The sequence below is a fragment of the Mytilus edulis genome, chromosome 9, assembly GCF_963676685.1.
Source record: "Mytilus edulis chromosome 9, xbMytEdul2.2, whole genome shotgun sequence".
Classification (NCBI taxonomy): domain Eukaryota; kingdom Metazoa; phylum Mollusca; class Bivalvia; order Mytilida; family Mytilidae; genus Mytilus; species Mytilus edulis.
This window is the reverse complement of record NC_092352.1, coordinates 61,824,529-61,896,617: the sequence shown is the minus strand read 5'-3', so window position 1 is coordinate 61,896,617 and position 72,089 is coordinate 61,824,529.

Genomic DNA, 72,089 nt, shown 5'->3' with positions numbered 1-72,089 from the left:
AAATAAAATATAAGATGAAAAAATCGTAGTTTGTAAATCAATATTTAAACAACTTTAAATCAATCAAAATTAATTTAAAATGAATTTCTTTTAAAAAAGAGAAAATAATTTCTAAAGTTCTTGAAGTATGTGCCGCTGGATGTGAAGCGACCAAAGTTACAAATTCAATTAATAAATTTCAAAGCTAATATATTGTTGTCCTGTAAATGTATTAGTCGGAGTTGTGTGTTTAAAAAACATTTAAAACAATCGCATTGCTAATATGGAGTATAGCAGAATTTTGATGGTCAAAATGATTGACATTAATTTGTACTACAGGGACAATGCATTTTTTGCAATCGTGTACAGGATATTTTGATTGGCGTACTGTTGCCTGCTGCATTTGCAGTTCCGATCGATAGTCAGTAATCCTATGTGAAACTGTAAAGAGGTTCTTCCTAATTTACCAGTAACTTTAATTGTTCTTATTTTACCATATAGGACAGGAAAAATCAATTCTTTACTTAAAATTGTCTCGTGCGTCCCCGGACACATAATGTTACATTTCTGAAGATTAGTTTTAATCAAATTTGCTTATACCTCAAAATTTATGAATCTTTTCGCTCCAAGATTACAAGTGTCGGGATATTAATAACCATTTTAAAATCTGAATGTCTATCAAACTTATAGGATGCAAGCAATTATTACTCCGGTGCTCTGTGTTAGTTCTGGTTGCATGTAAAGCTGGGTCCGTTTCTAAGTTATTTACAAAAAAAATAACTAAGCTACTGCTATTTTTCATTCTCCATTAACTGTTGATTTTTTTTTCAATATTATTTTTTTAGTTCTTTGGGACGGGGGTAAGAGGCAATATTTCATTTTAATTCGGTCGATCATATTCACTTTCCACCTAGACACTCTTTTTTGACGAAATATGGTTTGAACAATGCAATTCATAATCAGTAGTAATTTTATAGCATGGCTTTACTTTCGCTTTTATTTTTACACATAACTCTGATTTCAATATAAAAGAATAGTGATAATAAATAGAAAAGAATCAAAAGAGGTGCAAAATGTAAGGATTCATACAGGTATCATTTTCAAAATGTCTTTGAATAAAATTTATACGTATCCTCAGAGATGGCTAACTTCAATTTTCAGAGATTTTGGCATTTTTATCACAATTAAATTTATCATGTTATATATTACAAATAGTTTTTTGTTATTGGTGTCCCTCGATCAAAATATTGCAAAAAACTTAAACTTTACATATTTTCTAAAAATTGCCTTCAACAACAATTTTATAGCGCTGTAAAACATTTTGGTTTTATTAATTTATAAAAGAATAAAACGGTAGCGAAATCATTTGGGTATATTGTTCTGGCTCTTTCCGGTCCAAATTTCACCAGATGTTTTTCAACTTTGTGAATGTTGTCGTCTTGAGTGATTCCGATTTTCGTGGAGTACGCTGTATGCCTTTATCTGAAAGAGAACAAAGATCATCTGTTTCAAAGCATATTGGAAAATTATAGCGTGCTGTGTAAAAAAATTATATGAATTTCCATGACGTAACTTTTTTTATTTCGTGTACAAAGTAAGATAACCCGTGTTACGAACTGAGTGAGAGAAAAATGAAACGTGGAACATGTATTTCACTTTTTACTTCAAAGGAAATAAATATATTATATATAATTATACAGTTTGAATTTTAAATTTTGCTTCTTTTTTTTTTTAACAAAATTTGTATAGCTATCATTATTGGGATCTTACTAATTTAGTTGGCAACTAGTACTTTAGTTTTATTTTGAATGATTCGAAAAATGTTTATATAGTATCTCATTAAACAACTTTTGCTGGGTATTTTGATTATTTTGATTATTTTGATTATTATAAGACATACAGATATTATATAATTTGTATATATCTTTGCAGACAAATATGTGAAAATTAGAAGGAATAAAATAGTATTATAAAATCAGGTAGTACAGATTATGTTTTTTTGTTGTTGAAAAAAACCCACAATAAATACAATTAAATCGATACTCTTACAAAAATAATTCATTTTGCAACCAATCTACAATTACCTTAGTATTAATTGTATTACTTGGAAACTTTTTAAGTACTTAGAATTACAATAAAATATTTACTTAAACAGGTGTGTATATAAGATACGGATTAGTACTAATCCCATTTCTTCTTCAATCCTCTATCACTCCCACCACTATACATTTATCATTTCTTTTTACAAATTGATGAGCGATCTTTAATTAGTCCGGCGACAAAATTTTAATCTGCGAACGGCCAGACAACTCGAACAAAAGTTCTAATAAAATACGTGGGAAAATATTTAAGCAGGAAATCAGAAAATCTTGAAAAGCTTTTGTGATCTTTTTTTAACTTGTGAAAAACGATTAGTTTTTCAGATATACTAAGGAAATGCGGTAAAATGTTATTCCTCAACCGAGATCATATGTTTGTCTTCATTCAATAATATTGTGGTTTTTTTTTTACTTTTGCAAAAGTGTTTGAAAATTATTCATACAAAATGGAAAAAGAAAACATTAAATGATTGCAAATACGGAAAGAAATTAAAAAAAAATCGAAAGATTTTGTTTAATTATAGAAAATCAAAATGTCCCTTGTAAGTTTTTGTTTTAGCTCTCTGGCTTTCACTTGATTTATTTTTTTCATTTTCATCTAATACATGTGTATAAAATCATAAAAAGAAACGAATGAGTTCAAATCTTTGATGGAAATGATAAATATGTATATGTGTCAGGATATTCTCTTTTTAATGTTAAAGTTATAAGATGGATTGAGACGATATTTTTTTTTATTATTTATATTTAGATAGAACGACCAGAAACATGTTGATAATCGTGATTTTTTTTAAATAAGTCTAATAAGGTGCCCGTGTTACACAAAATTAAATGTTTCTTTTTATGCCGGCGTCACACATTGGCGTATAGACCGGCGTGCACCAAACGTACAGAGAAATTTGACAAAGATGGTATACGTTAGTTGCACGCCAGAGGAACGCTAATCAATCGTTAAACGCGCGTTGCATAAGTTTGAAGTACGTCGAAATATTAAGGTATCCGCTTGGTGAACGTTACAACTCGAGGAAATTTTTAAGCAGCATAAAAATGTTCATCCAGCTCAAGCGTGTGTCTAGCATATACCTGCACGCTACACACACGTAATACATACGCTACAAGCGCGTTGAAAACGCTACAGAAAAGTTTGAGACACGTTTACGGCACGTTGTATACGCTTCCAGTTCGTTCTACTTTAACGACATGTAAAACGTATGCGTGTGTGTTTGTAACAAACACCCCACAATAGAACGTCCAAGATACGACCGGAGCGCGCCTCAAATGAGTTAAAGAAACGTTTTTCCTTCGTAGCGTGCATTCCATCTACGTTAGACAAACGTTAGGCATACGCAAACATACGTTTTTTGAACGCCCGACAAACGTTTATGTACGCTTCTCGTACGCCCAAATACACGGTTATAGCTCGTTGTGCACACGTTACAGATATGATTGACAGGTTGAATGCATCCAAAATTACTAGTGTGTTGGCAGCGTACATGATTTTTTAACACGACGGGCGTACGTTGGAGCTATACGCTGATGTGTGACGCCGGTATTAGACAGCTGCAAAATTTTATATATTAAAGGGACCGGCCGAAACCCGCCTCCGTGTGTGGGATTTATTTTTTTAGCTGTATTGAAAACAGATTGGTTGACTTCGGCTGTATGCTGCTCTTAGGTCGACTTGTGTTCTCTTTGACGCATTAGGGAGCTACTATTTGATTTTTATGGGGGGGCTAGGATGAAAAATTTTGTCCTGCATTTTTTTTTTAGTTGTAATCTCTGTCCTGCCTTTTTATTTTTCACTCTATTCGGTCCTGCCTTTTTTTTTTTTAGTTTATCCTGACTTTTTTTACCTAAATTGTCATCCTGACTTTTTTTTTGGCAAGTGTCTCATCCTGCCTTTTTATTTTACTCAAAATTCCTGTCCTGCCTATTTTTTTCAAAGGAGTAGGTCCGGTAAGGACCGATTTTGGCCTCAAATTTCAGGTTCATCTGACGAAAGATTTTGACCACTTTTTAAACACTTAAGTGTCTATTTTATTTGAATTAATTAGTTTATGTGAAAGATTTTAACAGATTTAGTCATTAAAAACGATCCTATTCTAGCTCAAATATGAAAAATCTACCTAATATGCCGAAAATTGTCACTTTTCAGATGGTTTTTGGTAAAAATGAAAGTGGCCGCATCCGTGTTCATCCTCAACCTTTATATATGTTATGTATTATCATAAAATACAACTTACATTTCAATATTAAGGATGAACACGAATGCGGCCACTTTCGTTTTACACGAAAACCGTCTAAAATTTAACTAAAATGCTAGAATTATGAGGATTTCAGTAATTTAGCATGACTTTATGGTGCTAGCACCGGATATATGTGCATTGTATTGTCAAAAACAGCCCATATTTATGTAGTAGAAGCATTCTACTGTCCAATAAATAACTAAAGGTTAACATTTTAACAATTTTGTAAAACTGCTATATTTTGGGGCCAAAAAGGGGTCTTACTGAACCTACTCCTTTCATCCTAGCCCCCCCCCCCCATAAAAATCAAATGGTAGCTCCCTTATCCGTTTCCATTCTCAATTTTTTTTTAAACGCAAACGAGATCAATATCATACAATTATATATAATACATAAAGGGGATATATTTTTATTTTCAGAAGTGTTTGGAGATTTGATAACATGGGTATATCATATTCAATCCACTATCACAAATGCTAAGTTGGGTATACCCATATTTTATTTCAAGTTATCAAAAGGGATTATGTACAAGTTATCCTCTCTAGATATACATATAATCACAGTTGATAATGACGAACACATGAAAAGGATATATCTACAACAACAAAAGACGATATTAATATAAATATAGCTAGAGAAATTGAAATCCGAGTGCAAGTTGTGAAGACAGTCAAATACAGGTGTTATCTTTACATGTATGTTCACATCTGATTAAAGAATGTTTAAATCAACATACGTTCTATGCTATTCTCCTTTGCCAGCAAAAGAAGTTATTTTTCCCCTAGTTTAAAAACATATATATCTACCTTCATCGCGGACATCCAAAGTTTTTGTGTACAATCTTCAACGGGATAGCCCCAGCTGCATGTAGATGTGGATTAGGTTTATTATTATCCAGGTGCAAGTTTATTAAGTTAGTACTAATCTTTCGCTTGAATATATTCATATTTTAGTCAAGGCTTAATATCTTTCCTTTTCAATAAACCTTCATTTTCCAATTATAGTTTCAAATTTCCCGCTTTCATCCTGGTCGAACCCTATTGCAAGAACTTACCATTGTATGCATTGTTAATTTATTCAAGTCCTCAACATGAATGAAACATTTGCCACTGAACGTAAAACAAACATAAATCATGGAACTAATCATGCTTAATATTGAATATTTTATGTGATCATTTAAGGAATGACTGTAATATTTTTTCTGTCTATGAAGAAATAACATTAAAAATTTGGTGCACACTGAATAACGTGCGTAGCGGGTTATTTAACAGTGTTCACCACATTTTTATGTTATTTCGAATAGACAGAAAAACTATTACAGTCATTTCTTATAATTTAATTCTAAATTCCATTTTAAAACCGTAAAAAAATTAAATTATTGTGTAATAAAATCTACATTTAAATCCTTGTTTTATTTTACAACATAAGAATTGAGAGAACTTCAATGCATTTTAACTAGATTCTTAAGGATTAGGTCACTGAATTTGTTTCAGGCCAGGTCTGCTTCATTATTATATTATATTGCATGTATACTGTAGCTCATTTCAAATAAAAAAAAAAAAAAAAGAACGGATACAAATAAAATAGTCCAAAGGGAAAAATTGACAGATATTTGTGAAAATATTAAGTATTTATCCCAAAATAATAAAAGGGATATCGCTAAGCCAAAGCCAAAACTAAATTGGTAGTAAAGCTGTGTGTTGTCTTTATGATACAAAGTATTTCAGTTTGGTCTTTCGATGCAAATCTGACAAATGCATGTAAAATATGCAAATGTGAATTAAAATGTAACCAACAATTCGAAGCGCCAATATTTAAAATTTTTGTAAAAGATTTATAGTATACGACATAGATTCTGTATTATCTTACCTGTTATATAGACAATAACTGTTTAGTGTCTTTAAATATCAGCTGTATTTGTACGAGGCTAGGAAACAAGGTGTATGCGAGCTTTTAGCGAGCTACTACACCTGTTTCAAGCCGAGTACAAATACAACTGATATTTAAAGACACTAAACAGTTATTGTCTTTATCCTGCAATTAATTATGTATATTGTTTGTGTTTTGAAAGACACAAAAACTAACATATTAAGCATTTATTTACGATTTGTAATCCCTTGAGGCCCGCGTGGTAATATCAAAATCCCACTAATACTCTGAAGACGGGTTCGCAAAAAAGAATCTCGAATGGTCAACAATAATACATCGCTCAAGGTGAATAATTATCTATTTTAACATAACAACTAATTTCAACAGTAAAAACAAATAACAAAACATTGTCAAATTTGAAACAGAAGTGTACGAGTTGTCCTACGCTTCAGACTTGACATTCACTAAACATGCATGCCGAAATTGACATGGTTGATTTTGTAACACAATCATACACATTCAAGTTTTGAAATCGACAATTGTCATCGTCATTGTAATGCAACTGGAATACACATTCTGAGGTCACACAGGTTCAAACAATACTCAGTCCGGCAGTGGGCGGAGCTTTAAATCGATATCTGTATAGTATACAGATACAAGTTAGCGATATCTGTAGGGCTTTATCTGTATAGAAGGACACCCAATTGCAGGATAAATATATAAATTATTACGAATATCATTGGTTAGGAGCGAATAGACAGCACCGGTGTATATTTAATAATTACATTAGATGTATGTTTCATTACAATACGTTATTCTGATTGGCTAACTGCACATCATGTGTTATTCCTTAAGCAGTTGTGTCACTCAATAAAACTTCTCATTCATAATGACACGAGGTCCCAAAATAAAGTGCACAGGTAAATGAAATAAAAACTTGATAAAAGGCGTGTTTTCATGATCCTATAGGTAAAAATGTAATTATAAGTATTGAATGCTTTTTTTTGTAACTTTATAGGGTTGTAAAAGCGTTGACCGTGCGCACATTTTAAATATGAAGCGCTTCCGCGCTTCATACAAAATGTACTTCGGTCAACGCTTTTACACCCCAATAAATTTACAAAAAAGAGCATTCAATTCTTAAATAAACGGTCAGGTACATCTGTACCTAAATTTGCGACCTTGACAATAATTAAATGAATGTCTATTGTTTTTATTGCATGAAATACGCCAATTAACACGTTGTTGTTGTGCGTGGAATTTGAAGCACCTAAAGGACACAGCCCTCAGACTGGTGAAAAATAATCCTTCAGTGTAAATAAGCCACATCCGTTGACGTCAGCTGTTGTGATTATCTCATCTAATTCAATGAATGCATCTATTATTTCATTTATTTAGAGCAATTTTCGTTTACTCTTACTACAGAACTCAGCCTTCTTTTCCCGCCAATTTCGCCATGTACTTTTTTTTATTGGATTACTCATACACTGCAATAGATTAGCTGAGTTATCGTGAAAGTCAATTCAAGTAAAGATAGGATTCGATTATTCTCATGCAACGTCCGTTTACTAAAAGTTTTGTATCAGTATCTTTTACCGTACGGTTGTCCTAATAAAAATCTTCAAATACCTTAATAATCTGGGGTCTTCTGTTTTATTTATTATTTTTTTTGGAATAAGCTATTAAAATAGCAGCCAGCTATTGATTGGAACAAATAATTTATATTTGGATATTGCAGACGTCAAGTGTTGTTTCAAGATGACAGACCGATGACACAGGCATAGTAAACATGTTGACGTACATATTCCAACCGGACGTGGCTGCGTCTTTACACATAGAAAAAGGAGAGGCGAAAGATACCAGAGGGACATTAAAACTCGTAAGTCGAAAATAAACTGACAACGCCATGGCAAACAAAGAAAAAGACCAGTAGACAAGCAAACGTACACAAAACACAATATAGAAAACTAATTTTAAAAGACTGAGCAACTCAAATCTCACCAAAATATAGTAGTGCTCTGGATGGGTAATCAGATCCTGCTCCACATGTGGCACCCCTCGTAAGGGGACGGAATTGTAGTTACGACATTAGGAACATATCCGCTATCATCTGTGAAACGAATATTCCATAATGGTCAACCAACTCGATCGTGATTGCGTCCGTAAAACTTACGGAGGGATGATTTCAACTTCACCAATTGTAACTCTTGGTTTAATCGCTTCCTTGTGTGCATCAACCCGCTATCAAGGAAACCATTATAAGACAAACAAGCCTTAAATATCGCACCAACTAGGAGATAGTATACACACATGCAGCCACTGGTTGCATGCTGCCAAATGTAAATTGAAATGGTGAGTTTGCAATTGGGAAGCTGAAATCGTCTCTTTTGTCGTAAAGTTTTGTTTTCAACCGACCCTCTTGTCATGTTATGAGACAGATTTAACTGTATCTATTGTATCCTTTATCTTAAATCCGATGATATTGAAAGAGAAGACTGCTTAAGTTTGAATATCTTGTGTCCCTTTTGCATATTTAAGCAAACAAATATGATTAAAGTAAAAGACAGTCAAACAGATTCCCTATTCTATAGCATGAATTTGACTTATTGATGAATATGAGGTCAATGCCATTATAGAATGAAATAAAAAACAGTGTAGCTGTGGCCATTGATTGACACATTAAATTCATCCATTGACTGGGACAATTTAGGTGAACGTTTGTATGTAACGACCACTGCTCACTATGTACTTTTTAAAGACACTTAAACTATGGGGTCACCAAAGGTTCTCAACACATAAATAAAGTAATTCGAAAAATTAATCAGAAATAACACGATGTTTTGATTTATATATATTATATAAATCAAAACCTAAAGGTTATTCCTGATTAATTTTTCGAATTATTTTATAATTAAAGGCGTTAAGAAACCTTTGGTGACCCCACAGTTTAAATGTCTATCGTAGGTACGTCGTGAACAGCGGTCGTTACAGACAAACGTTCACGTAAATTGTCCCAGTCAATGGATGAATTTAATGTGTCAATCAATGGCCAAAGCTACACTGTTTTGAATTTCATTCTAAGCCAAATGTGTAACACTTTAGGTCTACCCCGAGATTGTGGTGACGTCTGACGGTCTTTCTTGGAACTTAAGTGGATATTGAAAAGGTGCCTACTCATTACTCAAAATAGACCAGAAGATGCTAGAACAATCTTAGCTACTTTGGATCCAGCCTACATAGACCTGAATAGATGGGAGAAGATAGTACAAGAATGCTTATCTCATCGTCTCACCCCTTTTGCACATTTTAGTTAATAAGTTATCATATAATGTTTAAACTAAAACCGAATACTAGTTGAGATTTATTACTAAATTGGATGATTTTAGCAAACCGTTGTCATATACATATTATTGCACATTCCAGATATTTAAGAAACAGAATAGTGCTATCTGTACTTTAATCCGATTGATCACCAGTTTACCACACACAGTCGACATAATGCTAATCTAAATCTACTAAACGCTTCTTGATGAATTATTTGATTACTCCAACTCCTTTACTTTCCATAAGGCCACACCAATTTGATTCCTTGTTCGACGGACCCGCCCGCACCTATTTTTTTCAAAACAGATTTTTTTTTTTTTTTTATATTCCCGCTTCCCGCATCCGGAAATGTAATCATGTCCATTTCCCGCACTGTTTTGTTGTGTAAATATTATAAAAAGATATCAACATTTGCTTTTAAAATCACAGTCTAACCTGTATATAACGATTTTAAACATAAAAGCACCCCACCACACCGTGTAAATATCTGTGAGAATATTTGTTTCAGTATGAAACCTATTTATTCAATTTGAGAGTGCTCCGAAATAAATTTATAAAAGCGGAAATACCTGTAAAGAACAAAAAGTTGGTTTCTTTCTCCCTTACTTACATTCCCTATAAAAAGATGTTCGTTGTAAGAATAAAGTATAAAGAACTTCTGAAGGATTTGCCTTCAACTGCAATTATATTATATGCTGGCGAAACAAAACTATCCATAACCGCAGCATGTTTATGCACCTATCCTGATTGATTCAGGGGCCTGTCGTTCAGCAGTTATCGTTTGTTGATGTTGTTCATTGGTATTTTCCCGTTTGGATATATAAATTAGATCGTTGGTTTTCCTGTTTGAATTGTGTACGCTAATAATTTTGGGGTCCTTTATAGCTTGCTGTTTGGTCTGTATCAAAGCCCTGTGTAAAAGGCCGTACTTTGACCTGTGTTTGTTATTATCAGGTTGAGAACAACCCTCCCTCAGACAAGGGGTCATTTTACAGATGTAGAAAAGAAAATAGAAATACCAAGAATTTGTATAGTTCTTCTATACAAAACCTTTGTAAATTTTGTACTCAAAAGAGGAGAGTTACATCATATTTTAAACAACTTTTTCTAAAAGAGGGGTCCACTTACATGACTTATTTTGAATAATATTAAACTGTTAAAGTAAATCTGAGACTACTGTTATACATGTAGTAGTCTCAGAGAAAATGTGTTAATTTAACATGGATAAAGTCCAGGAATATTACAAAATTCTTGGACATGTTTTGACCATTTAATACCAGATAGATATATAGTTATTTGAGAAAATATAAGCCCTTTTGTTCAAACAAATATATTATAACTTATATTGATCCCTCATAAAACATGTAAAAGGGATATTTATAACATTAAGGGGTTGCCCCCAAACTGATTATGACTTGGATGTAGAATTGTCTCATTGTCAGTAACACATACATAGACCAGATTTAATTATTTCTTGGTGAACAGGGAGAAAATACTTCAGAAATTAAAGAAATGTCAAAGTACAAGTGATAAATCAAGTTTTCATATTGTCAAAACCTACTATTGTATGTTTACAAAAAAAATGATAATCGCTCGCCTTTACTTTTCAAGCTTCGCCTCAAAAATTTGCAAATTAAATATTTTTTTATTAAAATTTTCAAATCGCTCGCTCGCCCCAAATTTTGGAGTCCAAAAATCCGTAGAACAAGAAATTAAATTGGTGTGGCCTAAAATATAGATTAAAGATTCTATAAAAGGTCCTAGAAGTTGCATTCCAAATAAGGGGCTCGTATACGAACACTGAAGAGTGACCATTGCAATGTATGTCAGTTCATAACCATTTCTCATATGATAAAGTATAGTGTAGCTGTCCACATATTCCATTGTACTCTTGTAAGAGTTGTCTCATTGGCAATCATACCATATCTTTTTTTATGTATATTTACTGCAGTTACTCGTGTTGTGTAGATGCCATAGAATGAGAATGTGTCCCTATGCCTGTACTGCATGACCTTATATTTTTACAGTTAGAGTGTTTTTCTTGTGAGAGATCTGTCTATATATTGCATTGGCTTTGTGTAAAATTGTCTCATTGGCAATCGCACCACATCTTTTTTTATTATATTAACACGTTCAAGGTGTAAAAGAGTACATAATTCAATCAGACAAAAACAGAAAGAAAGTATGACAACACATGCATGCGAGTTATCCACAGTGACTGCTGTGTATATGTAAAGAAGAATCACTGTGGAATAGATTAATACAAGTTGTGATATAGGCTGAAAAGTAAAAAGAAATACTACCATTAGTTCAACAATAAAGTACTATACTGTACCATTGGTGCTTAGAAATGTTTATGTTGGCGCAAATAAAAAAATTTGTTGACACTAATAAAATACCTATTGGCGCAAATGAAGAGTTCCGATTTCTTTTTTGTGCCATAATCAGGTTATATAAAACGAAGACGTAGTATGATTGGCAACAAGACAAGAGACCAAATGACACAAAAATTAACAACTATAGGTCACCGTTCGGCCTTCTACAATGAGCAAGGTATTAAAGTTTTGTTGTTGTTTTTTTTTTATCTGAAAAGATATCTTTAGTATCCTGAAAATTAGCCAAAATATAATTCCTTTGTGGTAATTTATGCATATTTACTAAATACACGGACAAATTATGTACAATAAAACTTAGGATCAGAATTCAAGCAATTTGATTGGACGAGGAGTTGTAAATATGTGCTAAATACTTATGCGTATCATTATTTGCCTTTTTTTTACGCATCCTAAAAACCAACAATGTGGTAATTGGTATCAATTAAGTATAATAGTATGTAACAACCCCGAAAGGTCGAGTACATTTCATTCATGTTTATCAGATGAACATTGTTTACGAGTTGCAAACAATTATCGGCTTTGACAAAATTCGTGTCAATTGTAAGTGTACTGAGTACAATTTAGTTTAAACAATATTTTATTTCAAAAAAATGCACAAAATACAATTATCCAATTTGAAATACAGGGATTCGGAAACAAGAAAAACTTATATAAATCCGTCTCCCTTTAAAAAATGACAAAATAAGGAACATAGTATAAGAAACTCGTATAATGTAATTTTCAATTCTTATCTAACATGTTTATTCTGTGGTTTGCTCGTTACTCAGAAGTCAGTTTGATCGAAAAATGTGATCAACTCGTATTTTCATAATTTTAGTGCATTTAGCTGAGAAATATGTTAATGTTTCGAAAATAAGGTAACATCAAATAAAGTTTCAACATCTTAATCGACATCGACATAAAAATAATTGTTACGGACCAAATCTCCCTGTTTCTGAAATAAATCTTTGTACAACTTTAAAAATATTTTCGTTTTCCTCATCACTGATTAGTTCACTAACTGATAATAATGTTTATATATTATATATTGGTAGTGTAGAAATGGTTTGTGTTCTGATGAGACGATAATTATGACATTCTAGCAAGATAATTAGCTTTTTGATTTCTGTCTAATTTTGTTATTATGAGCCTGAACAGGATATGCCAGTTAATCGTTCTTCTTATGCAAACTTCCTAAAAAGGATAACTCAATAACTTCCTGTTCCTTGAACACTTTATACATAGACAATAATAGTGCATTGACTTGACATATCAACGATATAAGGATGAGGCTTAGAAACGGGGAAATGCGAGGCTGTGCCGAGCATTTTCCACGTTTCGGGCCGAATCCTTATATTGTTGATATGTCAAGTCAATGCACTATTATTGTCTTTATACTGCAATCTAAAAAAAACATTTTCAATTGTTGTTTATTGTGTTAATGTTATTTATTTGATTTAAATATTGGAAAAAATCCCCCTTTAAAAAGGCCTCATATCACACAGACGGAGAAATATAAAACACGATGAAATGTACATCATTACCGCAATCAATGATGAACGAATTCGTTGCAGACTAAAATATCAACAATAAACATAAAACATAATGATTTATAGGTTGCAAACAAAAAAATATAAATAAGTGAAATATGTTTTCCCAAAAATTGCAAAAGAAACAAGTTTGAGTCGTTAAATGCATCGTTGTTTACATTGGAAACAAGAACAGGTTGAAGAGGTCGTATGAATAATTAAATATAATTTCGACAATTTCTATTTAAATATTCATGAGGAAAAGTTATATCAGGTCAGTGACCGTATATGGCATAGAAATATACAGTCAAAGCATTTTGACTGCTCAAAGAGAACGAGTGCAGTATAAATCATTTTACATATATGTAGCTAATTTGAAAATTTTCATCACATTTTTCTCTGGAACTATACTACAAAATTTTCTATAATTTGGTTGGTTGATATACAGCTATACCGTGTTGTTCTTTTTCAGATTCATCACAGTCGTATAACAACTTTCTGTTCACCGAAATGTATGGGTAAGGGTATTACCACCCATGGCGAGCAGTGGCTCGCAGTTTCACTTTTTAAACATGCACATTTTGGGGTAACATAGTTTTTCTTTGATAAAAATTTGAGGAAAATGAAAAAGAGAATTCTTGTTGAAATGTGCAACGCGATCTTTAAATTAGTTAAAAAAAATTCAATGATCAGGAAAGACACATATGAAGCTTATGTCAAAGAAACTATGTCACATCTCAAAATTAAGTACTGTCAATTCAGAAATTATTGAGAGCATATATTATTGCGATTTTATACGCCCGTACATTGTAACCCTGTGTAACTCCGCCAAATTATGTATGTGCGTGTATGTCCCAAGTCATGAGCCTGTAATTCAGTGATTGTCCGTGTGTTGCGCAATATCATATTTGGTTTTTCGTTTATTGTTTTGAAAATATATCAGGTTTAAGTTTTCTCGTTTGATTTGTTTTACATATGTCATTTCGTGGTTTTTTACAGCTTGTTATGGCAAGCCGTTCTCGTCAAAACTATGTTTAAACCATTTTTCGAAAAATTTACACACTGAGAATTACAACAAAGCACACTGAGATTTAAAAACTTCAAAACGCACACTGAGAATTGAAAATTACACACTGAGAATTGAAAATTACACACTGAGAATTGAAAATTACACACTGAGAATTAAAAATTACACACTGAGATTTCATAAAGACGCACTGAGATTACAAAAATGAAAAACGCACACTGAGAATTGAAAATTACACACTGAGAATTGAAAATTGCACACTGAGATTTTAAAAAGACACACTGAAAATAAATTAACTGAAAACACACACTGAGAATTTGAAATTACACACTGAGAATTTAAAATTACACACTGAGAATTTAAAATTACACACTGAGAATTTAAAATTACACACTGAGATTTGTGCGCACTTTTTATGCGCACATATCTAATTAGCATACTTAATCTGAATCTATTACAAGCTTAAAACAACAAGGGGACAGAACTCGTTAGTCCTTCGATTTGGTTCCAAATTATTAATAAAAAAAACTTTAGAAATACAAGAACAAGAAAAATACCCACTTACTCTTATTACAAAATATAACCAAATGATGAAAAACTTTATTAAAATTATAAAAAAACATTGGAACAATCTGCAAAAGAATGCAGTGAAATTTTTACCCAAGTGTCTATTATAGCATATAAACGTAACAAAAATATACAAGATTAACTAGCGAAACCAGGGAAACAGTTGGAAGACTTTTGAAAAGGGACCCATGCTTAAACGGTTTTAAGTTTCTTTAAAATCCCGATACACTGGTAGTAATGATCTGAATTATAGGCAATAAACTTATGAATATGAGCGATGTTAAGTCTTGAAATTTATAACGAATGTTGGTTGAAGGAATCGCATTTCATTATAATGACAAGAGTTCTTGAGATCAAGATATTAATCTGTTGAATTATTCATCTCATGAATATTCATTAGTAATTTGCATATTAATCTCAGTGTGTATTTTTAAAATCTCAGTGTGTAAATAATAATTCTCAGTGTGTGTTTTTCAATTTATTTCATCTCAGTGTGTGTTTTTAAAATCTCAGTGTGTAATTTTCAATTCTCAGTGTGCGTTTTTCATTTTTGTAATCTCAGTGCGTCTTTATGAAATCTCAATGTGTAATTTTTAATTCTCAGATGTAATTTTCAATTCTCAGTGTGTAATTTTCAATTCTCATTGTGCGTTTTGAAGTTTTTAAATCTCAGTGTGCTTTGTTGTAATTCTCAGTGTGTAAATTTTTCGAAAAATGGTTTAAACATAGTTTTGACGAGAACGGCTGGCCATAGCTTGTTATTGGGGTTGGGTTTGCTTCTTGTTGTACGCTGTACGATGATCTATAGTTTCTAACTTCTATATCATTTGATCACTAATGAAAATTTGACTCATTAGAAATCAGAACAAATCTTTTAATTTTATATTGACGAAGCTCAAATAAATAAAAAATAGTCACGAATAAAAAAAAGAGAAACTATTTACGGTAACAAGTTTTTCCGTAAAACGACGAACATTTTCGCCTTCATTTTTACGCCGTTTGACTATTTAATGTATGTTTTATTAATATGCAGTAATGTATGTATATTTTTATGATTCATTTTTTTGCTTTTAACTTTAAAAAATATAAATTCGATAATTGCTGTATTATTGAATGTCGTATAATCGTTATGTATTATCGCCATACAATATGTGAATGAATGATAATTGTCGAATCGGAAATGACCAGTTAATGTTGTATTATTAAGTCTTTAAACTGGATTGGTAATTGTTATACTTTCATATCGCCAACTGGTCAGACCAAACTTAGTCTATACCTGTATCTAACAAGACAGAACTTAGGCTCTATGAAATGGTCTCATTCTTCTGTTTAGAAATTGGCGTTTCAATTGAACCCTGATATATACATGTCTTATACCACGCCTCCTAAGTATTATATTTGATACTTTATACTAGGCTTTCCAATTACACTATACTTACTTTGCTATGTTTACATCATATAAATAGTAACATGGGGCAATGGTGGACAGACCAACATATGAAAAACTGCAAAAAATCAGTTGAAAATTCTATAGACAAAGCACAAAAAAGTATAAAAAAGGACAGATTAGAGAGTACTCGCAATTACTGAAAGCTACAAATGTAGTCTAAAGCCAATAAGAACTTATAAAAAAAATCATGTATCAAAGACTCAAATATTAATCAGAAACTTTTGACTTTGTCATTTCCCAGTGATAACTACAATTTAAATCCAAAACGTCAGTTCATGCAGACACTGGAATATAGTGTAATTTATGGCAAGCCGTTCTCGTCAAAACTATGTTTAAACCCTTTTTTCGAAAAAAAAATACACACTGAGATTTAAAAACCTAAAATAACACACTGAGAAATCGAAATTACACACTGAGATTAAAAAAGATAAAAAACACACACTGAGAATTCAAAATTACACACTGAGATTTTAAAAAGACACACTGAGATGAAATAAATTGAAAAACACACACTGAGAATTGTTAATTACACACTGAGATTTAAAAAATACACACTGAGATTAATATGCAAATTACTAATGAATATTCATCAGATGAATAATTCAACAGATTAATATCTTGATCTCAAGAACTCTTGTCATTATAATGAAATGCGATTCCTTCAACCAACATTCGTAATAAATTTCAAGACATAACATCGCTCATATTCATAAGTTTGTTGCCTATAATTCAGATCATTACTACCAGTGTATCGGGATTTTAAAGAAACTTAAAACCGTTTAAGCATGGGTCCCTTTTCAAAAGTCTTCCAACTGTTACCCTGATTTCGCAAGGTAATCTTTTATATTTTTGTTACGTTTATATGCTATAATAGACACTTGAGTAAACATTTTGCATTCTTTGGTTTTATTTGCAGATTGTTCCAATGTTTTCTTATAATTTTGATAAAGTTTTTCACCATTTTGGTTATATTTTGTAATAGGAGTAAGTGGGTATTTTTCTTGTTCTTGTATTTCTAAAGTCTTTTTTATAAATAATTTGGAACCAAATCGAAGGATTAACGAGTTATGTCCCCTAGTTGTTTTAAGCTTGTAATAGATTCAGATTAAGTATGCTAATTAGATATGTGCGCATAAAAAGTGCGCACAAATCTCAGTTTGTCTTTTGAAATTTCAGTGTGTAATTTTCAATTCTCAGTGTGTAATTTTCAATTCTCAGTGTGTAATTTTAAATTCTCAGTGTGTAATTTCAAATGCTCAGTGTGTGTTTTCAGTTTATTTATTCTCAGTGTGTCTTTTTGAAATCTCAGTGTGTAATTTTCAATTCTCAGTGTGTGTTTTTCATTTTTGTAATCTCAGTGCGTCTTTATGAAATCTCAGTGTGTGATTTTTAATTCTCAGTGTGTAATTTTTAATTCTCAGTGTGTGTTTTGAAGTTTTTAAATCTCACTGTGCTTTGTTGTAATTCTCAGTGTGTAAATTTTTCGAAAATTGTTTTAACATAGTTTTGACGAGAACGGCTTGCCATAGTAATTTTCTGTTTTAAGAGTTTCTCCGTATTTATCTGAAATTTCTTAATTTTAGGAAAGGATTTGTGTTCGTCGTTTTTATTATTTTATTCAAAGTATTAAAGTTCCATAAAGTTTATTTTGGTAGAGAGTCCGTGTTAGTTAAATGCAAAATATCATCAAGATAACGGTAAGTGATGTTTATTAACTTTATTAAATAAATGCAATTAAGACGGATCTTTACTGAGTTTGGTCATAAACTGCGATTTTACAGCTTTAATCACCTCACCACACGTCCCATTTTGGTAAATTTTTCTTTATCATTAAAGAAAACAGCTTTATATGAATTGCAGCAACTAATTTGCAATCAGCTTCTTTAAACCACCATTTAGTCAAATAGGAAATTTTTGTTTGATAAAATTGTGATAAGATGAAGTGTAAAGAGTTGAAAAAGACAAAACTGTCAAACAAGTCAAAAGGACCATGAAAAGCACGTAATTTATCGGAAATATCCCAAAACAAGTTTCTACTCTTTATGAGACTACATAGTCAATTGCTCTATTTCATATGCTTGTTTACAAAAATAAAGTAATATTTTGTTTGGAAGTAGTTCAAAGCTCTGAACGATTGGCTATATAAAGAAAGCAGATCCGTAAATGTATTCATACTTGAATTGGATTCTTGATAGAGGGTTATTGCTTACAAAGAAGCTATTGAACCAAATGTTTCAAGTTGTGAAGTCTAAATGATCCCTTAGCAAATTTTACGGACGCCGTTAAAAGTTGTTTAACCGTTATTGAATATTTGTTTCACAGATGACGACGGATATGTTCTAATTGTCGTAAACGCAATCTCGTTCTGGTTTACTCGAATGTGACCTACTGAATTAAACATACCACCGGATTTGTAACACGGCGGGTGCCATTTGTGGAGTAGGATCTGCTTACCTTTTGGACGCACCATAGATAACCACCCGTTTTTGTTGGGTGTTTGTTTTGCTCGGTCTTTTAATTAGTTTACTTCGTTGTGTTTTGTGTCTTCTCGTCGGTATACGTTATTTTAACATGTCATAAATTATAAAGAATCTTCAACAAAATAATAGTAATAGTTATACCTTACAGTATATCATATAAGACTAAGACAAATATTTCAAAATAACATATCAAAACCAGATTTTTGTCTTACCTTTCATATACTTGAGTTTTTCTTTCCAGTAGGCATATAAATGTTATAAACTAGTCAAAGTGTTTACTTAAAAAAAAATTAAAACAGAAATTGTAGTGAAAGTATGCTGACAACGTATATGAATTTGACAAAATGTAAGTCATACTTTGTATCCAGCTTGTTACGGTAATGTTAAATAAAGGCAACAGTAGTATACCGCTGTTCGAAAATATTAAATCGATCGAGAAAAACACAAATCCGGGTTACCAAATAAAACTGAGGGAAACACATCAAATATAAGAGGAGAACTTCGACACAACAGAAAAAAACAACACTAAATTGTAATACACAAAGAAACGAATTATAATATAACAATGGCAATTTTCCTGGGTTGATACAGACATTTTAAGAAAAAATGGTGGGTTGAACCTTGTTTTGCGGCTAGCCAAACCTCGCACTTTTATGGCAATGTTAAATATAACACAAACATGCGTACATCACATGACAGGAAAATACAAGAACATTCAGGACAGAGATTTACGAATAAACAACACAGTATAGTACAACAGAAACACTGAAGTGAACAAAAAACAAACGACAATGCAACACCCACAGAAGCAAGCTGTACGATAACAATTGCAATGTTAAATCGAACACATAGGAGTTGTGCTTCCGGGTCTTTGGCTTTATACACTTATTGATTAAACTGAGGTCATTCAATACATTTGTAGCTACGTCTTGAATTTTCTTGATACTATCAATTTGCGGGATTATAGTTCGAAGCAACACTAAAATGTTATGCCTTGTTATCTGATAAAGGTGGCACTAGTAGCAAGACTTTAATCTGAAATGGTAATTTTGGTTTGATCAAGTCTTAATCGACTAGATTTACTGCTAGTAATACTATGTGACGTTTTGTTAACGTCAATTGCTTTCTGTTTAACTCTATTTTCATTTAAATAGTACGTTTTAATGAACAATCGACAATGATTTAAAGACGCTGTAAACACTAGTTAACCTGACACATTTCTATATCTGTCCAAAGTCAAAAAACTCGTCTGAAGTTGTTTTTTTTATATTTTCGTTCTTTCGGAAATTGGATGCAATTGGTAGATTTCATAGTGTGTCTCTGTTAAATTTTATCAGATCTTTTATTAAGTCTCCTTTCGATTCTGAGTTTGGATTTTTCTTTTTTGTATTGACACTTTTATTCTGTCCTGTAAATGATTGTTTTTGTAATTTTTGCTATTTTCTTGTTGGGTCCTTGACGTACAGTGTATACCCTTCATCTTAATTTTTTTCATAATTATTTGTCTTAAATGATTTTCATTTTCAAAGATTGTTTGTTCTATTCGATTCAAGAGTCAGCATTAACATTCAGGGCAAATTGCCTTATAAGCACTATTAATCTATATGCATCTATATGCATCTATATATAAGGAATATAGTGTTTTCCACTATTATAGACACCCGTATAAGGGAACACACCTGACTCGTGAATTAATTCGATAACTGCGATAATGTTCCAATTGTATGTCGCAAAATGGTAAAGTTACTGAATCGAGATTTACATACATTATCGCCATTCAATATTTACAATTAAATACATGTATTTGATAAATGTTATAAACGAAAATGAGGAGTAAACGGTGTACATTAAGCAATTGATACCTTCGTTTTGTTTTTAGCTAACCTGAAAAACGAAAAGTACTTCTTTTTCAACAGTCTACATTTATCCAATTTGTTTTCTTGCTTTGTTTTAAAGTTTAAAAAGTAGTCGCCATTCTATATCTTTAAGATTTAAATGTATATCTAAACAACTAGGTGTTCAAACCTGTAAGTAGTCTAATCTATTGTGCAAATGAGGCCTTTGAAAAAAGTGGAATTAATTACTTTTGGAGTGTCCAAAATTCGATTGAAGTACTTGATAAATTAAATGCTTATCTTTGTAATTTCGAATCTGTTCAAAGTTTTGATTTTCCTTCCCTATATACCACTTTGCCTTATAATCTTATTAAGAAATAAAATCCCACATTAAATGGACTTTTTAAGTAACAGTAAACAAAAGAACTAATTTGGACCTGCTTTGATACTATAACTGCCCTTGAAGTTTTACTAGATAGCATTTTTATTTTCTATCGGGATTCCGTATATCGTTAAGATATCGGAATTCCAATAGGGACTAACTGTGCACCACTTATTGCGGACCAGTTTCTGTATTGGTACAATTTATGACCAAAATCAACAAAGACCCACGAAACAACATCTGATTTAAAAATTTAATAACACTTTTATATATTTGGATGCTATATTTGCTCTCAATAATGACGACTTCAGTATGTATACTAGAGTGATTTAATATCCTGCCGAACTGATTTTAAATGAGGAAAATACTAATAATGAACACTGACCTTTCCTGGATCTTGATAAATATATATCTTTAACGAGAAGCTCAATACCATCTTTTTAAAAGAGTTACGATTTTGTTGTGAGGTTATTAAAGATGGCAAATGGCTTTGAATTGATTCACTTATAGGTTGCACTTTGTAAATACATCTGTTTCTCAAACCACGCCTCTTGTTGGGAGATCTTGGATATTCATAGAAAATAATTTTGTTTACATACTGGTTCCCAGTTATGCTCTCTGTGTTCTATCTCACAGAAACATAACTTGGGAATGTTACCAGTAAATAAACATGTGCATATTGTTTACATTGAAATCTGAGGTAACCTTTCATTCGAGGTAGGGGTATTTAAGAAAATTAGTGTTAGTTTAATCTCTGAGAAGTTCAGGGCATATAAACGTTGAAAATATGTCGCACAGTCCTACATTTTGACCTTTGATAAAAATTGTAGTATACATGAACTTTCAATTCTAGGATAAGATTTTTTTTCAAAACTTCATAGTAAAAGTGGTACAGTTTTAGCCGTAAAAGGAGTTCATATGGGAAATTGCATTGTTAATATTTACAGAAATGCAACCTATAGGGTCTTTGCATCGGAAAAAGGCACATTTATTCTAAAACCAGTTGTTGGCATGATTCGGTTTATGTTCTTCTCATATATTTAATGATGGTATGACACTTAACCCCTAACGGGAGGAATTGTGCTTGAAATTTATTTGATTAAGACATACTCTTTCAATATGTTTAATTCAGTCTGGAGCAGGCATGTCAGTAACTCCAAGTAGACATTTGTTAATTTATGTAATATTTTCATTTTGTATAGTATTTTTTGTTAACTGTCATCGAGCTCGGACTTTTACAGTGGGTATTACTGTGGCTCTTTTTTACTACATTATTAGAGGTATAGGGGTAAAAAAAATGGTTAACCCCGATGCATTTTTGCGCCTGTCCCAATCTGGCCTTTGTTAGTCTTCTTTACCTTTAATTTTGGTTCATTTATATATTTCTAAGTTTAATATGACATCCATTGCCATTCTAAATTTAATTTGGAGGTAAACCAAATGATTAAATTTAGAAGGTGGAATTTGCAGGTGCTGCACTAATGAGAAAAACCTCACTTGGCCCATTTAGTCAGACAAACAGGAAAAGGGTTAATAGTTCGTCAAATGAATCACACAATAAGTGTGTATGCATGATAGAAAGTTTAGAGTAAACGTCAATGAGACTGTCAGCAAAACCAAATAAATCTGTTGTTCAGTTAAGACTTAGTGTAGGGTCTGGCATAGATAAATACACATGTTGAATGATTTTTGTACTTCATCGTTTACACTGATGAGTCTGATGTAGACGAAACGCGCGTCTGGCGTACTAAATTATAATCCTGGTACCTTTGATAACTATTTACACCACTGGGTCGATGCCACTGCTGGTGGACGTTTCGTCCCCGAGGGTATCACCAGCCCAGTAGTCAACATTTCGGTGTTTACATGAATATCAATAATGTGGTCATTTTTATAAATTTCCTGTTTACAAAACTTTGAATTTTACGAACAACAAAGGATTTTCTTATCCCAGGCATAGATTACCTTAGCAGTATTTTGCACCACTTTTTGGAATTTTGGATCCTCAATGCTCTTCAACTTTGTTCTTGTTTGGCTTTATAAATATTTTTGATATGAGCGTCACTGATGAGTCTGATGTAGACGAAACGCGCGTCTGGCGTACTAAATTATAATCCTGGTACCTTTGATAACTATTTACACCACTGGGTCGATGCCACTGCTGGTGGACGTTTCATCCCCGAGGGTATCACCAGCCCAGTAGTCAACATTTCGGTGTTGACATGAATATCAATAATGTGGTCATTTTTATAAATTTCCTGTTTACAAAACTTTGAATTTTACGGAAAACTAAGGATTTCTTATCCCAGGCATAGATTACCCTAGCCGTATTTGGCACCACTTTTGGGAATTTTGGATGCTCAATGCTCTTCAACTCTGTTCTTGTTTGGCTTTATAAATATTTTGATATGAGCGTCACTGACGAGTCTGATGTAGACGAAACGCGCGTCTGGCTTACTAAATTATAATCCTGGTACCTTTGATAACTATTACTACAAAAGAGTTTCATCAATACTTACATTTATGATAACTATATATCTGACCATTGATCGAAAATATATAATATCAAGCAAAATTGTTCCTAGACCTAGAGGTCAATATACAGGCTACTATTTTATGAAGCGCTATTGATTTCACAATTGTTTTGTTTTTTCCAGACCTACATAAACAAGGACGACCATGTGATAATTACAGTCTTACTACTTGTCAAGGACAAATTAATTGTTGTTGTTAATATTTTTAAAAGTATGATGACAAATATGGTATGCATTTTAGGAATGAAAACAAATTAACAAAAAAGCGAATAATATAGTGGATGGAATGGAATCTGGGAATTTGAAAGTAAAATTTGTACTTTCATCGAAATATTAAGGGATGTTGGAAGGAGTCAGAAAATTTGCTTTGCAAACAAATTCATAAAAACTCATGAAATAGCAGTTGCAAAGAATTTTCAGCGGACAGAAATGTGACTTTCTCTACACTATGCATCAAATTTAAAGTATCTTTTCCGACCGGGCGGGTCTGTATACGTATACACACGGCATAGTCAGATGAGTGCGGGAGAGAAAATCCGTATATTAATACGGAGAAACGTCACAATGAGACAGAACTTCTAAAACACAATATATATAAAAGAAATTCGGAAGACAACAAACGATAATCAACAATAGAACGGACCGATTCTACACAATATGTACAATTATAAAACGCCAAGAGTGTAGAATGAGGAATAAAGGAAGGCTATTACTAGTCTGTCATCAATATGTTTTTCTCAAAATGACAAAAAAAGCATCAAAATAAAATAAATTAACGACAAATACTTAAAAAAATCTTAAATGTTTCGTCTGATACTAGTATTGGCATAGTTGCCTAAATTTAACAATTATATAAATGTAGATGGATTTTATTGTTGTACTTCGAAAATATCCCTTTTTGAAGTTCATAAATTACATCTAGAAATTGACAATGAGGGTCTGCTGAGAACAAAACTTAGCGACAACAGGGTTATTTTAGCATCCCAATTGTAAATTATCGATGATGTATATGTATTTTAAAATCCGTGGTTTCAAATCATACCTGTCATGCATTTAAATCTTTTATACACTGCTTTTAATGACGTAATATGAGGAACTGTAAACGAAGACATTCCTATAAAGTTAATGAATGATATTTCTAAAATGAATTGTTTGAAATAAATGGCGACCCAGACTAAGAATGTGAACTGAAAACCGGCGCAATAACATAACTATTATCAACCACTGCCCGATCAGCTTTGTAAATGAACCTTATTGGAAGTAGAAAAGAGATAATGAGATGCATTAACATTTTTTTTTTTTTTTTTTTTAAATTTGATCATACTTTATTGATAGTTTGACATTTGTTAGTGGATACATCAAATACCGGTACCTTATCCCGGCCTTGTTAACCGTTAGTAGCATATAGTCAATTGGTTAGTATTTGTTAGTTTTTTTTAACTGTAATATATACATTTATAAATCATTGTAAATTATAATATATCCAACTAAAACATTATCAATACAGAATGATCAATAAATTTGAATAGATAAAAAAAGATATAAAGAATAAATAAATAAAAAATCACAGAAATTTGGAATTTTGGAAAAAGCAAAATAAAAAAAAAAAAAAAAAATAATAAATATATTTTACTTACAGCATTCATAATGTAGCTTGCAGGATTTATTTATTCAAATATTTTCGTACAGGCAATAACTTAGAGGAACATACATGTAGTTATGAACAAAGACTAAAACATCAAGCATATATATAAACCAACATATAACAGTATCAAATCATAACATAGGTGGTGATGTGGATAAGGAAAGAAATGTACATAAAAATAATTCCGGTACATGATGTACCAATTTTTTGATAATCAACCTAGTCTTCTAAAATTGGAAGCCAGGGGTCCCAGCAGATATTGGCCATATGAAAAGGTTTTCTTTTAAAAAATAAATTCTTTTCTAGTGCCAGAGATTCTTTGAGGTAGTTTTTAAGTCCTGTAAAATTTACCTTCTTTTCACATAGTTTTGTTCTGTAAATATAGAATTTTGTCAGGAGTATTATTAAGTTTTTTATCATATTATTTCCGTTGTTACCTAAATTTCCAAATAAAATAATATCTATATTAAATGGAATCAATATTTGTGTTTGGTTATAAATCCAATCACCAAGTTCAATCCATAAATCTGAAATTTTATGGCATGTCCAAAATATGTGCTCAATATCTTCAATAGCTTCATTACAGAAAGTACATTTATCTGATTGTTTTATCTTAATTTTAAATAAAAATTCATTTGTGCCTATGATTCTGTGCACTATTCCGTACTGGAACCAATGAAGTTTAGAGCTTTTTGTGGTGTAGAAAGACATATTATGCACTTTTTTCCAATCAAAATTTTTATTTAATCTTAGAGACCATTTATCTTCACAACTAGGCCTTGTACTACTTTTTTCTAAGAAAACATTATACATATCTTTTGACCCTTTATTTGACAAAAAAAATGTTCTAATATTATTTGGTAGAATTGGTCCATGAACTTTATTAAGATTTTCTATAGAGATATTATGTTTAAGAGAATTTTGATATGATTTTATTGCTGATATAACTCCATTATAAACTAGAAAGTTAGATTTAATTTCATAAATATTTTTGCATTGCTCAAACGACATGAATTTACCCTCATTATCTACCAGATCATTAATCAATAAAATACCGTTATCAGCCCAGTCTTTATAAATAAAATTGAGAATGGAAATGGGGAATGTGTAAAAAAGAGACAACAACCCGACCAAATAAAAAACAACAGCAGAGGGTCACCAACAGGTCTTCTATGTAGCGAGAAATTCCCGCACCCGGAGGCGTCCTTCAGCTTGGTCCTAAACAAATATATACAAGTCCAGTGATAATGAACGCCATACCAATTTCCAAATTGTACACAAGAAACTAAAATTAAAATAAAACAAGACTAACAAAGGCCAGAGGCTCCTGACTTGGGACAGGCGCAAAAATGCGACGGGGTTAAACATGTTTGTGAGATCTCAACCCTCCCCCTATACCTCTAACCAATGTAGAAAAGTAAACGCATCACAATACGCACATTAAAATTCAGTTCAAGAGAAGTCCGAGTCTGATGTCAGAAGATGTAACCAAAGAAAATAAACAAAATGACAATAATACATAAATAACAACAGACTACTAGCAGTTAACTGACATGCCAGCTCCAGACTTCAATTAAACTGACTGAAAGATTATGATTTCATCATATGAACATCAGGCACAATCCTTCCCGTTAGGGGTTTAGTATCATACCATCATAACATATATGAGAAGAACATAACCCGTGTCATGCCAACAACTGTACCATGCAATATATAAAACACACTTCTGCTACCTATTTTAATATTTCCATTATTCCAAAGTGAATCTGTTAAAAATTCTTCTTCATTTTTTGGTTTAAGTTTATTTAGCATTTCTGTCCATGCTTTAAAAATCTCTTTCCAAAAGGGGTTTTTACATTTGTTTGGTGGGCCTAGAAATACTAGTTTTTCAATATCAATATTTTCTGTGCTTTCTATAAGCTTTTTGAGTTTTGTATTGTTTTTTAGCAACCGTCGGACCCACGTTAATTTTAACCCTTTTATATATTCTTCAATATCTAACATTTTCAGCCCCACAAATTTATGTTCCAGACATAATATTTCTCTTTTAATCTTGTCAGGCTTGTTTTCCAAAATAAATGAATAGATTGTACGAATAAGTTGTTTAAGAGTAGTACTGCATGGTGCTGGTAATGTTAAAAACAGATGATTTAATTTTGAAATAATTAGTGTCTTGATAATTGTTATCTTTCCCACTGGAGTAAGTGTTTGTCTAGACCAAATATTGATTATATTTTCAATTTCTTTTATTTTAGGATAATAATTCAAAGATTCCATTTCTTGCAAATTGACAGAAAAGTTTATTCCTAATAGTGTAAACCTACTGGAACCCCATTCCAATCCCCACTTTACACACATGGTGTCTTGACTATATTTTTTCTTTCCTATCCACATCACCTTTGTCTTGTCTAAGTTCATATGGAGACCAGACATTTCAGCATATTTACGTAATAAGCGGAGAGATGCGTCAAGGCACTCTGGTGAACCGTCAAGAATAAATGATGTGTCATCAGCATATTGAGAGATCAAATATTCAGTATCATCTATTTTAATTCCCTTTATATCTTTATTTTTTCTAATTAATATTCCAAGTATTTCTGCACATAAAAGAAATATATAAGGTGATAAAAGAGGGACGAAAGATACCAAAGGGACAGTCAAACTCATAAATCTAAAACAAACTGACAACGCCATGGCTAAAAATGAAAAAGACAAACAGAAAAACAATAGTACACATGACACAACATAGAAAACTAAAGAATAAACAACACGAACCCCACCAAAAACTAGGGGTGATCTCAGGTGCTCCGGAAGGGTAAGCAGATCCTGCTCCACATGCGGCACCCGTCGTGTTGCTTATGTGATTACAAATCCGGTAAATAGTCTAATTCGGTAGGTCAAATTCATGAAAGGGAAGGGGATTGTAGTTACGACGTGAGGAACATATCCGATATCATTTGTGAAATGGTTATTCCATAACGGTCAACCAACTCGTGATGGCGTCCGTAAAATTTACGAAGGGATGATTTCCACTTCACCATTTGGAACTCTTGATTTAATAGCTTCCTTGTGAGCAGTAACCCTCTATCAAGAAAATCATGATAGGAAATGCAAGCACGGGAATATCGTATCAATTGAGAGATATATACCCCGTATGCAGGTGCTGCTGGAATGTTGCTACTTAGAAATGGAAAGTTCACAATTGGAAAGCTGAAATCATCTCTTTTGTCGTAAAGTTTTGTCTTCAACCGACCCTCATTGTCAATTTCTAGATGTAAGTCAAGATATGAAGCTGACTTAACTGTATCTGTAGTATCCTTTATCTCCAATTCGATGGGATAGATGCGTTCCACATAGTCACCAAATTTTGAATTGTTTAGTGAAAGAACGTCATCTATATAGCGGAAAGTAGAGTTAAAGGATATTGCTAACTTCTTATAGGATCCCCTTGTCGACAACCTCTTTGAATTTCAAAGAATTCAGATAAAAAACAATTTTGAGAAACTGCAGAACTTATATTTTTGTAAAAGGTTCTTACCCATTGTTTTATAGAGGGGCCGAAATTGAAAAAGTCTAAAACGTCTTCAATGAAATTCCATGATACAGAAATCAAAAGCTTTTTCAACATCTATGAGAAGGAGCAGTCCTGGTAAATCATTTAGTTCTGTATGAAATAATGTATCGTAAATAAGACGAGTATTCTCCCCTATAAATCTACCTGGAATAAAGCCAGTCTGATCACTGTTAATAATTTGAGGTAGAACTAATTTAATACGCTCAGCTATGCAGCTTGATGCTAATTTATATGTGTTATTTAGTAAACTTATTGGTCGCCAGTTTTTCAGGAACTGTCTCGGTTTATCTCCCTTTGGTATACAGGTTATAATTCCTTGTCTTTGAGTAATTGATAATTCCCCCTTTTCGTAACCATTAATTATAGACCGAAATACAAATTTTCCTATATCTATCCAAAAAAACTTGAAAAATTCATTTGTGAAACCATCTGACCCAGGGCTTTTTTCATTTTTTCATTTTTCGCAAAGCAGTTGTCAATTCACCATAAGTAATTTCACCCTCCAAAGATTCTCTAATGGTGTTATTTTTTTTTTTTAATATCAGTATCAGGGATTTCATTGTTTAGGTTAACATTATTCAAACTTTCTGTTTTAGTATATATCCTTTTGTTATAATTGTTTGCTTCTTTTAATATTTTATCTTGCTCACTGATAGTGTCCCCTTTTTCATTGACTAATTTTGGAATAGTTTTATTTATAAAATGTTTAGTTTCTAAATTTAGAAAAAAGTTTGAAGGTTTTTCTCCTTCTTCTATCCATTGGATTTTGGATCTGATGTAGGACCCCCTCATCTTTTCTTGTCTTAATACTTTTAGATCAGTTTTCTTTTTTTTAGTTTCAATAAATATTTCTTCTGTCAATATTTGTTCTTCTAGTTTTTTAATATCTTCTGATAGTATTCTTTCTTTTTTATCTTTTTGTTTCTTCCTAAAAGAAGCATATGCAATTGATTTTCCTCTAATTTCTGTTAATAAAGTTTCTAGAAAGAGTTGCTCGTTTATAGTAAATTGAATTTCTAAGTCATTTATCTTTTCTTATGTTTCTCTCTTGTATACTAGTGATGCGTATAATTGTTCTTTAACTTTATTTATAATCTCTTTAACAGCAGCTGAATATTCAATGTCATGTAAAAGTGAATTGTTAAATTTCCATAGACCTTTACTAATTATAAAGTTATTCATCTTTAAATGTAACATTATTGGGGAGTGATCGGATCTATAACTGTTGAGAATGTGTATATCATGTACATGTTGATTAAGGCCTTGCGATATTAAAAAGAAATCCAATCTTGCTTGTTTAATGGGATTATTTTTTCTCCATGTAAATTTTTCTAGTTAAGGGTACAATTCCCTATAGGGATCTGTTAAATCATAATTTTCTATTATATTTAAAACTTTCTCTTTGGGTTTTGGGTTATTTACATTTTGGTAATTATAAATATCAAGATTTTGGATTCGGACTAAAGGGAAAACGGTACTATTTATTCTGCCATAGGCGACAATGTTAACATTTTCTAAATTTACCACTTTTTAAGATAAAAACCTGGATAAAACAGTTATATGTTGTGTTAGTACTTTATTACTCTGTTTTAAAAATTAAAGCCAAATAGTATCATGACCAACTTCCAACGAAGCTTGTTTATGTTATCCATGCCCACCGTCATTTTGCACCAAATTTATGAAATTTTGCAAGTCTTTTCGAATAATTCTCTAGAAAACATTTCAATAGGTTTTAAAATTTATATTGTAAATATACACACTGCAGTTATTCATAGATAAATAAAAAATATATTTTACCCTTACATCCAATCACAGCGCTCATAATTTGACTTCCTTCACCTGCCTTGGGTACACAAAAGGCCAACCTAATGCTGGGAAAATTAAATACTACCGTTTTCCCTAAATTGTAATCTCCAGTTATTAAAACTGATTGGTTGTTCAAGTCTTCTATTGTATCACTTACTCTAGAATAAAATTCAGGTGAATCTTTATTTGGACCATATAAGCTTATCAAAGTTATTCTTTTTCCTTCAATTTCAATATCAATTCCTAACAGATTTCCTTGATCATCTTTTTTATCCTATATATCTTGTATTCAAAGTTTTTGGTAAAAAATATTGCTACCCCTCTTTTGTTTGTTGCAAAAGAATTGAAAATACAGTGTCCTCCCCATAGATTTTTTATTGATATTTCTTCTTTTTCTGAAAAATGTGTATCTTGTAAACAATATATGTGGCAATTTTTTGCTTTAAGATAATCAAAAACATCTCTCCTCTTCTCCTTTGAATTTAAACCTTGACAGTTGTATGAAACAATTTATATACCGCTATCACTCATTTATTCAATTTTTATAGCTGAATAATAAATACTTGAGATTTGATAAGAGTATTGCGACCGTCTTCTCCCATAGTGTTTTATATAAGTAAGTGATAATGTAACTCTGAAATGTCTGACCTCCTCTACCTTGTCTGCATTAATTTCCTGCTGTATCCTAAATACATCATAGTTTCCATACAATAAGTAATACTGTGTCAAAATGAAAAACAAACATAAATAATAAAAAAAACAAAAAGAAAGAAAATTTGAGATCATAGTGTAAATATCAAACATCTAATAATAATTAAAAACAAATTACTATTGTAGTGAAGAGTAACCTATCCACTTGTGTTCAAATGTTTTTTAATACAGAAATACTGTGTACAAAGGGAGATAAATCTATTTAATTTAAATTATAATAAAAATTATCTCCATTATATAATGTGTTTTCATATCAAAATCTAAATGCATTAAATATACACTGTTTTGGTTGATTTAAGTAACTTTTTATTTCATTTCAATTCAAATGAGTCAGACCGAAAGAAATAGTAGGTTAATGAAGACAATAAATATGTGTATATTTAGTTTTTGCTTTCAACATGTACAAACAGACAAAACAAATGTTTGATTTTCAATGAAATCAATAGATTTGTTTTGTTTATATTGTTTATGTAGTGTTAACATTTTCAGGATTTTGTAAGTGTTTTTTTTTTAATACACTTCATGATATTTACATCATGAGCACAGGAAAGCATGTATATGTACCTGATAATTAATAGCAGCTAATCTAAAAGCTCTTGACATGTACAAATTAAGCTTCAGTCATGCACAAATTAAGCTTCAGGCAAATCAACACAAATAAAAATCATATAAATATAAGCTAAGCAGTAAGCAGTAAGCACTAGTAGAAAACATTTATTTTAATAATAAAGAAGGAGAACGTATTTTATTGACTTTTTCACTTTTTGATTCGAGCGTCACTGATGAGACACTTGGTGATGAAACGCTCATTTGGTGTTCATAATATTTGGCAAAACCTTTGACATTTGAGTCCTTGTTGCTCATTAAATTTGTACACTATATTTTGCCTGTTTATGTTTATGATTTGAGAATAACTAAGCGATCTTTTGAAGACAAATGTGTCTGCTACTCAGACTTGTAAGTCTAGTGTCTTTGGTGATTTCTTTTGTCTTAATGTTTTTTAACTATACAATCTGTTTGTAATATTGGAAAACCAATTTAACAGCAGCTACGATTACCGTGACAAGTAGAAACTTAAGACCAAAACTCGTTAAAGATACAGAATCTATTTAAAAAGGGAAACATGGTATGATTGTCTTTGCCAAACATATTCAGCAAGGTGCAAATGCAGTGGATGTAAGCAATCATAGGTAACCATACGGCCATCAGCAATAATGAAAATAAAGTATAGTCTTTGATAAGGCTCCGACATGAGAAATAAGAAACAAATTTAAAATAGAAATTTAACGGCCTAATTCATTATAAAACAATTTATGAAAAAACGAATATGACAGACATGCACCAGCGACAACCACTGAACTACAAAACCTTGGGACAGGCACATACAGAATGTGTTGAGATAAAAATGTTTAACCAGGGACGTTGATGAAACAGCACTACGTAAGAACAAACTATAAAAATGTGTTGAAAAGGCTTAAATCATCAAATCGATACAAAGCAACCATCAAACAAAAACAAAAGAAGACGTGGTAGGGTGAATATTCAATCCTCATCGTTCTTTTTTATAAAACCAAAAAAAAACAGACAATAGTACAGATCTGAGAGTACTTGCAGTTACTGATAGCTAGTTCAATGCATATAACAACTTATAAAAAAGGTTAGGTATCTAAGACTAAAATACTAACCAGTACACATCCAACATTCAATGGATTTAGTGTAAGGATGTCATTAATGGTTAGAGAGACCTGAAGTAATGTAAAAAAAAAAGGTATCGACAGTTTGTAGTACCATGAAAGTACAAATGTCATGTATGTGTTATATTTAGCCAGGTTTTAATTTACTGATAGCAAAATCAATATGATTACCAAAATTATTAATGATCAGAGATTTTCATTGTTAGGAAACCTTCTAAAATAAGTTTGATTAAATGATTGATTAGTGTACCAAAAACGTATCTAAATTTCTGGGCTCGGCCTACTACATAACTGTAAAATTGAGGATGTGCTTTTCCGTTGAAACAAGTTTTCCACAGGTACAACCAAACTTGAAAACCAAATCATTGTATCTAAGGCAGAATATTGTAAAGGTCTAAAGGTATTTGTGGTAACGAAATCACTGACTTAAAAATTTACTACTAATATACATATTACGCTCATTGAAATCCAGATTGTCACTACTGACACGAGCATAGTAAACGAGTTAGGATTGTTAACATAGTAAGACGGTGCAAAAGGAACATCACTATCCAAAAAAAGAAAATTAACGATAGGCAGATAAATGAGATCTCTTTCTTCGTAATTTTTTTTGTAGAGTTCTTGTGTCATACTTACATATCTAAATCTAAGAAAGGACATTTATTCCTGTGAATACTTGATTTAATTAAAGTGAGTTCCATTTGTAAATTTATATGTATATTTAGAGAATTCGTCATGTTCTTGATATTTAAACGAAACAAATGTCATCAAGATAATGTTAAATGTTGTTGAATTTATCAATTAAATCTTAGACACAATAATGAATAGTATGAATGGGAGGTCACCTTAATACTGTATATTTGGATGAACAGCAAAAGATGAAAAAGATATAGATTTAGGGAGATGTGGTGTGAGTGCCAATGAGACAACTCTCCATCCAAATAACAAATTATAAAAAGTAAACTATTGTAGGCCAATGTACTGCTTCAACACAGAGCATTGGCTCACACCGAACAACAAGCTATATAAGGGCCCAAAAAATTACTAATGTTAAACCATTCAAACGGGAAAACTAATCTATATAAAAACGAGAAACGAGAAACACGTATAAATTACATAAATAAACGACAACTACTGTACATCAGATTTCTGACTTAGGACAGGTGCAAGCATTTGAAGCGAGATTAAACATTTTAATGGTACCAAACCTTCTCCCTTTTTCTGAAACAATAGCATAACATCACAACATAGAAAAACACACGATAAAATATCAATTGGCAGGCTTTACGCAATCAAAAAACGTCAATTAAGGTGGTAACTTACACTACAGGGAGATAACTCTGTTAAGTCAGCTAAACGTTTTGATTACGTTGTGTTGTAAATGAAATACTAAGCTATTTAGGGATCAAAATTGGTGTTTGTCAAACTGCTATTTAACCAGTGTAATTTTTCTGATAAAATGGTTGGTTCAAAATTATTGAAATTTTTATATTATTGTTAAAGGGTCAAAATTTTATGAAAATTAAACGAGCCAAATTAGTTTCACTGAAAGTGTTGGGTATCACCTTAACATGCTTAACACACTATTAACGAATAAAATTGAAACCTGTCAGTTATAATTTATATGTTCTAAGTTTGACCTGTAGCATTACTGAAGAGATATTTGTTATCAAAGTGCGCATCTGGTGTGGTAAAATTTGTATCGTTATTGTTAATATGAGCGTTATCAGCTCTTTTTTATTTTAGGAAAAGGTTTCTGTAGACACTACAGTATGTATCCCAGATTTAACACATGGACTTTTTCATCGGATTGAGGGCAAATTACATTTTATATTCCAAGCATAGATTACCTTGGCCGTAATTGACGCTTTTTCAAATATTGGGTCCTCAATGCTACTCAACTTTATACATGTTGTAGCTTTCTTACTATTTTGATATGAGCGTCACTGATGAGTCTTATGTAGACAAAACGTGCGTCTGGCGTATTAAATTATAAGCCTGGTACTTTTATAACTATTAAGATTGCGCGGCAGTATACAGAAATTTTTCGGCCAAAATAAACACCAGGAGGCTGAATTACAAATCAGTTTATTTACATAAATAGTAGTTTACAAAATTCTTAAGCAAGTAAAACATTTGTTAATATCGAACTGTGCACTGTGTTAATTTTGAGCTTTTGCTATATTATGTAATTGCAAGATTACTGTCACTATGATTTTTTTTTTAACATAGAACCGTATGAACAAGACATAGAATCAAGGCAGGAAACATTTGTTTGGAGAACAACCAAATTATAAACTCGTTGAATAAAACATTGTCAAACAGATTAACACAAATTAAACAATGACTTTTTACACTTAACCGTGTCCACACTTTTTATGTCCTAATAAAACATTTTTATGACTGTATCTAAAGTCTCGAATATATCTTGTTTAATCATACGAAACCAGTTTTTCTTAAAGTAAACATCTCTTGTTAGACGATGAGTAAGGCAACCAGGTGAGAAATTACCATCAAAACGATTCAAGTGCCAGTCACTAGAGGTAAACTCATGTTTATTCATGCCTGCTAAAACTTCTGTTAAAATGTCTAAAAAGTTTGTTTTCTCGAGTGTACATTCATCATTTACATATTTTGATAAACACTTGTACAGCTCACTTAGCATCCATCCTCCTTCATTTTCTGATCGCACAGCGTAATTTCCTAAAAAAGAAAGCAGATAAAAAGACAAACTTAGAGCATTAATTTGAATAATGATTTATATTTACTAGAGGCTCTAAAGAGTCTGTGTCGCTCACCTTGGTCTATGTGAATATTAAAGGAAGCAGATGGATTCATGACAAAATTGTGTTTTGGTGATGGTGATGTGTTTGTACATCTTACTTTACTGAACATTCTTGCTGCTTAAAATTATCTCTATCTATAATGAACTTGGCCCATTAGTTTCAGTGGAAAATGTTAGTAAAAATTTACAAATTTTATGAAAATTGTTAAAAATTGACTATAAAGAACAATAACTCCTAAGGGGGTCAATTGACCATTTCGGTCATGTTGACTTATTTGTAAATCTTACTTTGCTGAACATTATTGTTGTTTACTGTTTATCTCTATCAATAATAATATTCAAGATAATGACCAAAAACAGCAAAATTTCCTTAAAACTAACAATTCAGGGTCAGCAACCCAACAACGGGTTGTCTGATTCATCTAAAAATTTGAGAGCAGATAAATGTTGACCTGATAAACAATTTTACCCCATGTCAGATTTGCTCTAAATGCTTTGGGTTTTGAGTTATAAGCCAAAAACTGCATTTTACCCCATGTTCTATTTTTAGCCATGGCGGCCATCTTGGTTGGATGGCCGGGTCACCGGACACATTTTTCAAACTACTAACCCAAAAGATGATTGTGGCCAAGTTTGGATTAATTTGGCCAAGTAGTTTCAGAGGAGAAGATTTTTGTAAAAGATTACTAAGATTTACGAAAAATGGTTAAAAATTGACTATAAAGGGCAATAACTCCTAAAGGGGTCAACTGACTATTTCAGTCATGTTGACTTATTTGTAAATCTTACTTTGCTAAACATTATTGCTGTTTATAGTTTATCTCTATCTATAATAATATTCAAGATAATAACCAAAAAGAGCAAAATTTCCTTAAAATTACTAACTCAGGGCCAGCAACCCAACAACGGGTTGTCCGATTCATCTGAAAATTTCAGGGCAGATAGATCTTGAACTGATTAACAATTTTACCCCCATGTTAGATTTGCTCTAAATGCTTTGGGTTTTGAGTTAAAAGCCAAAAACTGCATTTTACCCCATGTTCTATTTTTAGCCATGGCGGCCATCTTGGTTTGATGGCCGGGTCACCGGACACATTTTTCAAACTACTAACCCAAAAGATGATTGTGGCCAAGTTTGGTTTAATTTGTCCCAGTAGTTTCAGAGGAGAAGATTTTTGTAAAATATTACTAAGATTTACGAAAAATGGTTAAAAATTGACTATAAAGGGCAATAACTCCTAAAGGGGTCAACTGACCATTTCAGTCATGTTGACTTATTTGTAAATCTTACTCTGCTGAACATTATTGCTGTTTACTGTTTATCTCTATCTATAATAATATTCAAGATAATAACCAAAAACAGCAAAATTTCCTTAAAATTACTAATTCAGGGGCAGCAACCCAACAACGGGTTATCCGATTCATCTGAAAATTTCAGGGCAGATAGATCTTCACCTGTTTAACAATTCTATCCTGTCAGATTTGCTCTAAATGCTTTGGTTTTTGAGTTATAAGCCAAAAACTGCATTTTACCCCTATGTTCTATTTTTAGCCATGGCGGCCATCTTGGATGGTTGGCCGGGTCACCGGACACATTTTTTAAACTAGATACCCCAATGATGATTGTGGCCAAGTTTAGTTTAATTTGGCCCAGTAGTTTCAGAGAAGAAGATTTTTGTAAAAGTTAACGACGACGACGGACGACGACGGACGACGGACGACGGACGCCGGACGCCAAGTGATGAGAAAAGCTCACTTGGCCAGATGAGCTAATAAAAAGAATTGTGATGTGTGTTTAGTTTCTTTGTATCGTTAGAAAGCTGCATTGACATTGAACAATGAATAATGATTAACAAACAAACACTAATTGACCCACATTGCCTTTTAACATTGACTAACTTCTAAGTTCTTGTCCATTCGTTTTTGATGCGTTTTGTTATTTGATTTTGCCATGTGATTGTGGACTTTCCCAATTGATCTTCCTCTAAGTTCAATACTTTTGTGATTTTACTTTTTTCTAACCGATTTTTTTTTTATCTTAGACATCGTATCAATCATTTGGGATTGCATTTTGACGTTTTTTCGATTTCAATTTATTTTTCTGGGTTTTTTTTTAAGGCAAAAATGCATTTCCCCAAAATATGTTTTTTTTTCTAATTTCGTAAAAGGGTCATCTATCTGTCAATCTACATCTTTCATCCAGCTTCTTGGTACATTTATATATGTTACAGGCATATTTTACGGCAAAATTCCACAAATTGCCAGTTGAGTTTCAGGCAATTTGTAGAAGGAGGATATTATTGAGATGAATATGGCACAGTTGTAAAAACACAATTTCTTGCAAAGAAAATAACTAATGGGTCGGTAGAAAAACCTTATCGGAATTTTTTTATGACTTATGATATGTTCTTTTTAGTTAAACTACGTTAAATACGTACTCACTCTGTAAATATCAACAGTGAATTTATGATTATTTTGTCAAAATTACAAATTGATCTGTCAATAGTACAAAATTTACAATAACATTTTTAGAAAAGGTAAAAAGCAAAATATGATGAAGTAGAGAAAAGTTCGTTTTTAATTGACTAATTGCTGTCAGTCGCAAATATGTCAAGCATTTTTAAGACTTGAACAATTTCATTATAATTCGAATGGACTATTTCTACAGTGGATTGACATGGATAAGTCCAGAAATATAGACTGCAGCTTGCAATTGAAATGAAGGTATTTTGGACAGGAACAGAAAATCTCCCGTGCAGAACAACCATGTTGCCTAACGCTAATAGATATAGGAAGATGTGGTGTGAGTGCCAATGAGACAACTCTCCATCCAAATAACTATTTATAAAAATAAACCATTATGGTCAATGTACTTGGCTCACACCGAATAACAACCTATAAAGGGCCCCAAAATTACTAGTGTAAAACAATTCAAACGGGAAAAGTATTTTATCAGTAAAGGTAATGACCTAAGAGTGTGATGATCAAGATTTCTCCCAGATTTCTCCAAATGTGGTCGGAGTGCTAAATCAGATTTTACGCCACACAGTATATTTGCAAAAATCAGAAAAAATATTGTGTACAGTTCTGTCGTGCAAAAATTTTGATTTTGATTTTTTTTAAATGTCAAGTTCTGTGCTTGTGTGAATTGTAATAATTCAGTAAAATGTATTCCTAATTATTTAAGCTCTTGTTTTTTAAATCAGTAATTATCATATACATAAATAAAACAGTTCTGGTGTTCAAAGCTTTCAATCGTTTTTCTTAACATTTTATTCTATAAAATAATTTCAGGCATTTTGTAAAATGCCTTTTAATTTTTCCAGGCATTTTGTAAAATGCCTAGAAAATTTAGTCAATACGTATCTATACTATTAAACGAGAAGATCTCATTTTTGGTGTCGCTTCTTTTCTTTCCACAACAAATTAATCAACACTCCTCTGTGTCCTATGGGTACAGTGCATAGTCGCATTTGTCATCCATTCATATGATTATTCAGATTGAGTTATTTTGGGAGAAAAACGAGAAAAAAGGCATCCGGATATTGTCCCGTCATTGGACGAAATTTTAAGTCTGATTAGACTTCCGGTTTGCGTTTTTCTGTATACTGTATTTTAAGAATTCTATCTGCTATCATTTTCAAGTTTACTATCCACGGCGGTCACATAGTTTATTAAATAGAGAGGGTCTGTATACTATATCAATGACCACCATGGTATCCACGGCGGTCACATAGTTTATTAAATAGAGAGGGTCTGTATACTACATCAATGACCACCATGGATCGATTAGTAAACTTAAAATTGAAAGTAAATACACTATATTTATATAGTAATGAATGTTCATAATATACAGATAAGCCCTAAAATTATTCAAGTGAACTTTTGATACCTTTTCTGAAATTCTCCAGTTATTAAATCTTTTACAAAATTCATTGATTACAAAAAAAGAAGATGTGGTATGATAGCCATGTTGAGACAACTCTCCACAAGAGACCAAAATAACACAGAAATTAACAACTATAGGTCAACGTACGACCTTCAACAACGAGCAAAGCCCATACCGCATACTCAGCTTTAAAAGGCCCCGAACTGACAAAGTAACACAATCCAAACCAGAAAACTAGCGGCCTTATTCATGTACGAAAAACAAATATGTAACACATAAACAAACGACAACCACCGAATTACAGGCTCCTTACTTAAATGTTCAGAACATACTCAATGTATTATGTTCATATTGAAATTGATAGAAAACCAAAAATTGGAAATTTTGTAAATAAAGGAGGAGGGATATAAAAAAAACATTTTCCTGTCGCCAATAACCTATGACTTATGATACTTTTGCTGAAATTCCCCACTAAATGTATTATGTTCATATTGAAATTGATAGAAAACCAAAATTGGGAATTTTGGAAATAAAGGAGGAGGGATAAAAAAAACACATTTTCCTGTCCCCAATAACCTTTGACTTATGATACTTTTACATAATTCTTCCAACAACACTTTACATACTTTCAACTACGCTCTGAATGCCCGCGATTTCGCGGGTGTGGTCTAGTAATGACTGAATCTTGCAGGCATTTAGAAAAGCTTTCAATCGTTTTTCTTAACATTTTATTCTATAAAATAATTTCCGGCATTTTGTAAAATAAAATTGAGAATGGAAATGGGGAATGTGCCAAAGAGACAACAACCCGACCATAGAAAAAAACAACAGCAGAAGTTCACCAACAGGTCTTCAATGCAGCGAGAAATTCCCGCACCCGAAGGCGTCCTTCATTTGCCCCTAAACAAATATATACTAGCTCAGTGATAATGAACGCCATACTAATTTCCAAATTGTACACAAGAAACTAAAATTAAAATAATACAAGACTAACAAAGGCCAGAGGCTCCTGACTTCGGATAGGCGCAAAAATGCGGCGGGGTTAAAGATGTTTGTGAGATCTCAACCCTTCCTATACCTCTAGCCAATGTAGAAAAGTAAACGTATAACAATACGCACATTAAAATTCAGTTCAAGAGAAGTCCGAGTCTGATGTCAGAAGATGTAACCAAAGAAAATAAACAAAATGACAATAATACATAAATAACAACAGACTACTAGCAGTTAACTGACATGCCAGCTCCAGACTTCAATTAAACTGACTGAAAGATTATGATTTCATCATATGAACATCAGGCGCACTCCTTTCCGTTAGGGGTTTAGTATCATACCATCATAACATATATGAGAAGAACATAACCCGTGTCATGTCAACAACTGGTTTTTGAATAAATGTGTTTAGTTCCGATGCAAAGACCCTATAAGTGAATCAATATTAACGCCAAAATATGCAATCTTTAATGACCTGACAACAGTATCGTAACTATATCCCTTCTAAATAAGTCTATTCAAAGGTTTTGTTAGTTTTTGAGGTGAATACTGACACCTTTGTGCTTTATAAAGAATATTTCCATAAAAAATTGGATGTGAAATACCTGAACGTATAAGAAGTCTGCATTTTGATCTATATTTACGAATGATGTCCTTATACCGATGATAAAATTTTGTAAATGTTTTGACTAGTTTGTGATATCGAAAACCCTGGTGTAATAATTTTTCAGTTATACATAAATTTCTCTCGTTAAAATCTAAAACATTGTTACATACACGAGCGAATCGTACAAGTTGAGATATATATACACCGTAAGATGGTGACAAGGGAACGTCACCATCTAAAAATGGATAATAAACGATAGGAAATGAAAAATCATCTCTTTTATCATAAATTTTAGTATTCAGCTTTCCGTTAGTTATATAGATATCAAGATTGAGGAACGGGCAGTGGTCATTGTTAATATTAGCTTTATTTAAAGTAAGTTCAACAGGATAAATTTGTTTAATATACATACTGAAGTCGTCATTATTGAGAGCCAAAATATCATCCAAATATCTAAAAGTATTATTAAATTTGTTTATGAGATGTTGTTTCGATGGGTCTTTGCTTATTTTTGTCATAAATTGTAACTCATAGCAATACAAAAACAGGTCCGCAATAAGTGGTGCACAGTAAGTCCCCATTGTAATTCCGATAATCTGACGATATACGGAATCTCCAAAGCGAACAAAAATGTTATCTAGTAAAAATTCAAGGGCATATATAGTATCAAAGCATGTCCAATTGACATAGTTTTTTTGTTTATTGCTACTAAAAATGACCTAAAAGAGTTTGAACATATATATTCACATTCTGACTTTTTAAATGCCCATTTAATTAGGTGTGTGAATTTTTTCTTAATGAGAATGTGAGGCAAAGTGGTATACAGGGTAGAAAAATCAAAACTTTGAACAGATTTAAAATCACCAATATAAGCATGCAATTTATCAAGTACTTAACAACGAGTTCTTGACACTCCAAAAATAATTAATTCCACTATTTTCGAAGGCCTTATTTGAACAATTTATTATCAGGTTTTTAATTGTACCAAGTGTGCTGGTAAGAAAAATAGACAATTTAGTAGTGGAACAATGGCTTGAAGACGAAATATATTTGTAAGGTGTAAGGTGTTTTGTGTAGCTTCGGAAGCCAGTACGTAGTTGGGACTTTCATTGTATTTGGCTCTGCTTGTAAAGCGGTAGCTAAAAGTTTATGTTTGTTACAGATGTCGTTTTCTAAAAATGGAGTCAGTTGGAATGTTGGTGAATTGGTGATTTCTTTTTTCAGACCCTCAATGTAAAATTTACGTCAAACAATAATAATATTATTAGCAGCTTTATCGACCGGGGCAAAAACAAATTTCTTGGCTAGTTCTTGTTTATGTTTGATACGAGAAATAGGTTTTTTGTGGTTATTGTTAATAGTAAAATGTTCTTTAAAATGTTGAATACGTATATCAACTATCTTCATTACTGAATAAAAAAAGAGTCCAAAGATTTTTTGTCAGCTTTTTCCCGTTTTATCCATTTCATACAGTAAGTATGGAGTGAGTCGTGGATGATATTACGACACTCATTCCAATTTATAATTGACGAGGGACGATATTTAGGTCCTTTACTGAGGAATGATTTTAACTCTCGGTCTTGAACGATGTTAAGATCTCCTGTTATAACATGGGAAATGGGTCCATAAATATATTCAAGATTCTTTATTTCTCAAACACCATAAAATTACAATGGTACAAAGAAGTTCATCAAAAGTTATATAACATAACACCTACACACATGACAAGATGAGATGAAAATATCAAATAAAATAAAATAAACAGTATAGTAGCGAAGAGTGGTGATTAACCAGGAAGACTCACTTGAAAAGTTATAACCCTGATAAATTTGCACAGCTTTTTCAACTTATTTTTTATTTTTAACTGAAATAGTTTTCCAAATTTTAGTATGTTACATCTGTGCAAGAAAAAAGTATCCAAATATTGGGATCGAAAATTTGCCAAAGAACTACACTGCAAAGTGTAATGAAATTCATCACCAATCTCGTTACAATGACATAAGTTACAATATCTAAGGTTTCGCTCAATCTTATTCCATCTACCAGTTTCGATTGGTAACTTATGGTTACCCGTTCGAAATCTACAATATGTTATTCTATCTTTATCACTTAAAATATTCAGATATTCCTCAAATTCAAAATTTTGTTTATACAATTTGTAGGCCAAACCTTTTGACGAACAGTCAATATCAGCTCTCCATTTCTGTTGAAACTGATCAAATAACTTTTGCTTTAAACTAATACCCAACCACTTTGGATTAAAATTTCGGAGGTACTACAATTACATGAAGTAGGTGTATTTTCACTGATATTAACATCTTTACACAGTTGACTATAATTAAACACAAATTTCCGGGTAGATTTCTTGTAAATATAACAAATAAGAGGTAGCTCAGTATTGTCAAAATATCCAGGAATTTGTTCTTTAACAGAATGGTCGTTAAATATACCGGCAATATTTACAAAATCAAAACCTTTATTGACATACTTTATTTTAATAAAATGTTTTTTATGATCTTCGGGGCGATCAATTTTGGGAAATGGTTTAGAATAACAATATGCCATAATAATTTGAACAATTTCGTACTTAGGACTGCTATATGAAATTGTGTTGCAATCCTCCAAAATTTTATTTAACTTATTAACCGGTAATGAACAGGGTTTTGTTAACAGATAATGTCTGCCGTTGTTTTTTGAAATAGAAATTAGGTCCGAAATATTGGCATGATTGGTCCGAAATTTTCTTTGATTGCGATTTGTCCTACGACCGTGAGAACGATTTTTACGAATAGTTTTAGAAACTATATCCAAAATGTTAACGGAATCGGTTCTGGATATATTACCAATTCCCATGATATTATCATTACGACCGAGAGGGTAGACTGTCGGTAATTTTTTAATCCATTTAATTCAATTATTTTCCGTGATCGTACAAACTTTGAATGAGATTCACCAGGCTGCTTATTTACTACTTTTAAAGGTTGAACTGCTAAATATTGTAAAATGCCTAGAAAATTTAGTCAATATGTATAATGACTAAATCTTGCAGGCATTTAGAAAATGCCAAAAGTTTTCAGGCATTTATCAAAATGCCTAAATTTCAAAAATTCCTGTAACATATACATTTTTTTAATATTTTATATTTATTATTCATCAACTTTGCCTAGATTTGAATCTCTGTTGCACGAAATAAACAAGAGACTTATAGATGTAGAAACAAAACTGACAAAACTAGACTCGATAGAAGAACGAATAAGCATCTTTGATACGAAATTTAAAACTGTTGATGTAGAAGTCGCATCTTGTAAAGAAAGAAATTGCGCACTAGAACAAAGTGCTCAGTTTTTGTCAAATGTGCACGATGAGCACAAAAGTATTAAAAAGTAGACTTGACAAGCTAACAACAAACATTGAAACAACCAAGTCGGTTAATAATGATGTGAAAGATAGACTAGCTAGTGTAGAAATACAAAATTTGAGACAAAATCTGTTATTGTTTGCTATAGATTAAAAAAGTCTGAATTCTGACAAGGAAACCGACGGAAACAAAGTGGACGAAGCAACGGGGGTGTAACGGGTATCACAGAAAATAGATATTTAGGTCATCAAACCAACGCAAAGACAATATTAATGAAAACTGTATTGATACCATACTGGATTTTTGTGAGAATACACTTAAAATTGAACATGCAAAAACAGCAATAAAGATTGAAAGTGAGTTCCGTTTAGGAAAGTTTAAAAAGAGGCAGTTAGACCGCGACTAATAGTCGTAAAATTTAAGAACTTTTCAGATCGTGAAATGGTACGAAAAATGTCAAAACGTTTGAAGGGTTCCGGTTTCGGAATAAGTCAACAATTTCCACCTGAAATTTTGGAGAAAAGAAAAAAATGCTACCTGTGATGTTTCAGAAAAGACTTAATTAGTTGACGATAAATTGTATGTCGATGGTAAATTATGGGAGAAATAGGAATCCGAGGAGGATGATATAAGTGAAAAATCATGCTCGTGGAATATTTCAAAGGGCTTACTACGTAAATTAGCAGACGATGAATTTGTAAATATGTTGTGTGAATACGGTGTTATATGTTTTAATGATTGTTGGGTCAAATGCCGTAAGGAATTCGATTCAATTGGATATGAAAAAAAGTATTCATCTAGAGAAAAGTGTAACGGGCATGGCGTAATAGTGTTCTATAAGAAATGGTTAAAGTCTTATTTAGAAATTATCGATTGTTGTATTGATTGTATGATATGTATAAAGATTGATAAAAATATAAGGTTCGATAATGAAAATTTCTTTATTTGTGCTATGTACATACCACCCGATAAAAATGTTCATTATAGAAAGTATGATATTGACGTTTTCGATGTTTTACAACAACAAATTGAAATCTATATAAAAATAGGGAACATTGCCTTTATTGGTGATTTATACGGCCGAGTGGGTAATGAAAAGTAAAAACACAAAAATACTGAACTCCGAGGAAAATTCAAAAAGGAAAATCAAAAATCAAAAGGCAAAATCAAAAGTCCAAACACATCAAACGAATGGATAACAACTGTCATATTCCTGACTTGGTACAGGCATTTTTTAATGTAGAAAATGGTGGATTGAACCTGGTTTTATAGCTAGCTAAACCTCTCACTTGTATGACAGTCGCATCAAATTCCATTACATTGTCAACGATGCATGAACAAAACAAACATACTCAAAGAGTAAAAATGTCAAAAATAGGGGTACAACAGTCAATATTGTGTTATCATCTTAATATCACTACATAAACAACAAATGTAACAAAGTAGCACAAAAGGCATACATCAAATTTAACATTCTCATTTTGCTTTTCTTATACGGCTGAATTTATCTATGTAAAGTCTACCCATAAATGAAAGAAGGTTTTCATTACTGGTGTAAAATTACTTTCTATAATGAACCAGACTATCTTTTACAAGACGGGTTAAACAAATAATTATTGGACAAAGTTGACAATTTAATTGACTATATTGCGGATGTACCGTTAGTTAATAGATTGACTGAAGATTTAAAAACACAGAACTCTTTTGGTAAACGCATATTATATTTGTGTAAATCTGCTGGCCTTAGGATATGTTATGGACATTTTGGTGACTCGAGTAAACAGTTTACATTTCAAAATAAAAATGGTTGTAGTGTTATAGATTAAATGTTGTCATCTTGTGACTCATTTTTAATTGTTAATAGTTTTATTGTAGGAAATTGTACAACTTTTTCATGTTATGCTCCATTATTTGTAGATATTAAATTAAAAGGTTTATGCCAGAAAACTGTATGTACATGTAAAAACATTAAGTATAATACGATACGATGGATTGAAGAGTTTAGGGATGAAGTCAGAGAAGATCTAATACATAATGCACCGAAATTCGAAGAACTGCACACAAGTATTACAGAAGACACCGATGCTATCAATAATGCTGTGAATGAAATGAATGCTATTTTGACAAATATTTTTGAAAAATAACAACACATACAGAAGCAGAACGAACAATACGCTGTCATAATTGCACTGGTGGTAAACCGAATACAAATACAAACTGTAAGCAAGACAAGCCATGGATAACAGACGATTGCAAATTACTATTACAAATTAAACTTCTAATTACTATAGTTATTACCAATTACTTATGCAGTTTAACCGAAATCATTCCGAAGAAAATAGACTAAAACTGAACTTAGAGAAACAAAAATATACAGTTACGGAGAACAAACTTAAACGAAATTATAAAAACAAAAAAGGAAACATGTTTAACGCAATGAGAAAATCAAATCTGAAACGTTTTTACCGAAAATTTATAAACCGAAAAAAACAAACATTTTCAAGTAACATTTCAATAGAACATTTTTTTTTATAACTTTAAAAATCTGATGTCTAAAGATGACAATAATGCAAGTACTGAGAATCAGATAAAAGGAGATGGTGTGTCTACTTTCGAAGAATAAGACAGAAATTTCACAGAAAAGGAACTTGAAGACAACGTATGAAAATTAAATAAGAATAAATCTCCAGGAGTGGACAATATTGTGAACGAATATATAATTGTTAGTATAATAGTGCCGTTATTTAAAAAAAAGGTCCGGTTAATGGCATTGGACATTACCGAGGTATATCATTAGTGTCTCGTATAGGAAAACGTTTTACAGCCACTATCAATACGAGACTGTTGAAATGGAGCGAGGAACACAGTATCATCACAGACGCACAGTTCGGATTCAGACCTGGATACGGAACTCATGCTGCCATATTTTCTCTTCATTCCATCATATCTTTGAGAAACGGAAAAAGGTTATATTGTTGTTTTATGGATTATAAAAAAAGCTTTTGAACTAAATATTGTACAACCGAAAAATTGTTACATTTAATAAAATCAATGTATTCTAACTTGAAATCCTGTGTTAAACATGAGGAAAATTATTCTGAGTTCTTTAACTGTGACATTGGTCTAATGCAAGGGTAATCCTTGTCACCTTTTTTATATGCTTTGTATGTCAATGATATTGAAATAGAATTAATAAAACAAGGTTGGCAATCATATGACATGAGAATGCTCAATCTTTACTTATTAATGTATGCTGACGATACTGTAATTTTTAGCGAAAATATAAACGATCTTCAAAAAATGATAGATGTTGTACAAATATGTTCTGAAGTGTATAATTACTAAGGCTTTTCTACCTCAGGCATAGATTACCTTAGCTGTATTTGGCAAGTGGGTTTTAACTTTTGGGGATTCGAGCGTCACTGATGAGTCTTTTGTAGACGAAACCCGCGTCTGACGTATATACTAAATTTAGTTCTGGTATCTATGATGAGTTTATTTACATATAAATATGTTAAAAACTAAAGATTTTTGTATTTAGAAATAAAGGTGTTATCAAACCAGATGAAAAATGGTTCATTAATGGAGAAAATATTCAGGTATGTGATGAATTCGGTATGCTGTTAAATTATAATGGTATTTTTACGAATACTCAGAAAATGTTGTCAAATCAAGGTAAAAAAGCTGTTTTTAGTTTATTCAGTAAAATTCAAGAAGACTTTTTTCAATACAGAAACACAAAGTTTGAGGATATCATAAAGCAATTGACATTGAAGCTTTTCACTTATAAGAGTACTACAAATTACATGGTGTATTTTGAACTAGGTAGAGTCCCTATGTATGTACATAGATACTGTAAAATGATGAAATATTGGTGTAAATTGCTAAAAACTGACAATTGTATTCTGGAAAATTGTTATGCAGAAATTTTGGAGGCTGACAATGGTAAACATAAATTGAATTGGTCATATAAAATACGAGATTTATTATGTAGTTATGGCTTAAATCATGTCTGATTGACACAAAATGTTTTTAATGTAGATGTTTTTATAGCTGATTTCAAACTGCGTGTTACTGATAGGTTTATATTTGAAGCAATGTCATTTTTTTATGAATCTTCTAAATGTCTGTTTTACAAGTACATATATGACAGTCATGGTTTGCAGTTTAATCTAAGTAGACCTGTTAGTTTTAGATATAAATCATTAATAAGCAAGTATCGTATACATGCACATAATTTGAACATCGAAACTGGAATGTTTTTAAATATAAACAGAAACGATAGAATATGTAATGTGTGCAACTGTCAATCTGTTGAAGATGAATATCATTTTATTTTGGAATGTATTGGATACAAAGATATTCGTATGAAGTATATCAAACCTTATTATTGGAGAAATCCATCAGTTTTTAAACTTAAACAATTGTTATCTGTTCGTAATTTAAAAAAACTAATAATTTTGGAAAGTATTTATGTATTGCCGAAAAAATTCGTAATCGTTGAATGTGTATATCATACTTTAACTAAGATTGTTAAATAATGCTAAATTAAATTAATATCATGCATTTGTTTTAATTGTATTAATTTGATATTAATGAATTACATTATTGTAATATTTGTTGCTTACTATATTTAATGTAATATTTATTGTACTTGATACCTATAAGCTGTATTGCTTTTGGAATAAAGAATACATACAATAATAAGAATGCTTAACAGAACATTGGATATAGTTGAATTTATTGTTATTAAAAAAAGTATTTCAAATTATATTTACACTATACGAGCGTAGACTTGTTGACGATGATTTATCAAGCAATGCATGAAAATAAAGAAAAAATATTGTTTTCATAAAACAGCAATTGATATTAAAAAAAAACACGATACGGTAACGTTAGTCTCTTAGTTTTTTTTTTCTCAGTGGGATATCTTTTGGTAACTTCATTTTTTTCTAATAATCATTTGATTTTTTTAAAGGAGATATACGACATGCCTATTATTCATTTTCCCTATATTAAGATTAGAACATATGCCATGGTACTTTACATTAAAGTCATATTAGTAAAACAGTACTTAGACATCATATTAATTGTAGTCATTTTGGTCACATCAAAACATACTTTCGAGGAAACTTCATTTGAAGCCATGAAAATAGTGGAAATGAAAAACACCAAACCGTGAAAAAGTACTATCTGTATAATCAATACATATTTGTTTTTCGTTCATTTTTGTACATAAATGAGGCCGTTAGTTTTCTCGTTTGAATTGTTTTGCATTGTCAATTTGGGACCTTTTTATAACTGACTATCACTACAAACTGCCCAGAGTCTGAATTGACCAGTTTTTGTGCTCGACCAGTAAAATCGAGCACACATTTTACTCGACAAGTCCTGACATTTTCTCGACTGTACTTAACTGTATGCATTAGTAACATTGGGACCTACTAAAACAGGATGCAGTTTGCAATAATAGCTTATAAAAAGCATAAAAATATTGCAGATCTATTGACAACGACAAAATTAAAATAAATTGATATCGGTTAATCCCTGATGATGGCGGGCCTACATTGCTTAAACCCTTTCATAAATGTTATACATTTATCATTAGCATATAATACAAAAACCGCCGAAACATTATATTAATGTCGGATTGATATAAAGCAATTGCAAGTCTAGTAATACTATAGCATCATGTGATCATTATTTTGTAATATAATTACAATAACATACTTATAGTATGTATACGGAGTCTTCCGAATAAGATTGTTTGCTATCGGAATTCGGATTGATGTTGAAATACGTGGATGTTAGGTGTCACTTTTATACAAAGGAATTAGAAAAAAAAAACAATATCGATAACAAGAACCTACTATCTAATATGATTTAATATAAAAATCAATTATTTATTAGGATTCAGACGGACTATGCACACCATGTTCGATTAAGTCCTACTTTTTTATTTCTTGCTCACAAGGATTTCAATAGAATTACTTTGATTTTTTATATAGCTATTTGCTTTCAATATAAACTTATGAAATGGAGGAGAAAAGATATTCGTTTTATTCAAAATAAACTTTTGTTGTGTTTTTTCTGTTTCTTTGTTACATACGACAATACTCTGTTCTTATACATCCGTTGTAGTGACATGGCCATATTTTGTGTACCTATTAATCAAGATATATAATAACACAATGTTGACTGCCGTTCCCCTATTTTTGACATTTTTACCTATTTCGTCTAAGTTCTGTTCACACATCGTTGTCAATCTAATGGAATTTTATGCGACTGTTATACAAATAAGAGATAAAGCTAGCTATACAACCATATTCGATCCACCATTTTCTACCTTACAAAAATGGCCTGCACCAAGTCAGGAAGACTTTTTTCGAATTTTTGTTCCTCGATGCTCTTCAACTTTGTACTTGTTTGGCTCTGAAACTGATTTTATCTGAGCGTCACTGATGAGTTTTATGAAGACGAAACACGCGCCTGGTATATTTGATAACTATATGACAGTTGTTGTCCATTTGTTTGACGTGTTTGAGCATTTGATTTTTCCATTTGATAGGGGACTTTCCGTTTTCAATTTTCCTCGGAGTTCAGTATTTCTGCGATTTTACTTTTTGCTTAGGTTGAATTGCACCTGAAAAAACTCGATCTGTTCAATTTTGAAGTTGAAACGACTACCTCTTTTTTTTAACAATACATAAATGTTACTTTTAGCATTACGAATAAGTTAACCGGTGTCTCGACTCACAAGTGACATGCTTTCGCGGTCTTAGATCTTTAGATAACCGTATATTCGTCTTATCGTCTTATTGTAAAATTTTGAAGGAGTCAAAATTTGCATGGAGGGTGATGTTCACATAGAAGAAGACGCTTAGTCTGTCGATGCATATATTCTTTCTCCTTTTGGAGCTCTTGTGATTCCCTCAGATTGTTGTATGTTTCCTTTGATATGTCGCTTTGATTCGATCACGAGATTTCAATATATCTAAACTACTGTTGCCTTGATTTATAGATCTTTTTCTATCAACTTACCAGACAGCGCAGCGAACATAATCAAAGTGTTCTCTGGACATGGAACCATTGTTATCATAGGAATATGTTCGTCAAGTTTTGACCCGTTAGCATCCATTCCTTCTCTGTATGTGCCTTCTGATGCGGGTACTCTGGAATTGGTTAAAGATGAAACAATGTGTATTTGCTTGTCCTTTTCTGCAACGAAAAGTCTTTAAATAATATTTGTTTCTGTAATACGATACTGTTATAACATGATTTAAAAGAAATTGTCCATATAAAGGAGGACTTTTGTTTTATATAGATGATATGGTAAGCAACAATTTTACCAATCTAGAATCGATAAATGATTGAGACAAACATAAGGAAAAACTTAATTTTTCTAATTTAATTGAACAACATTAATTTAACCACAAAAAAAAAACACTCTTCCGAAAATAAACGTACACACAAACACAATAAACGGCGAACAATATATGTATAAAAGAGGGACGAAAGATACCAGAGGGACAGTCAAACTCATTGATTGAAAATAAACTGACAACGCCATGGCTAAAAATAAAAAGACAAACAGACAGATATCCTTACTTGAAAAAGGCACACAATCTGTTGATCCGAAGTTTGTTTAAATAATTGATTTTTTGCATATACATCTTTGAAAGGCTATTAGATATTTTTACTACATGCTACATGATAACACACATAACGTTAGCTTTGTCCGACCGTTGGACACCATAGGTTTGATTAATATGTAAAATTGAGAATGGAAATGGGGAATGTGTCAAAGAGACAACAACCCGACCATAGAAAAAACAACAGCAGAAGGTCACTAACAGGTCTTCAATGTAGCGAGACATTCCCGCACCCTGAGGCGTTCTGCAGCTGGCCCCTAAACAAATATATACTAGTTCAGTGATAATGAACGCCATACTAATTTCCAAATTGTACACAAGAAACTAAAATTAAAAAAATACAAGACTAACAAAGGCCAGAGGCTCCTGACTTGGGACAGGCGCAAAAATGCGGCGGGTTAAACATGTTTATGAGATCTCAACCCTCCCCCTATACCTCTAGCCAATGTAGAAAAGTAAATGCATAACAATACGCACATTTAAAATTCAATTCAAGAGAAGTCCGAGTCTGATGTCAGAAGATGTAACCAAAGAAAATAAACAAAATGACAATAATACATAAATAACAACAGACTACTAGCAGTTAACTGACATGCCAGCTCCAGACTTCAATTAAACTGATTGAAAGATTATGATTTCATCATATGAATATCAGGCACAATCCTTCCCGTTAGGTGTTTAGTATCATACCATCATAACATATATGAGAAGAACATAACCCGTGTCATGCCAACAACTGGTTTTTTAATAAATGTGTTTAGTTCCGATGCAAAGACCCTATAAGTGAATCAATATTAACGCCAACATAAGCAATCTTTAGTGACATGACAACAGTATCGTAACTATATCCCTTCTTGATAAGTCTATTTAAAGGTGTTGTTAGTTTCTGAGGTGAATACTGACATTTTTGTGCTTTATAAAGAATATTTCCATAAAAAATTGGATGTGAAATACCTGAACGTATAAGAAGTCTGCATGTTGAGCTATATTTACGAATGATGTCCTTATACCGATGATAAAATTTAGTAAATGTTTTGACTAGTTTGTGATATCGAAAACCCTGGTGTAATAATTTTTCAGTAATACATAAATTTCTCTCGTTAAAATCTAAACATTGTTACAAACACGAGCGAATCGTACAAGTTGAGATATATAAACACCGTAAGATGGTGACAATGGAACGTCACCATCTAAAAATGGATAATTAACGATAGGAAATGAAAAATCACCTCTTTTATCATTAATTTTAGTATTAAGCTTTCCTTTAGTGATATAGATATCAATATCGAGGAAAAGGCAGTGGTCATTGTTAGTATTAGCTTTATTTAAAGTAAGTTCAATAGGATAAATTTCTTTAGTATACATACTGAAGTCGTCATTATTGAGAGCCAAAATGTCATCCAAATATCTAAAAGTATTATTAAATTTGTTTATGAGATGTTGTTTCGATGGGTCTTTGCTGATTTTTGTCATAAATTGTAACTCATAGCAATACAAAAACAGGTCCGCAATAAGTGGTGAACAGTTAGTCCCCATTGGAATTCCCAATAACCTGACGATATACGGAATCTCCAAAGCGAACAAAAATGTTATCTAGTAAAAATTCAAGGGCATATATAGTATTAAAGCATGTCCAATTGACATAGTTTTTTTGTTTATTGCTACTAAAAAATGACCTAAAAGAGTTTGAACATATATATTCACATTCTGACTTTTTAAATGCCCATTTAAATAGGTGGGTGAATTTTTCTTAATGAAAATGTGAGGCAATGTGGTATACAGGGCAGAAAAATCAAAACTTTGAACAGATTAAAAATCACCAATATAAGCATTTCTAACATATCTGTCACATTACTTAATTGTTGGCGGACTAGATTCATACATAAACATTAACTATGACAAATATATAATGTGTGCCATACTTAATCAGACATCAGCAACACCTTTAGAATAAAAATACATCTTCATGTCAACAAAAGGGGGTTTCACAGTATCCTTTACACATAAATAAGAAGAATAAAAAAAAGCACACAATACAGATACAGGAAATCTGATTTGAAATAACTAGAACTGAAATAAATTTATTAAATCAAGCGTATGTATTTCATTCATTTCCATTGTCAGAATATTCAGTTTCAGAAAACACCACATATAAAAAAGATGATGTGGTATGATTTCCAATAAGACAAAAGTCCAAAAGAGACCAAAATGACACAGACATTAACAACTATAGGTCACCGTACGGCCTTCAACAATTATCAAAGACCGAACATGCACTTTTCAATCAGTTTTTATATGTTCAATTTAAGCAAATGTTTCAAGGCTGTTGATAACATAAAAATCAGTCAGGAAGCATTTGAAATAAAACTCAATTTTAGTCTTAATGTCATGTTCAAGCATTAAAAAATAATACAAGAATTGAAATATTTCTATTTCTACTTTCATCATATATTGGCGGCTGCTTTTTTCATTCAATTAATAATTTGATATGAACCAATTGACGATTGCATTTTGTATGAACGACTAAGGGGCTTTTAACTAAACGTTTGATCGAAGTATGATTTCATTCGAATACATTAAAAAAATCCAGCATTCATGTTTATATTTACAAATTTTTGAAATCAATTATATCTTTTTAGTTTAAATTTTCTTTCTGGGGGTAAAATTTATCGATACCAAACATCGACAGAAATTGTAGAGCACTTGGTATCATAGCAGTATTATCCTACCTAAAATTAATTGATTGCCATATTAGGTCAAATTTGCATAGTCAAATATTCACACTCGGAATTACATAGTTCATGCAATATTTATGAGTTTTCACTTATTATAATATATAGCATAGGATAATAATTAATTTATCAGTGATCATTCATATCTTAAATCAGCTTCCTGCATGTACATATTTCAATTGAAGATTTGCGTTTTGTTTAAACAGTAGAATATATGCTTGTAGTAAAAAAATGTGTGTAACAATAGTGTTGCCAAAATAATTATGGTGACGGATCCAAGAAAACGCCCGATTCTTTAGAAGATCTTATATGAATTGTAAACGTATGACGTAATTGATGATTTGTAGTTCATACCATAAAAATCGGATTCTGAATTAATACAGCAATACCTGAAATTGCAAGTTTGTAAAAGCGATGGCCATTTACATATTCCTCACTTAATTGAAATTTGTTTTCATTTATCACTATATATTCATTCAGAATTAAGATTTAGATTGTCACTAGAGTATTATATTATTATTCAATACATGAAAAAAATCACCTATGGCTACAGCATCCACTTTGTTCTGTTTGTTTGTCTCTCTGCTTATCATCTCATTTTGTACTGTATTAAAAAGATAGCCTTCGTCCATTTTCCCTTCTCCTGAGGCCCTACAAGACTTTACACAAAGAAACTTTGAATCATTGCCAGCCAAATAGGTTTCACATTAACTCTGTACATAAACGATACTTTTCTTACACCATATTATGACAGAATAGCTATTTCTAATATGTTTCGTATACTTGGTATGGAAAATAAAGAGAATTTCTTTGTCCTGCAAAATATTCTTGAATATAGTATCCTAGATAAAACACAAACCTGTATTTTGTATTATGATGTTGACGTAGCATACATTATCAATTGATGAATATGACATTTAGGAAAGTTTTCTAGTTATGAATTTTAGCAATAAACGTGATCCGGTAATTTACTGATTTAGAGAATATGTTAGGATTTTTAAGAGTGGGGGCCAATTTATAGAACTGAAAGTACAGAATAAAATTATAAAAACGTTGTGCTTATAATACAAGTTGTAGTATTAACGCAATTAGACAACTAGTAAAGACTAACACTAGGATGTAAACATGTACAGTACTCCAACCATCCTCAAATTCACACCGTAAAGTAAGCTATAATAGATTCAGAGATACCAAAATGTAAAATAAAGATATCAACGGCTTGACAACTGGAAAAATAACAAACGAGTATAGCACCGAGTAACCAACGACAACAACCATCTGGAATACAGTGTCATGGCATCGAACATTCCTTTAAAGAATGGTGCAGAGTAAAACATTTTTTTATGTTTATTATGATAAATCAATACTGGTTTTAGTCAAGTTATTTCTATTTATGTATTATCTTTTTTTTACTTCAACTTTGCGTTCTACTGAAAATTAATGAAACAATAAAAACCTTCCGACCTCAAACTAGCTTTACTTATATTTGTTTTCTTTGAAAAAAAACAGTTGCCTTGTTTGCATATTAACGCAAATGTATATTTTCACTAGGAAATTTATAACAAGTATAACATTTGGCATTATTTGTTATGCTCCTATCTGACAGACGCTTAAGTTTTCAATGTTCACCTGAATAAAAAAGAATTTCGGTTTTCCACTCAGATTTTTACATTTATCATCACTGAAGATGTCTATAAAATCACTGGTCTTAATTCCTTCTCCATCCACACCCAAGATTTCATGTTCCCTCGAAAGTGATGATTGATGGGTGTCTGAGTTAGTTTGCTTTTCACCACCATGTGAGGCTATAACACACACAAAGCAGTCGGACTTTTTGTGGACGCCTTTATTAGCGACTGAAAGAAAAATTCTACGAATGAAAACACTAACCAGGTCAGGTGTTTCAACTAGAGTGTTAAATGTCTTGATGCAGAAAGGGCTGTGTTATACAATATATTAGTTTCTTCATTGTACCGACACTATACAAGTTGTTACCTAATTTACAAGACGTATTTGAAGATCTGACATACACTTATTTTCCACATTACAAAAAGCAATGATTTTGACAGAAAACAACATCTGACGAGGGTGGTGACTTTAGTATGGGTAATATATCAATATGTGTTGAGGTTACATTATTTATTGTATAAACCTTCACCATGTCCGTTTTTCATTTTGATCGTCATGTACCAGCTTACTTTATTTCAAAAGGATTATTTAGTTCAAAACAAAATGCAAGATTCGCAATCAATAAACATTCTTTTTAACAAAAGTATTTAAGTCTGACATATGACATCAGCCAGTGTTTTTGTCTCTTAGTCGTAATATCGTAATGCTGCGGACTACATACAGATTTAAGAAAAAAAATAGATGAAAGAACAGTTTTTTCCATTCGTTTGATGTGTTTGAAATTTTATTTTGCTGTTTGTTTGGGACATTACATTTTGAATTTACCTTTGAATTCGGTATTTTCGTAACTTTTCTTTTGATAACAGTTAATGGTATCACCAATACTATGAAAACGTTATAGAGAAATATACCACCATCATTTTCAAGGAATTGATAGATATCTAAAATTTCGAAATAATGTTTTACGTTCATCATGTTCATTCCCTGATTTGTTGTACCACATTATCCGGAGTCAAACATTTAATTTTAATGCTACCATCTGACGGACGCCTAATTTCTATATCATTCGAAATTCATTGTAGGTCGGACATCAAAGATAATGTTAAGAGAAAAACTATATACTTTACATTAACAGTCTGCAAAAAAATCGCTATCCAAGGCAACAACAAAACTATTTTAGAAACTTACACCTTATATCACAAGGACTCAGTGTTTTATTGAACATAGATCAATCATACTGTGCATTCGTATGAAGATTCTTGTGTTCATGTAGTATATAGAAAACTAGTTAAAAATCAATATTTTTATTATAGTTTTGTGAATCGGTATATTTTTTGGTGTGGCAACTCATTAGCGACAGGTCTTTGCGGTCTTACGTCTATTTATACACAACCGTGCCAATCGTGATGAGAATATAACGACGGCATACCTATTGCAGGTTTGAAATAACAACTTCAAAAGCGATTGTCTTTGTAAATAATTTCTAGTTATCTCTCTTTTTGTGCAAATTAAAAGTATTGAGGTCGGTCATTGAACTGATACACCATCGGAAAAGCATTTCATATATACCTAAACTTGGCCCAAAATACTAGGAATTGTCATTGTCGGAGAAAAATTCCGTTGCAGCATTGAAAATGCTGGTTTAAAGGGACATGATATTTCACGACAAACAGGATATCAACGTTTAACTATCCCTAAATTGTATGGAAACCATCACGAAATGGTCGATCAATACAATGTGTCTGTGTCTTAACTAACTAATGACATGTTTTCCACGTCTTAGATTGTGATTTACCATTTTCGTTGTGTGGTCTTTTAAGCACAGAATGTGACCTACCTCCGAATATAACTGTTTTGCTGAGTGTGAGTTCGCAATGCTATAAGATGTGTCTTGGTTTTAGTTTATCCAGCTCTCAAGTAACTATTTAGTTACAACGTTTTATTTGTAATTTTGATCGGATATTGTTTTGTGTCTAATAGTTTGTGATTGTGGCTCTATTTTTTGTTTTATATTCGTATGTAAAAGTAAAGATAGCAATCACCCAATTTTTTTCTATGATTTAAATTGAACGCAACTATGTGCACATGATTTATTTGTTTTACACAGTTTGATTTTGGAAGAACGACCGACATAGTTAGTTGCACTATTTCTAACACAAATCTATAATAATATTCCTGTAATTGTTATAAAATACTTTAAATAACATCTTAGGAACCTAATTCTAATTAATATCCAGTTTTCAGAAATTAACCTGTGACGTTACTTTTTTTGTCATTAATGCATTAATGTGACAGACACACTATTCACTATTCGTAATTCTATTTAGAATTAGGGAGTTTCGGAAACAAAGAGAAAATGGGTAAGCCAAATGTGCTAATACCTCGTGATACTCGCAAACTTTATACCACTGTCAAATCTATAGAAAAACTCCATGAAATAGCTTGTCGTTAATGAATTGAGGGAAGAAACAGTATGTATGCGTACTGTGGATCAAACATTTTGTGACGAAGTTTTTTAAAGGCTTTTGTAAAAAATCGATCAGTCGTGCTTGACATGGAATAAAAAGGCAGTGTAAATGAACAACCAAAAATATATGGAAGATTACAGGAAAAGAGTCATCTATAGGGAAGAATGCAATTGTTGAAATGGCAATGGATACTCGTGTGTCCGTCGGAGACGCCTCGGTGAAGAAAGGACACCTTTTTTGCGTAAATTTTGTGAGTTTTATGATCTGGAATTGCATTACCTATGAGACGGTTATAACTGGCAATATTAATGTTTAAAAATATATTGAGATTGTTTTACAATTTTGTTTGGCCTGTGATTGCATATTATTTCCTTGGTAACAATATATTAGCATATATCAAATGACAAAAGGATATTACAAAATAAACATTCAATGAATTCACTGTTCGTGGAAAGACCTTTTGTTTTTCTTCTGATTATTCTTTGTTTTTCTTCTGCCTTCTGAGATGCTTTTTTGTCTTACAACATATCGAATGGATTTTTGGCCAATGATGTTGTACAGTAATGGGGGTTTCAAAACTCACCCTGTGTACCCGACACTTATTATTATAGGAGTTATCTCCCCGTGTCCCCTTTTTTCTTGTTATCGCTATATCTCCTAAACCGTAAAAGATTTTATCAAACTGTTTTCCCCAAATTGTTCGTCTCCTCTTAAGAATCATTTGGTTAATTTTGACTTGAGTGATCGGAAGACATCTTATGGGAGTTATTTCCCTTTAAAATTTAAGATAGGGGATTTGTTGGATAAATTCATACGTTATAAGTCGTAGAGGCCTACAGTCTTTTGATATGAAGTCCTTGGTCCATTTGAAGGGAATTGAGGTCAAGGTCAAAGGTCAAGGTAATGTTATTCAAAATAAACTGTAACAGTTAATGATATGATGTGTTTGCCAAATTACTGTTTACAATAAGGCCTTTTTCAGTCGAAGTGTTTTGGTTAACACTTATAGCAGTGTTCTCCCCTTATGTATTTGAAATCGTTATTTCTCCACAACCATACAAGTGATTGATCTCGGACCCTCCGATTTGAGTTCACTGACCTATGACCTTGAAATTGAGGTCAAGGTCAAATGTCAATTTGACAGTTCTAGATTTTGACCTTTGCTAAAAATTCTTTCTGGTTCATTTTAAAACAATTAAGTCTTCTGCATAAACCTATTAATCTTACTTTTTTGATCAGTTTGATTTACCACATTACATCAACACGGAGTAACATTTTCTCACATCGTTTTTTAAATTTCATTCTTATTATGGAGGTGGAAAGACCTTCGATTATTCTCTGAAGAATTAGTTTTTAATATTTCTTAGTTTTATTATCTCACTTTGTTCTGAAAATGTTTTTTAATGTTGGTTCAAAAACGAAGGAAACCAAGAAATCGAAAAAGCATATTGACAAAGTACTGGATTGACTTGAGTAATCATTGATATGTTTATAACTATATGCTAACTGTGAACAAAATTTTGAATTTTTGAAACACGAAGGTTTTTCTACCTCAGGAATAGATTCCCTTAGCTGTATCTGGCAAAACATTTAGGAATTTTTGGTTCACAATGCTCGTCAATTTCGTACTTTATTTGGCCTTTTAAGATGTTTTGATTTGAGCGTCACTGGTGAATCTTTTGTAGACGAAACGCGCGTCTGCCGTAAAATAAATTTTATTCCTGGTATCAATGATGAGCTTATTTTTTTTATAATCTTATAATTAAAGAGTCTTACCATCTGCTCCTATTTTAAGCATCTCATCTGCGTTTTGATTCTTAAATGATAAGGTCTTAAATCCTAACTCCTTGAAGACTGTTTTCAAATTTTCGCGATCTTTTTCATCTCCTGTTCTATCACTTTGCTTTACAAAGTTTTCATTGTGTATCAATAAAGCAATGCCTTTTTCCGCTTGACCAAACTTATAGATCGTGCTATCTGATGAGTCCTTGGTCTAAAAGGAAAAGAAAATCATAGAAATTGCCTTTATTACTACTTTAAACACCATATTTGCAGGAAAGTTTTATAAGGGTTAAAACAAATAGCCTATAACACTATACCTCTTCCGTGAACACCGATATAAAACAACAAGAGTTAATACTCATAACTTATAAATGAAAAAAGGGTAATACTACACGACAGAGCCACTTTAGGGTTATTATATTAAATATCATTACATAGGAAAATATTTATTATTAATTATCAAATTAATTTTCTAATATGTTGGAAGCGAGGATATACATTTCTTATATCTGGTAATCAGTCTTATATAGGACTAACTGAATTGTTGGAGCTTTCCAAAAGCATGCTTCCGTAGAAAAAAATCTCAGTATCACCATATACTACCAAGAAATTGTTCTAAATGTTTAAAATTAGCGATATGTTTTTAATCCCCCTCTTGATCTTTTAACCCAGTTTTCATAAATCTGCATCACTTGTGCACTCTCCGAAATGCTTTAATCAAAGGGTGCTATATCTATCTTCAAATTATGACAAAAATTACCCGTGAGGTATTTCAGCTCATTTAGTTTTTGAATTTACCTCACTTGTAACCGTACTGAAAGGTCAAATATAACCATCTCTTATAGTATCTATAATAGATTTAGGCGCACCAAGATCTATCCAAAACTATTTTTTTCTTCTGAGTCTGCCTCGAACAATAATATTAGATTGACCAAGTTCATATTAAAAATAAATATTGGTAAAATCATAAGCAATATGATTATATATACAGGAAAGTTCAAGATAATTTAAGTACTTCTGTTCAAAACATCACTGTAGCCTGGATTCGGTGACTAGATTACTACTGTTAACATACGGAAAACTGGTCCGGTAGTGTGTAGGACCCACATGAGTAGCACTTTACCCTCTGCATTTTTCGAGCGTTGAAACCTTGCTGAAGGGGATTTCCGTTAAACCAAAATAACCGAAGCACACCAAAGGGCTGCAGAATTAAGTTTAGAGCCAGCTCTAAGAGACACTGATTGCTGACCTTATATTTGGAACCAGTTCCTATGTCCTGCTTAGCCTCTCCTTTTTTTCTTGCAGACAATTGTATTATCAGATCGGATAATTTAAGCTTCATTATCGGATTTATTTGTAAAAGGATTTGCGTTATATTGCCTAGCGGTATCCCAAACTCCCTCAAAGGTCTCAGCTATTTTGTTGCGACTCTTTATCTTGTCTTTAATCTACTTTCTCATTGTCTATGGCCAACAAATTCTGAACAAGATCCTCGAGATTTACAGTGTTAAAGTTTAACTGAATATAAAATAACCTTCATATTTCCATTTATATGGAGCGATTATTTAAAACTTATTGACTTGGGACTTCGTCAACTAGTTAGCACTCTGCAACTCTCTCTAAGTCCATTAGTTTTCTATGTCACTTTAGCATCTTTAATTGCCAAAATATCTTTACAGTATTTAAAACAGTTCTCAAGGAGATGTATGGTTCATTCTCGGTCTTATGATTACATTCATCGTAATCAACATCACAATTAGGCAAAATGAACTTTTCGAGTAGATCCTGCCGTCCCGGATGATTTAACTGCCAAATCATAAAAAATGGTTAACTCTTCGTCTATATATGCGGCAGACAATTCAAAAGAAAATAATTACATTCTTATTCACAAAATCAACCGACAATGCTATGCATATTATATAAGCATACTTTGTGTTAAATATCACAGTTAAAATAATTGTACATTTGATTAGTCATATAAAAATGTAAAATATGATTTTCCCCCCAATCATTTATGACAGTAGACATGTTCGGTCTATGGATCTGTCATTAAAATAAACAGTTAACTGATTATACATGTTAAACACGTGCTCAATACCCATGCTTTTGTTATTTGTTTACTATTAGGTGACAATCGGTCAACTCCGGCTTCAAAACACGGTATTTAATGAGCAGCCATATTTGTTAAATTACAGCAGACAGAGAGAAAAACAATTGACGATTATACGATATATTTGCGTACAAAATGATAAAATAGTGCACAGAGAAATAAGTTTATGATATATACATGCATTGGTTCAAGAATCGGGTAAACATTATTTTTCACAACTCACTGGTTTCATATGACTTTTAAGTGAAATATATAAATAAATAAAGCATATTAAACGCTGATTAAATTTAACAGTTAAACATTCAATTAGATATCTATACGACATACTATTCGATATCTAAGGGGACACCATAACTCAACTGTAAATATCTAAAACTGAAAAATACCAAATCGGAAAAAAAAAATATGAGATTGATACTATTTTATGTTAAACTGATGTCCAATACTTATTACTTATTACTGAAACTTACAAACAATAAACAGCAAATAGTCCTTTAACTCAGCTGCCAAAATATTAAAGTCATATGAAACCTCAAATTAAAAAAAAAATATGCATATGTTTTTTTTATAACTAAATGGATAGTTTACATTATACAACGTATGTTACAGTGAATTTGTATAATCAGTGATTATGTAGAATCCCTGAAATTTTCAGGTATTATGTAGAATCACTGGCCAGTTTAGGGGTCATATATAATCACTAAAATTTTCAGTTATTATGTATACTTACTAGAAAAAACGTCAGGGATTATACATAATAACTGAAATGAAGAAATAGTTTTATTTATAAGGAAAATGAATAAAAGTCAAATAATTTATGCTTTAAAATCATATTAAAACCATTACACTGTATAAGCATAAATTGAAAAATGTTTAGCACAAAATATCAAAAAATTATAACCCTATTTTTTCAATGTTAGGCACAATGTATTAAAATGTTAAACACAATATATTAAAATGTTAAACACAATATATCAAAATGATGTGCTTCACATCTGTTTTTACCACAATATCCACATTTTAGAAAACATTTTCTTCACATATTGAATCAGATTTTATGACCCCTAAGAAAAATAAAGTGTTCAGTACAAACATCTGTAGGTATTAAAGGGAATTAGCAACCTAGAAAAAGAGGGACGAAAGATACCAAAGGGACAGTCAAACTCATAAATCTAAAACAAACTGACAACTCCATGGCTAAAAATGAAAAAGACAAACAGAAAAACAATAGTACACACGACACAACATAGAAAACTAAAGATAAACAACACGAACCCCACCAAAAACTAGGGGTGATCTCAGGTGCTCCGGAAGGGTAAGCAGATCCTGCTCCACATGTGGCACCCGTCGTGTTGCTTATGTGATTACAAATCCGGCAAATAGTCCAATTCGGTAGGTCATATTCATGAAAGGGAAGGGGATTGTAGTTACGACTAGAACTGGTTCGAGCAAGATACAATTTGTTTTGGCCAGGCGATATCCTTTTTCAGACTTTTGGTGAACAATTACCATTATGTTTTTTTGTGATTCCCTTTCCTTTTTTATCAAGTGGAATTATGAGAATAATACACCAAATGTCAGCTTTCTCTAAAATTTTGTTCTAATTGTCCAACCTCAGTTTTTCTATACATTTAGATGCATAAGTTTTCTCGGTCTGAATTTCTTGTTTATTTGAACAAAAAAAAAACAGATGTTTCTTCATTATTTGTTTTACATGTACATGTACCACAAATAACATGCTCTGTGGATTTACAAATAGAACATGAATATCCATTTGACGCTGGCTTTTAATAAACAAACAATACATGTAAAGTTATCGCTATAAAGGGAATCTTGATATTATTAATTTTGAAGTCTTCAACTTTATCTCGAAACCCTGTGTTGGATATATCTTTAAGATCATACTCTGTGTGTAAAAGCAAAATTATTTCATCTGGCAAGGAATATGAAACTAAAACATGATAATTTGTCTATATATTTTTTTTATCAGACAAAGGATCCATAAATTATTCATAATCCCTGAAATTATATTAGGGAATTAGTAGAATAATTATTAAAATGTTCAGTGATTATGATAAATCACTGGTCATTTTTTAGGGATTATATATAATTACTAATGATTTTAGGGATTCTACATATTTCCTGAAAAATCAGGGATTCTACATAATCCCTGATTATACAAATTCACTGTAACATATATATATACTTTTTTCTGAGGAAAATTCTTTAATTTGTCCATATTTAGAATAAGTTTACTTATTTCTAATTGCTTGCTTCCAGGAAGCAATTCGCCGACAAATTCTCCGTATGCACAGTGACCTGAGCGTGACCCTCCTTGTAAAAATCCGGTGATCGCAATACGCATAAATCTGTCATTAAAATAAACAGTTATCTGATCATACATGTTAAACACGTGCTCAATACCCATGCTTTTTGTTATTTGTTTACTATAAGGTGACAATCGGTCAACTTCGGCTTCAAAACACGGCATTTAATGAGCAGCCATATTTGTTAAATCACAGCAGACAGAGAGAAAAAGAAATTGACGATTATACGATATATTTGCGTACAAAATGATAAAATTGTGCACAGAGAACTAAGTTTATGATATGTTAATGCATTTGTTCAAGAATCGGATAAACATAATTTTTCACCACTCACTGGTTTCATATGACTTAAAGCATGTAAACTTACATTTACATGTAATACATGATACTATAAAGTGTTATCACAGAGATATGTCTCGCTTTTTGTAATTTTGATTATGCAAATGTTGAAATTAAGATAGCATTACTCTAACATGTTACATAATAGTGAAGTTGAAATCATCCTTTCGTAAATTTTGAGGACGCCATCAAGAGTTGTTAGAGCGTAACTGCAATCCCCTTCCCTTTTCATGAATGTGACCTACCGAATTAAAATTGAGTGTGCCAAAGAGACAACAACCCGACCATAGAAAAAAACAACAGCAGAAGGTCACCAACAGGTCTTCAATTTAGCGAGAAATTCCCGCACCCGGAGGCGTCCTTCAACTGGCCCCTAAACAAATATATACTAGTTAGACTATTTACCAGGGGTGTAATAACATGAGACACGATGAGTGCGACATGTGGAGCAGGATCTGCCTACCCTTGCGGAGCACCTGAGATCAACCCCAGTTTTTGGTGGGGTTCGTGTTGCTTAGTCTTTAGTTTTTTTGTGTCATGTGTACTGTTTTTGTCTGTTTTTTTTCAATTTTAGCCATGGCGTTGTCAGTTTATTTCCCATCTATAAGTTTGGCTGTCCCTCTGGTATCTTTCATTTCTCTTTTACATAAGTTAGAAATATATTCAAATTCAATGAACCATGACTGAGATTCATATATAATAACTTTATTTATTAGAAGGCAATGGAAAATTCTCGAAAATATAGGTTAACATTTAAAGCATTTGTAATAAAACCGGAACGAATTTTTCTGCACCAGGTGCGCATTTCGACAATCAATGTCTCTTTAGTCATGCTCGAGGCAAAAATATTTGAAAAGCCAAAGCTAATTAAACAGATGAAGAGCGTTAAACCAAAAAGGACAAAAAAAGTATAGCCCATTCCGGGTATGGAATAAGACCTTTGTATGAGGGAAATACATTCCTTAGTTCTAAATCGTTTTAGATGACTAAAAATCCGTATTGGCATGCCAGGACCGAAGTGCTGGTTACTTGGTAACACTCGAGGACTTTTATTCCACCAGCAAAAGCATTATCCAGTGGTAGTACAAAAAAAAACGGTACCAATGTTTCTGCTACTGAATGCACATTTCGACAATCAATCAGTGATGTTCGAGGCAAAAATATTTGAAAATCCAAAATTTATAAACCAGATAAGAGCGTCTAAACTAAAAAGGACAAATATTATAGCCAAATCCTGGAAAGGAATCAGACCTTTACACGAGGGAGATGCATTCCTTAATTCTAAATCATTTCCGACATTTTGTAACAGCAAATTTAAATAACACAAAATATGTATTTTCATGCCAGGACATGACAAGTGAATGCAATTGTTCATATAAAAACAAGAGTGCACACGCTGAAATGTCTCGCCTTCTATACTAATCATTGAAATTATGTTGATAGTCCTAAGTATAAAGCTAAGCTTATTACAACTGTCACCTAAACTTAACATTAACCAAGATAACTAAACAAAGACCAATGAATCTTGAAAATGAGGTCAAGGTCAGATGAACTATGCAAGGCAGACATGTACAGCTAACAATGCTTCTATACAACATATATAGTTGACCCATTACTTATAGTTTAAGAAAAATAGACAAAGCACAAAAACTTAACACTGTGCAATGAACCGTGAAAGGAGGTCACGGTCAAATAAAACCTGTGCGACTGACATAAAGATCATAAAATATTTCCATACACCAAATATAGTTGATACATGGCATATAGTATAAGATAAAAAGACCAAAACTCAAAAACTTAACTTTGACCACTGAACCTAAAGATGAGGTCAAGGTCACATGACATCTGCCCGCTAGACATGTAACCTTACAATCATTCCATACAACAAATATAGTAGACCTATTGCATATAGTTTGAGAAAAACAGACCAAAACACAAAAATTTAACTAAAACCACTGAACCATGAAAATGAGGTCAAGGTCAGATGAAACCTGCCAGTTGGACATGTACACCTTACAGTCCTTCCATACATCGAATATACTAGCCCTATTGCTTATAGTATCTGAGATATGGACTTGACCACCAAAACTTAACCTTGTTCACTGATCCATGAAATGAGGTCGAGGTCAAGTGAAAACTGTCTGACAGACATGAGGACCTTGCAAGGTACGCACATATCAAATATAGTTATCTTATGACTTATAATAAGAGAGAATTCAACATTACAAAACATTTGAACTTTTTTTTCAAGTGGTCACTGAACCATGAAAATGAGGTCAAGGACATTGGACATGTGACTGACGGAAACTTCATAACATGAAGCATCTATATACAAAGTATGAAGCATCCAGGTCTTCCACCTTCTAAAATATAAAGCGTTTAAGAAGTGAGCTAACGCTGCCGCCGCCAGATCACTATACCTATGTCGAGCTTTCTGCAACAAAAGTTGCAGGCTCGACAAAAACCAGATACTAGAAGTATGATGTTGCACGCATGTTTCATCTCGCAAAAAGGTTTTGTCAAATACAGCTAAGGTAACTTCTACGTGTAGAACCTTTCAAATATTTGTTAGCAGTTAAATTATTAAAAAAAACTATATACAAAAAAACGGTTAGAACTGTTACAAGCAAGCTCAAAAGGCCATTAGTCATGTGCAACGCTCATGGAACTCACCCACCACGAACGTAATCTATTAAAAAAAGAACCCCCTACTTGTAACATGTTAGAAAAGTAGGTCATTCTTCAGGTGTGTAGTACAATTCAAATCCTGAAACAAAAGTAACTTAATATTACAATCATGATAAACGAATGGAACGCGTATCTGAATCAAAGGCCCTAGGCTCTAGATCTTTTATCATTCGTTAGTTCCTTAAGTCGAATAATATGTCCATCCGCTTGTAAATCAACCCTACGCCAATCAATTATTACAAATTTATCTGAATTTCTTAAGTCGTATTGAGAAAAAAACATAACTATCACACTTAGTTCGGTGTTTGTTTATCATTATCATAATCGAGAAATTTTACATGTTATCCATATTCCTACTTTTTTTTAATTTCACGGCCAATAAAAGTCTTTTAATATTAAAAACAATATATAGATCTATAACCTGTAATAATAATAATGGAAGTTTTATCCAGACAAAAAGATATAACTGTTAAATATGGTCAGCTTGTTCAAAAGTTTCATAGGTTGCATTAAATACAGTAAATATGATAATACCATGGTTGATTGTTTGGTTTTAAAACTTACGACTACTCTAGACTTGTTTTTCTTGTTTTACGCAATTATTTCGGTCATTCCTTTTTAAGTGGAGAAAGTTGGAGAGTACTCGCGCCCTTATGTATGAAAAATAACAATCCTACCCAATTTAGGTTGTAATCAAATGCATCTACAATGAGCGAGATTCGAACTCACAACCTTAGTGTTGAAAGGCTAGTGGTACAGAGGATTATCCATAGAATTTAAAGAATCAATTCACTACTTCACAAGATGAAAATAAATACAAGTAGTAGCAACATATGAAAATTTTGCAAAGAAGACAAGAGATCATAGAACATTTTTTTTGTAGCTGTACATAGTCGCCAGTCTCTGGAATGCACTAATCAACTGGATTTTTAAAATAATAAACATTGAACTGCCTTAGTTTGAATATAAAAAATATTCTATTTGGTTACTACGAAAATATTAAATTGAATTTTGTTAGAAATAAGATTTCTCTGCTTACAACATACAGTATTTACAGAATAAAATTACTAGAATATTGCCAAATTTAAATACTTTAAAACATTAATTAAAGGAATCCAAACTTAGAGAAATACATTTTATTTAAAATCATATCTGTACAGGAATATCACAAATACTTGAGTCCCTCTGTTCCTATAATAGTATAGTTAATATATGTCGAATTTTGATTTAAACACCACAAATAAATTTTGCAATAATGCATTAGATTCCATTGTTATTAGATAATTATTTATGTATATCCTAATGTTGCACCATTACATATTCAATTGTTGTTTTAGATTTAATACTTCCTTGTTGTGAATATGCCATTCTGTATACCTTTGTTTATACATGGTGTGCTAGTCTATTTGTAACAATAAAGAAAGTTCATTATAAAAAAAATCCAATGCAAGGCTATGTTATACATTTTATTATTCAACATAATGAGATAATGCAGTGTTAGTTCTAAAGTCCGGTAAAGCACATTGTCAGGATGAACGATAGCGTATATATAACAAACAAATATGGAAATAATCATATGTAGGTATTTGACATTTCTAACATCTTTTAAAAAAATTGACATATTTCAATATATTGAAACTCACTTAAATAGACGATATATTCCTCCAGCACACCTTTTACTTGAGTATAAACATGTCGACACAAAGTCAATGTTACCTTTTAAAATGGTTACTGTGGTTTTGATTCGAATATGTTATCACACCTCCATGCAATAACAATCAGCCCACCCAAGTAGACAAATTGATTATATCTGAATAAATACTTTAAACTACACATATAGACAATAACTGTTTAGTGTCTTTAAATATCATCTGTATTTGTACGAGGCTAAGAAACAAGGTGTATGCGAGCTTTTAGCGAGCTATTACACCTGTTTCGAGCCGAGTACAAATACAGCTGATATTTAAAGACACTAAACAGTTATTGTCTTTATCCTGCAATTAATTCTTTATATTATTTGTGTTTTGAAAGACACAAAATCACATGTTTAGCATTTACTTTTGATTTGAAATCCCTTGAGGCCCGTGTAGTAATACGATGTACAGTAATCACACATTCAGCTGAAGACGGATTCGCAAAAAAGAATCTCGAATGGTCAACAATAATACATCGCTCAAAGTGAATAATTATCTATTTTAACATAACAACTAATTTTAACAGTAAAAACAAATAACAAAACATTGTTCAATTTGAAACAGGAGTGTACGAGTTGTCCTACGCTTCAGACTCGACACTCACTAAACATGCATGCTGAAATTGACATGATTGGTTTTGTTACACAATCATACACATTCCAGTTTTGATATCGATATAGTTGTCATCGTAGAAAAGACTGCTGTTTATTTGTGTATGTTATCAGAAAATTGGTGTGATTCTTATTGCTTTAAAGAAATGTTGGAAAAGAAACAGAATGTATAAAAGAAATCGTTAATTCTCAATTGATATGTCGTTGGAATGCGATTGCAATACACATTCTGAGGTCACGCGGGTTCATCCAATACTCAGTCCAACAGTGGGTGGAGCTATAAAGCGATATCTGTATAGTATACAGATACAGCATAGCGATATTTGTAGGGCTGTATCTGTATAGTAGAACTCCCATTTGCAGGATAAAATGCATTAAATGTGCACCACTTACCTGGGTGATGTTACTTTCTTTATACATAACCTTGAAAACGAATTAGGTAATGCTATTCACACAATACATTTCAATCAAAAGTATTGTATAAATAATTATGCAACAGTAAACTCGCAAAAATACCGAACGCACAGGAAAATCCAAAACAGAAAGTCCCTAACCGAACGGCAAAACCCGAAGGCTAAACATAAATTATCAAACCAATGGACAACATCCGTCACACTCCAGACCCAGCACAGACATTTCCCTTTATAGAAAATGGCGGACGAAACATGACTCTTCAGCCAATCCCACTCTCCTCTGCATATCTAATTTATGTTTCATATCTATCATATAGAATAATAAAACGAATATCATATATCTGAATTAATTAGCATTAAAGGAAGAACGTAAGATCAACACAATACCAAATAACAAAACAAACGAAAATCATTGGTCTGGTTGAAAGACTGACAAATATAACCATATTTTGATCATTAACATATTTCTACATTATAAGAACAATATATAACAATGCCAAAAGACGTAGTTTCTGTAGGAAGCTATACTAATTTCGTTTTGTTATCAATAATAAATAAAATAGTTATCTTACGGTAGAAATTCATATACGCTAGGATCGATCCACCATTAATTTATTCTTTGTTCCTTGTCAGTTTAAAATAAGATTGCGTATTCAGTTCTTGGAAAATTGTATTTCTAAATATAAATATATATAATTTTGTATACCATTTTTCTTCCTGTTAAATCTTTTTTTTTAGTCAGCTTAGTGAAAGGTAAAATATATTAGGAGTGGTCTCCATGAGAAAAGAGGAGAAATATAATGTTCAAATATAAGGCATTGAAAACCCCAAGTTATAAAACCTGGACGCAGAAAATAACGATTCAGCAAAGCATTAGTATATGCAGTAT